The following is a 72,089-nucleotide window of genomic DNA, read 5'->3' as shown; positions in this document are numbered from 1 at the left end:
GTCCCAAACAATATATACACCAATGGGCCCATACCAAGACATGTCAAAGGTTAAAGACAAAGAGAGAATCTTGAAAGCAGCAAGAGAAAAACAGTTACTTACAAGGGAGCTCCCATAAAATTGTCAGCTGATTTCTCAACAAAAACTTTGCAGGCCAAAAGGGATTGGCATGAAATATTCAAAGTGATGAAAAGTGAGTACCTACATCCAAGATTACCCTATGCAGCAAAGCTATCGTTTAGAATCAAAGGAGTAATAAAGTGCTTCCCAGACAAGAAAAAACCAGTGTAGTTCATCACCACAAAACCAGTATTACAAAATATTAAAGAGACTTCTTTATAAAGAAGAATGAAAATAAAAGATCAAAAATATGAAAAATAAAATGGCAATAATTCCATATCTATCAATAATTACTTTAAATGTAAACTGATTAAATGTTCCTATCAAAAGACATAGGATGGCTGAATGAATAAGAAAATAAGACCTTTACATGTGCTGCCTAGAAGAGCTTCACTTCAGATCAAAGCACACACAGAGACTGAAAGTAAAGTGATGAAAAAAGATAGTTCCTTAAAATGGAAATTTTTTAAAAGCTGGGGTAGCAATACTTATGCCAGAAAAAGTAGACTTTAAAAAACTATAACAAGAGACAAAGCAGGATCCAGTAATCCCACTTCTGGGTATTTACCTGAAAAAAACAAAACACTACTTCAAAGGGACATGTGCGTCCATATGTTGATTGCAACATTATTTACAATAGCTAAGATACAAGGCTATCTAAGTGTCCATCAATAGATAAATGGATAAACATATATATTATACAATGGTATATTACTCACCCATAAATATGAATGAAATCTTGCCATCTGCAACAATATGGATAGACCTAGGGGCTATTGTGCTGATGTTTAGACAGAGAAAGACAAATGCCATGTGATCTCACTTATATGTGGAATCTAAAGAACAAAATAAACAAACAAACTAAACAGAAACAAACTCATAGCTACAGAGAACATTTTGATGGTTGCCACATGGGAGGGGGTTGGGGGGATGGGTGAAAAAAGGGGAAGGGGTTAAGAAGTACAAGTTGGTAGTTACAAAATAATCATGGGGATATAAAGTATAGCATAAGAAATATAGTCAATAATATTGTAATAACTATGTATAGTGTCAAATGGGTACTAGGTTTATCAGGGTGATCATTTCACAAGTTATATATATAAATGTCCTATCACTATGTTGTACACCTGAAACTAATATAATATCGTATGTCAACTTTAACTGAAAATCTCTTTTAATTATTAATAAAGGAGTTGACAAATTATCTGTAACATTAGACCATGAAATTTTTTTTAAATTATACATTTGTTGAAAGATTAAAATATGAATAAAATAAACAGTAGGTGAATGAACACCAACTAGGTTTAAAACAGAGACCAATGTACCCATTCATTCATTAATCATAAAGATCAAGCTTGTTTAATAATCACTAAAAAATATACTTGTCAATGGCCATAAATTTACGCTTAGTATCAGAGCTGCAAAATCCATAACATAAACACAAGCATACATACCTAGTACTAGAAAAAAAGTAAGTCCATTATAAAATTTTTCTAGATGTTAAAAGTACAAATACAACTGTTTAATTTGTTGGAAATATTATTGTGTATGAACTAAAATTTGCACTTCCACTTACTCCAGAAAATAAAAAATATATATTGCACCTTTAAATCACCATTCAACTTTGAATATCATGCTGATATTGATAAGTGATTCTGCATATGAGAGTTAATATATTTTTATTATGCCTCCCACCAAAAGAGAATTTGAATCTCCCTAATTAAATCATACATTACTAAAATGTGTAAGGTAGATTCTCTTAGAATATTACAGATTTTTTTTATTTATAAATAATTTTCTCTTGAAAATAAAAGTTCACTCTTAAAATGTAATAGCTTATTTCCAAGTGTGTTTCCACATATTAACTCTGTAGAATGTCATATTTAATGCTGTAAAACTCTAAGACATTTTTTTTCCTTAGGAACCATCAGCTTCATATCAATATGTTGGAGCTACTGTGCAATAAAAGATCAATATCTTTCCCTATTGTCCTGAATTATAATACCAGGTAACATCCATTTCAAATTTTAATACACTTTAAGTTTCTCAAATATATTGATTCTGACTGGCACTGTTCATCACTGTTTGTTCATAAACTCAAAAAAAGGAAAATTTAAATTATTTATTATATTGACTATTAACAATCTGCTATATCTCAAAAAAGCAAGTAGGGATCAGCCATGAGTACAAGGTGGGAAAAGACACTGCAACCCAGCGGTTCTTAACATAGGGGAGATTATGAGAAGGACCTATGAGCCTTTTTTAAACATAAGGACATCTGAGTCAACCCTCTGAAATTCAGATAGTTATTCAGATGTGAACCGACAGTTGAGAATCACTGTTTCATGCAGAGATAATGACAAACGCTAACATAGAGAGATATGGAATAAATAAATGAGTATGAATATGCAAAAGTAATCAGAAAAATCTCTGTATTTTACTTATACAATTCGAACTACGGAGATATCAAGTGATATTCTAATGAATAATTATTTAAATTTTATCTCTTCTGATTTTTAATTTTATACTTATGTTCCTTAATGTTTGTGCAAATCAACTTCATAATTAATTCTTTCACAAATATTTCTTGGCCTCCTACTGCATGCCAAGAGCACATTAGGTGGTGGGGATATAAGGAAAAATAAAACAAGGCTCCTTTTTCAATAGGAGACATGATTTTTCTTAAAAAACGTGAATAACAATCATTTTTATTTTAAACTCCATACTTGCATGATATGTCAGACAGCAATTTGTCCAAAGTCTGTGTAGTTTTAAAATTCTTATTACATTTTCCTTAACAAATATTAGTAGACTTCAGTAATCATCCATTTCAATTGTATCAGCTTCCTAATCTCTACTATTCCTTTCTTGCCTCTCAGCACCACTCAATAGCTAATTCTCCATTCTAGTTTTGTCTTTGATCTTGACATTTCACTCATTATATCTTCTGTTATGGTTGTGGCCATAATGTCCTAGTATTTATTATGTTTCACCTTACATAATACCTCAGCTTGCAAAGAAACTAACCTCCTTCTTGTAGTGATAATGGTGATGGCATCTGTTATTGTTCCTCTATTTATCTTTTTTTATTTAGATTTATTTATTTATTTATTTACTTATTTATTTATTTGGGTATTTTGGTTCTGAGAATTTAACTTGTCAAAGGTCTAAGTGATGGGTCATCAGGAAAACCTGAAAAACTAGACAAACTGAGCTCTTAGGAGATGTTTTTGTTCATTGGCACACAATCTTAGTATTATAAAAACTAAGACCTGGAACAGGACAAAAGTGAGAATCTGATTAAATGAGGTGACAGATGTGACTGCTCCAGCACAGTGCTTATGCAGGCTAATAAATATTTATTAAGGAAGTGTCCAACATTTATTTACAAATGCCTTATTATAAGGAAAGTTCTTAAAATAATACCTGGCACAAAATAAGTGGCCAATAAATGTTAGCTGAAAGGGAAAGAGAGGGAGGAAGGGAAGGAAGAGAGGAAGGAAGGGAGGGAGGGAGGGAGGGAGGGAAGGAGGGAGGGAGGGAGGGAGGGAGGGAGGGAGGGAGGGAGGGAGGGAGGGAGGGAGGAAGGGAGGGTTAAAGAGCATCAGCATTGGGGAAAAGTAGAGAATGATATTCCCTTGGGACAGAGCCTACCTTCTCTTCGATTATGCCCCCAAATTGAACACTTTGAACCCTCCTCACAATCTTCACTCCACAAAACCAAAGCCCTACTACCTTAGAAAACAATTCTGTTCTCAGCTCTTGTTGGGTTTCATACCTCATCCAAGGGTCTTATCAAAGTACTATAGTTCTTTCATCTACATTCAATTTCTTTCTTAGAAATACTGATAAATGCAATTTTCTTCATTTTATTTTATTTCAACTAAGGTTTTAGCACCTCAGCTATGTTTAAAAATCTCTTATGGATTTGAACCTGTGAGCTGTCTTTCTGGGCTGCTCATTAACAATTCTTTCATTTATTCATCCAGCCATTTATTCAGTTACTGAGTCTGGAAACCAAGTCCACAGAGATTAAGTGAGTTTCATGGGTTGCAAAGGTTGTGGTTTGATGGGGACTTAAGCCTAACACTCTGCCATCATTTGAGTACTCTTGCCTTTTTGTTAAAATTTCTTACTTAAAATTCAATTCAGAGAACTTTTTTCAGTTTGTATTTCAAATGTGAAGATTAAAATTGATTAAAATGAATCTTCTAAGCTTGTAAAAACTAACAGAAAATATATAGGCAGCCTTTAAAAATTATTTTCTGATTGGACTGCAATCAGTGTCAGTGGACTATTATAATAAGCAATGTATTGAATTGTGTGAATAGCACACAAATTTAACAGATGTTTATTTGCAATATGGTATAACAGGTGCTGTTGTAAACTCTGTAATTGTGGTGAAGAAGTTTTCCTAACCAGAGACACTATGATGTATAGAGCAGGATTTGATCTGTGTAAAGCCCAAGGGTACGTTAATAATGCATATTATCACAGAGCTATGACATATTTTCAAGGCTTAGACTGGAATTCAACTAAGAATATGCTTCAGATGTTTGCCATCAACTTTTCATGTTCTTCAGATAATATTGTACTTCGTGTTCTTCAGAAAATAAGAAAGTAAATAATGAATGCTTTTGTTCCACTTTCTCTACTCTTGTAAAAACTGGAATTTACCAAAAATCAAAAATTAAAAATTTGGGGGGTTTGTAAAATATGTAAATAATTTTGCATATTTCTAGAAACATAAAATAAGAAATTCACATTGGCCCATACTGGTCCTAAATTGTCTTGTGAAAATAATATTATAATTCACTTAAGCTGTTATTGATTTTTTTTATTCCTAGAAAAGAGGGATTTGTGGATTTCTGGTCAAGAATCTTCTTATACTACCAAATTAAAATAATAACACAGGTTGAGAATTGAGACAGACAGCATTTTTTCAAAAGTGACTATACTGATATGAAGCCCATTCCACGTGCCCTTCTTACAATATGATGTTCATGCTTCTCCATCCAGAGGTGGGGTCTACGTGTCTTCCACTTTACCTGGGAGGACCTTTGTAACAGCCTCCACCAAGAGAGTATGGTAGGAATGATGCTATGTGACTTCCCAAGTCAAACTATAAAAGACAATTCAGCTTCTATTTCTTTCTTGAGAGGCATATATTTGAAATTCTGAACCAGTCTATAAAATTATAGCTATAATGAAGCTTTGATTCAGTGGAGACTACATTAAGAGAGAGACAGAAAAATACCCAAGGAGTCCCAGCTGTTCTAGCCCTCAGCAATTTGAGTCTTCCCTGCCCAGCCTTCAGACACATGAGTCAGAAGTCTTTAGATGGTTTCAGCCCTCAACCACTGGACTGCCTGCTGAGTGGAAAGGAAATGAGTAGTCCTTAGAGAGCCCTGCACAGACTGCTGATTCTTGTATGTAAGCAAAGTAAATGTTGTTGTTTTAAATCACTAAGCTTTGGGTTTGTTACATAGTTATAGTAACGGGAACAGAGATGTCCACTCTGTGTAATTATCCTGAGTGGAACAAATGTGGCAAAGAACAGCTGCATTATTCATTCATTCATTTATACATTTCCATAAATATGTATTGAGTCCCTAACATGTGCCAGTCACTCTGCCAGCCAGTGGCTGTTTCGTGTAAGCAAAACAGGCAGTGTTGGCCCCCATGGGATTTAAGCATTGGAAACGTGCTGACAACAGGCAGGCCTATAAACAATCTGATGTCCTATCACAGTGGGCATTATTAGAAGGATAGAGAAAAAATATCATTGTGATAGAAACGGTGATGGAAATAGTTGACATCTTTCCTTTCTCAGTGGTGACATGTACTCTGCTGCCAAATCTCCCTGTGCACAGGAAAAAACAATGCCAGCCTCAGTCAGAATTACACTAAAGAACAGCAGGGAAGAAGAGCAGGTGAAGGAGATAACTCAGAATCTTGCAATCACATCTAGTGTTTTCTAGATAGCTCTTTCTTTTTATTAAATTCTATATAACAGACACCATAGTGAGACAATAGTAATATAACATTTTCTGGTGTGTTGAAAACTTTGGGTCAGATATGTCAGAAAAGTGTAATTCTAAGGCCTTACTGTTACTTGATTCAGCAAATAAATCATATTCAGAGTCCCACCTCAAATCTATGGTGTAATTTGGATTGTTTTAAACTTGATTCATATGCAATATACTTCTCATGAATAACAAAGCAAGGAAAAAACTAGGGAAGCTTTACACATTCTTATGCAAACTTAAACCAAATAGAAGCTCTAATACTCATCTATACTGATAAGCCTCCAAACAGCTGAGAATTTGTATTGGGAGAATGAATCGTATTATTCCATTTAGATTATTTCCGCATTAAAAGATAGGGCTTATATATGCTGCAGATGATAAAGTGTGGTCAGGTTAATGCTAAACTGACATACACATATGCTATGCCAGATTTGAGAATATGTGGGAAATTTTAATTAAAGGTTTATAAAACTCTAAAAAATCTCCAAAGGGTTTATCCTTATGAATGAACTTAAAACAAATTTAGAGGTAATATATTAGGTAATACGCAGGCAGTGATTAAGGGAAAACATGTGGCCGGTGCATAACTTCTGCAATGGTCTCCTTCTGAGGCTGGCTGTGGAAGCCAACTCCATTTGCCTGCAGTTGTTTTCAGCAAAGACCAATCAAGAGTTTGCTTCACTTTGTCATAGAACATGACACACTCTCAAGCTTTATGCTACTTTTCACAAACTGAGACATTTGACTCTACTTCTACAAACTATTTTTAGATATAGTTATTTATCCTACTGTTAATTTATAATCATTCTTTCCTTACAGATGTGTCAGTGAACTGGACTTACTGGAAGATTACAGGAGAAAAAAAAAAGACTTGTTCAAGGAAAAAGAGGGAAATGGGGAGAACAGACATGTTGATTGTTAATGGTTGTCATGCAGGGTGTCATGCGGGGTCTCAGCTCCCGCTTCCCGCATAAGAACACAGGATATGGTGAGGCCAAAAAGGAACACCCCTGGAGCCATAGATAGTGGAGTCATACCACTATATTTTCGTTGGCAGCTGGGTTGGAGACACAGGAAGCAGGAGCCACACTATCCGCTACCTGCCGTCCACTTCTCTCTGCCAACCAACCTCACTTGCTAACTGCAATCCACTCTTGCTAGCTCAGCCACCATCTTTTTGCTAGCCCCCATTTTTCTGCTAGCATAGCCACGGTAGTTATATTAGTGGCCAATGGCTCACTGGTTACAGCTGATGGCCAGCTAGCCACAGCTGATGGCCATCCAATCACAGTTGATGGCCATTTACTACCTGGGCCAGCACCTTTCCACGTGAGGGCGAGAGCCTGGAAACTGTCCCCTGGCTCTGTCCCCACAATGGTGCATACCTGAGTGATCTTTCTTCCCTTGAACAGCATCTTACAAGTTGCTCTAACGTGCAAAACCACTATTACCATGGAGTAACACCCCCACTATAAAGGGGTTCTAATAGATGCCTTAAAATATTTTTAAAATATGCTCTAAAAGAAAGATAAATCCAATGCAATTCATATAAAACCTAATGCATTATGTACACTCTGTGCTTAATAAATGCCTTACTCATAAAATATACATTCATACATCCTCTCTTCTTATCTGTAAAGCAATCAAGATGAGCATAAGATTATACAGAAATTCTACTCCTTCCTATACAAAATATAATCACATTGTCCCTTTTTAAATCATACTCAGATGAGAAGAAACAAGAAATGGCTACCTTTAATATTTCATTGTGTAAAATATTTCATATTTACCTACTAAAACTACTGCATGCATTTTTTGTCTTTCATGTTCCAAAGCATAGAAGAAAAAGAAAAAAAAAATGCAGCTTTTTACTCCTAACCCAAGAACTAATCTTAAAGTATAATGTGTATCAGTAACTGAGACTGATTAGAGTTATCCTAAAGCATTCAGGGACTTTCTGTGTTACAGAGACTATATATTGATTATCAGTAAACGGACATAAGGCTAGTTCCTGATCTCTAAGGAAATTTGACTCTGTCTTTGTTTCTTCTAATAGTCTCCATTTGTCAGATTGAACAACTCATATCCACTGTTTGCAATGTTAGGCATCCAAATCACATTTCTCCGACAGAATTTGCCCAAAGCATTTCTTAAGCTAAGACCAAGACTCTGTCTTCAGAATGAGAATTAAATTGGGTGCTGGCAATGGGATCCCTTCTGATTTACTATTTTTCATCTGGACAAATGATCCCATAATTGCTGTGTGTCCTCATGCCCCTGTATTTTTAAAGTCCTATTCTATTGATAAACAATTAAATATCAGGTTAAGTTGGCTGTGGTTCATTCTAGTATATAGTTTGGCAGAGTCTATAAACTGCCTGTTAGTAGCATTCTTGCAGTCAAAATTATGGTTGATTATAATGGAAATACAGGAGTCTTTAGAAAGCCAAAACAATGCACAACAGCTTTTAATTCCTCCTATGCCCACTTTACCCCACCCCAAGTTCAGATTTTTTTATGATTACTTGCTTCACACCAACCGACCTTGGAGCTCTCTCCAGATACTAAGGCATGTTTGTATATTTTACTAGCAAACATGCCATTTGGAAAGGCAACTATCAATTTATATGAGGCAGGACTTTGTATATCTTTCACACTCCTTTTTCCCTCTGACAAGCAAGAAATCGTAGGTCTTATTTTCCAAACCTTATTAAAAAATGTAATCCTTGTTGTTTGGAAGGCTCATTAGAGCCACTGCTCTATGCTGAACAGCACATCTTTATAAGAAAGACAGATTGCATGGATGCATCAGTACACCGGCAATAATGAAACCCAAGCGCATCCCCAACAAGCCTCAGAATTTAGACCTTCATTTGCTTTTTTGAAAAATGAGAGCCAAGACCATGGGCATTCGAAAACACAGCTAGATTCTGGTCTTTTCAGTAATAGGAGCACCCCACTATTGCATAGATGACATTCAGGGAAAGGAAAAGAAGCAGTTAGCCATGTAATAGTTTGCAACTAGAGTGCTGAAAGCAGACCAGAAGCAAGCTCAGCAGAGTGGCCTTAGCGGTGGATTGAGAATGTACATAGGAGTAAATTCGGAGACTTGCCATCTCATCAGTGGTGAAGCACTGGTCTCTTGGGTGATAGATTGAAGGCATTTAACTTTCTCTAGTCTTCGACTTCCCCTTCCAAAAAAAGATTAGTCATGTGGTGTCTTTATCTAGGTAATAAACTGCCAAAAGTAAAGTTAAATGCAAGATTATTTTTTCAAAACAAAGTAAATCATGGAAATAGTATTATCTAAAATAAAACAATTATAATAGTTCTGCTCTTGGGGGAAATAAAGCAAAATGGTGTTACAGAGTGAGTAATTCAGAGCTCGTTTTGATTTTTTAAATAAATGTGCTTCTCCATCTCTAACAAGCTGTGTGTTTGTGTGTGTGTGTGTGTGTGTGTGTGTGTGTGTGTGTGTGCGCGCGCGCGTATTTTCCATTCCTAGAGTATTTCACAGAGGAGAACTTTAGCGGGTGGAAAGCACACTGGTCTTACAGTTTTAAAACATTGTACCTCAGAGTCTGCCACCTACTCACTTGATGAATCATTTAACCCCACTGGGCCACATGTCTTACCTGTCTCATGGAGCTGCTATTAAAAAATAATAATAATATATATAACATAGGTAAGTGATCTGGAATTAATTGGACTTTCTAAACCATCTAAATCAGTCTCTTTATTTTTAATGTGACAAATATAAGCAAAAAAATAATAATAACTTTACCAAAGTCACCCAGTATTTAAGTATCAAAAATTAACTTAATGTCAAATTATGATCTAAGATAATTTGTATATTATTGTTATTATTCATGTGGTTATATAAATAAAAAACTAAGAGTAGCATTTATCCCAATTAAACTAAAGTGCAAACACATAAATGACTGCACATAATAAATAGCAGTTATAATGTATATCATGTTTTTGTTGAAAGCGACCTTAAAATATCCTGACTGAATAAACAATTGTATTTTCTTGGCTTACACTAGATTTTCTCCCGCATTTTAGAAATTTAAAAGGGGGTTGGGACATTATACCTCATAGAATACGGTTATATTAATGGGATTTAAGAATCAAAACTTTCTAATTTCTTGTCACTTCATTGCCTAATTTACCAAAACCTCGTGTTATAAACAAATTGATAGAGTTTAGTTTATTCTTTCTGAAGATTTGTATTTTATGAAGTTATTTTTTTCTTTTAAAGATAGAAATAACTAAACACAATGTGTTATCTTGCCTTGGATCCTATAATAGAAAAATGACACTTAGGGAAAAACTAGTGGAATCTAAATAGAGTTTTTAGTTTAGGCAATAGTAATATACCACTGTTAATTTCTTGGTTTTGACAAATAAGCCATGATTAGATAAGATGTTAATTTTAGGAGAAACTGGGTAAGGGGTATCTGGGAAATTATTTTTATTATCTTTAAAATTTGTCTGTACACCTGAAATTATTCCAAAACAAAAATGTTATTCTTAAAATATAGAAATAAAATTGAGAAATACCAGGGGCATACTGATCTAATTTAAAAAATCTTATTTGATCAGAAAAATGATGGGAGATGATAATTTCAATTTCAAAGGAAGGAAGGAAGGAAAGAAGGAAGGAAGGAAGGAAGGAAGGAAGGAAGGAAGGAAGGAAGGAAGGAAGGAAGGAAGGAAGGAAGGAAAGGAGAAAGGAAGGAAGGAAGTTTCACCTCCTTATAACCACAACAATGGTGGCGATGTTTTCCCCAAACCCACATATGGTTCTGTTCCTGTATTTACTCACTTAATCCTAACAAAACTATGAAATAATTGTTCTTACTGTCCCCATTATAGAGATGAATAAATTGAGCCAGAGAAAGTTTAATTATTTACCTATGGTCACATGGCTTAATACATTGTGGGGACAGGATTTGAACTAGGCTATTAAACACCGGTTGGCAGCAAGAGAATGACTTGCTTTCCCTTTTCTGAAACTCTTGATGAGTTTGTGTCCTAATGATTTACAGTGTTATGTGAAATTTTTCTGTCTGTTTTTCCTTGTAGCCTTTTTAGTCTCTATACTTATTATGCAGGAGGCTGAGCCCAGGATGGATTTCCAGGAAAATGATTAAGTAAAAGCTTAGTAGTTTACTCACAATTAGGACTTTTACGTGTTGGCGAAGATAAAGTTAGGTTGCTACAGGCAGAATGCTCTCTCCATTCTGAATATTTTACCACCTGGGATCCAAGGCAAAGTCTCATGAAGTTCCTCCTGAGAAAAGCTATTTCAGTTTTTTCATTGTGCTCTCTTTCTCTAAGGCTCAGAACAGGTCAAAGGGGCAGAGTCAGGTAAGAGATGCACAACTTTGTTATTAATCCTTTTCCTCTTACTGCTTCATCCTATTCCATTTTTCTGTCTCTGCTACTTCTATCTCTGGGTTTTATGAAATTTCTTTCTCAGAACTGCCTGCTCTACCCCATACAGACTCATGCAAAACAGAACTAAGGAGGTGTGGGCCAACGTGTCCACTGACCAGTAACTTCACATCTAAGTTTAGGCTCAGCTGGGACACCCCACTTTATAAACTAGTGTTGTGGGCAAGAATGAAGTAGAGAAGACAGGATGGTATTCTTGTGAACTTAAATAGCTGTTCCTTTTATGTTGAATCCTTGACGTTTTCCGAGAGGCTAAATATCTATGAATGGACGCGTCTGTCTGTATGTCTGGGAAAGCTTCAATAAATAAGCCACTGCTATATATGAACCTTGACAATTAAGTTCACGCACTAATCCTAGAAAAAGTGCTACATACCTCATTGCTGACTATCACTACAGTCACCTTTGAAGTACTCCCCTTGGGAAGCTATGCACTGACAGCAGCACCTAGTCCATCCTTCAAAGCTATTTGGGAACTCTTTTTCTGGAATGGTCATCAGGCATCATTACAGAGCTCCAGCATGCCCCAACAAGATGCTGAGAACTGCCAAAAATGTTTATTTGCTTTTCATTCCTCCTGTATGGCATGAGTTTCTGTAAATGAGTGGCATCAATCTAAGGATCCTCAGGGTTGATCTGAGAGAAACTGGCTATGGATCAATATTACGTGCTTGAGTCTCAGACTCAAGGGTCATAAAGAGATGACACCATCTGAAGGTTGTCTGAACACCTCAGTGGATGCCAGCACAGGATAGGCTCCTCTTCCCACTGACACCACAGCAGTGGGTCATTGTGCCAGGGCTGAGAATTATAATCAAAGAGAAGAAAGAGGAGGGGGCAAATTTTGATTTCCTTTTAGTTTAAACTTGAAATGACCCTCATTTTCCACACCCCCAAAAAATCCCTGAAATTGACAGAATTTACCTGAAAGTGAAAGGGGGAAAAATAAACACCTCTCCTGCCTTCAGATGGGAATGTTGGCTTGAAATAGAAATTAAGATTAGTTATAGGAAAAGGAAGTTATATTTTCCCAAGTGATTATATATTCTGTGAAAATTAATATCTACTATGCTGCTATATTTCTGGTAAGACAACATTACATAAAATGAGTTAGCAATGTTTCACTTAGAGATTCTACTCCAAACTTCCTGCATGCATTCATCTTCTCCGGACCCCAAATCACTGCTTCTAATGTTTTACCTAGTCCATAAATATTATCAAATCAATTGGTGAAATTTAAAATAAAGAAAAACAATAATAAAATCAATGTAGGGAAGTTTTCCGTGGTGTTTATTTAATTAATACTTTGAAAGCTTTGTTTTTCATTTATCCCCAGTGCTCTGTCTCCACAATCTTAACCACCTCCCCCAACATATATTTTATCGAAGAACTCCTTTCTGGAGGTACCAACATATAAAATGGAAACAAATATCTAGAAAAAAATTAATTCTGCTTTCAATCTTATTGTTCACAATACAGAGGGTGCCAAAAACATGTATACACATTTTAAGAAAGGAAAAAATTGTATTAAAATTGTAATACTCAACATATACCGATAACAAAAGATGAATATAAGTCACATTTAATTTCTGCAATTGCAAGAGGTGCTCAAAGTGGTTACCATCAGCATAATTTTAATACAGTTTTTTCCTTTCTCAAAATGTGTATGCACAATTTTTTTGGCACCCTCTGTAGTTACTCTTCTTCCCTGCCCTGCCTTGATGGATGAAATATACTTCCCTACTACACCATGACTTCAGGATAAGTCACATACTTGCTTTGACCAACAGGATGCTAGCAGATGTCACACAAAATGAGTCTTGGCAGGTGCTTGGGAAGCTGATTTTACTCTCTTGTGCCATGATAATCACCACAAAAAGAGCTTCTGCAGATTACCTACAGGCCCCTCAGCCTAGAGCCAAAATAAACACACGTAGAGCAGATCTGACCTGAATTCAGCTCTTAAAGAGGAGCCAATTCCATCTGAATGCACCCCTTGAAACAGAGCCTCCTAGTGGCACTCACTCCAGATCTGTTTACCCCCAGGCCACCAATGGGCATGGGGACAGGAACACCTTATTATCTGGCACCTAAATGTTGTATTGGTTTGTTAAGCAGTAATAACTGATGATACAGGACCTAGTGTCACTTGATGCTTAACTCTCAGCTTGTAATAGTAACTTTACCCATAGTGCTTGGGTAACTTGTCCACGTTTACCTGGAGAGAGTGGCAGAGCTGAACTGCCGATGCACACAGAGATTTATGCATGCTGCTGAAATCACATTTACCTTGGACTGCTTGTGCATGCTTTGCTTTAGAGAATCATAAGCGAAAGAGAACCATGTTTCACTTCCCCCCCCCATTCCTAAAGGTGAGCCACAGCTAACCATAATCCCCAATGCTCAGTAAGTGCTGTGGATGGAGTGTTCCCTCCCACAATAAAGATTATTCATGCCTTTGCTTTAATTAACAAGACGGCAATGTCTCATCCTCTCAATAGTAAGCATCAATTCCTTAGCAGGGGAAAGAGAGAGAAAGGATGGGAGGGAGGAGAAGGAGGAGGAGGAGGGGGAAGAAAGGGGAAAGAGGAGGGGCAGGAAAACAAGGAATACTGGCAAGAGATATAATAAGATGCCATTCTCCACTCTACTGCTTTGATGGCAAGTAAAGTAGACCAAAAGCATGATGGTCATTATGATATTTTTGGCTCCATGCTTGCCTGACAATCACTGTGGTTGTACCCATGAAATAGAAGGCATCTAGGTGTAAGGATCTATATTTATAAAGGGAGCAAGAAAGTGGAGCGTATAGAAGGATGTGTGGCTGCAATCGTGAGTAGATAGCCGGGAGGAAAATGGAACTTGCCTCCTTTCTAGCATGTCTCATATCCCATGTGAACGTATCGCAGACAGTTCACAGATTTCAGACATTATCAACACACACACGCACACACACACGCACACACACACACAAAACAACAAAATGGGGCAAGTGGGGTATGAAATGTGGGAAAAGGAATTCTGTAGATTCCATTAAGATTGTTCTCTCAAACTTAAATCTATTTTCAAACAGACTCAATCTGTGTTACAGTTCTCTTGGGAATATGATTCTATACCAACTTTTTCCATAAATAATAAACATTCTAATCATAATTGTAGTAACTTTATGTGTACTTTTAACAGAAAATAAAATACAAAGAATAGAATGAATATTTGTATAATACAGTGCACAATCATCCTGTAAAGAATAACAGTTTTAGAAACATTCCAGGAACTATCAAAGGCCATATATTCCTTATGAAACATAAAGAATTCCCATTGAAGTCAATGGGATTTTTACATAAAAATCAATGGCAAATTATGGTCCTTAATGAAGAGGAAATTATAATTATAGTGCGTCTGGTAGCATCACTATGAAGGCTGAGCAGTCTTTTCCATTATCACTTATCAAGATTTAATATCTCAGCTCTTTTGAGTCCTACTTGGCTGAAATGTAACATACAACTCATCAGACTGGATGTAATTAGTTATTAATATTGTTATTCCATAAACAAATATTTTAATCAGTAAAGCATTTTTTAATTATGAAGCTTAAAGAGACTATTTTTTCCTAGTGACGGGCGCAGAGGTGGGAAAGGAGAGAGAAATAAGGAGACATGCTTAAAAGAAAGGAAATTTAATGTGGCAGCTCTCTTTACTAGAATAATTCCCTATCCTTTGACTGTGGGCACCAGCATGCTGGCTATGACACAGAATCTCCTGGGGGAAACAACACTGTAAAAGATGCAGGGAAGGCCATTCATGGGCTTCTTGAAACCCATTTTTCTGTTATGGGGGTGAGTTCATGTGCAGAGCAATGAAATAGGAACACACTACAGGGCTTCTAGGCTGCAAGCATGGTCAGGCTCTGGTGAGAGCTCTCTTCTTCACTTGCAGACGGCTGCCTTCCTGCTGTATCCTCACATGGTGGAGAGAGCTCTGCTGCCTCTTCCTCTTCTTATAAGGGCACCAGTTCTACAGAATCAGGGCACCACCCTTATAATGGCATTTAACTTTAATCACCTCTTGAAATGCCCTATTTCCAATACAGTCATGTGGAGAGCTAGGGCTTCAACATGAATTTTGAAGAGGCATATGTCAGTCCGTAGCAGCCTGTGTAGAAAAAGTTCACCATTCCTGGTCTATACCAAAGAATATGGTGTTTCTACTCCACCTTGTTGCCTATCTATCTGGCACAGATATTTCATTGGTGTTTAATGTTCATTTTCCATAAAAATTATTATATATGTGGAGAGCCGTCAGATTAGAAATAGCCGTGACTTTGGTTATAAAACACCAACCAGTTATTTTAATTTTATAATGTTTGCATCTTTTCTCTCTCTTCAAAACACATTGTTAGAATGGAGAAAAAAAAATCTAACAGTACAATGAACATAAATATTTTCTTGATTTTTATACTAATACATGGTAAAATGTAAAGATTAGTAACACTGAGAATCAGAAATCCCTTCTAGAAGCCTTAAAGGAACAAAGCAGCTCTGTAATGGAGGACTAAGCATGCTTTTCCCAACACATATACCTGTTTTCTCAGACTTAGTCAATGTTTATTACATGTTATAAGCGATTTTACAAAATGTGTTTTTTTCTAAAGTCTGACCACGCCCTAAGAAAAGGAAAGAAAAATGTAGATGATTATCCCCAAATAAATGAGGCCTAGTTTTGTTCATCACTAAAGGAATAGCGAATTAAAATGTAGTATGTGTATACTGTGGACTAATAATAGCAGTTAGAATAACAGTAACTTGAATATTTCTCATAAAACTAGTGTTGAGTAAAAAAGAAAACAAAATATCCACACTATAACACTATTTATGCAGATTGAAAATATGTACATGCACAAAACACTGCATATTTTACAAATGTACAGTGTCAAGATTAAATATCAAATACATGTTCATGAGGGCCTATGGGCAAGATTGATTTGTAAGTCCAGGAAAAGAGGGAAAAAAAATAAAAAAGACAGAGGTTTGCAACTAATGATGATCATGAACAGACTATAAGTGGCTCAGATAGTTGTACCTGAGATACAGAGGGAGGGAGGGAAGGAGAGAAGGAGGGAAATGAGCATGGGGACGGAAGTAGGAAATAATAATGGTAAATACAACTCTCTTCTGATATCATTTCATTGAGTTTTTGGTCCTAAGTCCCTCAGGATGTGCGCATAGGACCTTTCTTGAGTGCAGACTAAAGTTGCATTAGTAGCTCAGAGTTATAGGATCAGAGAGACAAATAGTATAAGCTTAGACAGAAGGGTTAGACATAAAAGTAAGGAGCTGCCACATTGCCCTTTTTTCTTTCTTTGAACCTCTGAGTCTATCCTGACTTATTTATGCCATCTACTGGTCCTTTCAATTAACCGCCTTTCCAAAACTCACTTAATTCTTGATTTGGACACTTTCAGTATTTGGGAGCAAGTAATGAGAGTCTTTTTACTCAAATACTCATTTCTTTCTAAAGAAAACGTCTGTGAAGCAACCTCTTGCTCCCATACTGATATGTTCCATCTTAAGCTTTTCCTTTGTTGCAAAACTCTGTGGAATTAATTCTTTTGTTTAGAAGCACTCTTTCAAGGAAAAACTGGACGCAGTTTCTAACATAAGCAAGAAAACCATTTCCCAAATTTGCTATAAATTCTTCTTTTCCAAAGCTGGAAATTGCATTGGAATGGGGTGTCGTTACATCACCTAAAATGCATTTGTAATCTTTCCCATTTGAATTTACAAAATTTGCCTAAACTGATTATAATCTTGGGGATAGATTTCTAGAGGTTTTTTTTTCTTCAATGTAAATTTCTGAACTCTAACAATCTTACTCACAGTTGGATGTGTATTATCACATGCCTTTATTATCTTACTGCTATTTCCTCTCTTTCTTTTTTAATTTCCTCATTTAGCAGATTATTCTCTGGCTCGACTCATCAAGAGAGGATAAATGTCAGTATTTTTAATGCTGTTTCAGCCAGACAGCCAGTCCCTTCCTTCATTACTGAGAATTCCCCTGGACCTGTGCAGGAATCTGGTCAAGTCTTATTTACACCTGTTCATAAATACAAGTCATTCATTAACAAATGTAAGGTTTCAACAACAACAACAAAACCCTGTCTCATTCCACATTCTCGTCTTGACAGAACAGTGTGTCTTATTGAATCATTTCTTATTCATGTTTAGTATCTGCTACTCTGAAGGAGAAAAATCAAGCAAGTTATTTCTGGAGCAAACACCGAGAATAACCACGAACCTGACAAGCCATCTTTTCTTCCTTGATGATGTGACTATTAAGCAGCTGAAGCTGATTCCAGGAACAGACTGTCCTCAGAATATTTCCCCAAATCCCAGATGACCATAATGCTATTGTTACAGGGAAAGGGAATTGAATCTCCTGAGGATCCTGAATATCAGGGAGGCTTAAAATCCTACAACAGGGGTCAGAGAACTACAGCCATGGGACAAATCCACCCACCACCTGGTTTTGTACAGTCTGTAAGCAAAGAATGTTTGTGTGTTTTTTTCACATTTTAAATAATGGGCAAAAAAATTAAAAGAATAATAATATTTTATAAGGCATGAAAATCATAGGAAATTTAAATTTCAGTATCCTTAAATAAAATTATGTTGAAACACAGCTATTCCCATTGATTTACTTCTTGTCCCTGACTGCTTTCATACTACAGCAGCAGAGTTGAGTAGTCACAATAGAGACAACATGGTCCAAAAAGTTGAAAATATTTACTAACTGGCCTCTAGTTTGTTGAGTCCTACCCTAAGATGAAAGAGAGGTGAGGTGCTATGAAGTCACTGATAGATTCTACAGCCCAAGACATCAGTGAATGGGTTTCCAGAGAGAACATGAGAACCAATGCAGGCAGCCCCTCTCCTCTCAAAATCCATTGCTCTTTCTTCTTCATACATCTGATCTTTCCATCATCAGATGCTGGATCAAGAATCTTAAGTTTCCCTTATTCCCTTAAAAGCAAAAATTAACAAATGGGACTACATCAAATGAAAAAGTGTCTGCACAGCCAAGGAAATCATCAACAAAATGAAAGACTACCTACTGAATGGGAGAAAATACACACAAACCATATATCTGATAAGGGGTTAAAATACAAAATATATAAAGAACTCATACAACTCAATAACAAAAAAAGAACAAATTATCTAATTTTAAAAATGGGCAGATGACATGAATAACATTTCTTTCAAAGAAGACATACAGATGGCCAACAAGTACATGAAAAGATGCCGTACATCACTAATCATCAGGCAAATGAAAATCAGAGCCACAATGAGATATCACCTCACACCTGTTAGAATGGATATTATCAAAAGATTAGAAATAACAAGTGTTGGCAAGGATGCAGAGAAAAGGGAGCACTTGTGCACTGTTGGTGTGAATGTAGAGTGGTGCAACCACTAGGGAAATAGTATGGAGGCTCCTCAAAAATTAAAAATAGAACTACACGCATACCTGTACTTTATAGAATTTTTTTACGAATTGAAGGTTTGTGGCAACCCTGCATCAAGCAAGTTTATTGGGGCCATTTTCCCAACACGTTAGCCTTTTTTTTTTTTTAGCAATGACGTGCTTTTAATTATGTACTTTTTTTAGAGATAATGCTATTGCACACTCAATAGACTAAATAGACTATAGTAGAGTACAAGCATAACTTTTATATGTACCAGGAAAACAAAAATTTGTGTGTGACTTGCTATTGCAATATTTGTTTTATTGTGGGGGTCTGGAATTGAACCAGCAATATCTCCAAGGTATGCCTATACCGTATGATCCAGCAATTTGACTTACGGATATTTATCTGAAGAAAACAAAAACACCAATTCAAAAGTTATATGCACCCCCATGTTCACTGCAGCATTATTTAAAATACCCAAGACATGGAAACAACCTAAGTGTCCACTGATAATGTTCAACCATAAAAGAGAATGAAACCTTGCCATTTGCAACAATACGAATGGACCTTGAGGGCATTATGCTGAGTGAAGCAAGTCAGACAGAAAAACAAATACCACATGATCTCATTTATATGTGGAATCTTTGAGTACAAGTTATTTATGTGCTCTAAATAGGTCTTTGTTTATTTTATCGGGTATCAGCTTTTTGTTGATATAGGTGTTTCAAAAAGAAAATATTTTTTTTTATTTTTATCTAGTCCACTTTTCAATTTTTTTAAATTTTATGTGGTTTCCGTGTCCTGTTTAAGAAATCTTTGTCTAATCCAACATCATACAAGATTTTATCTTAAGCTTTCTTCTAGATACTTAATAATTTTAGCTCTTACATTTAACTTTATGATCCTTTTCGGGTTAATTTTTGTATATGGGGTGAGGTAAGGGTTGGAGTTTCATTTATCCCTGTATTGATTAACTTGTTTCAGCACTGGTTTTTAAAAGGCTGCAATTTCCTGTTGAATGTCTTTGGAACTTTGATCAGAAATCCATTGAACATTTAAGTGCCCTTCCTGATGCAGTTTTACAGCTCCAGTTAGGAAGTACCACATTAGAACAGTGAGTCACTACAGCTAGGGTTTTAGGAAGGTCTCTCAGAGATGGAGACAGTTTTCCCTGGTGACTTATACAGCCAATATTATACCTAATTTTCCACCTGTTTGAATATCCAGGTACTTTTTGACAGGCACCTGGGATGAAGTAAACAATGTGTTTATTTATTTGTTTTTGTTTGTTTGTTTGTTTATTAGATATTTTAAACTTAGTTTTACTGTGCCTTGATAGCTTTCCTTATCTCTGATTTTGGTGAGGGGATTTGATTACCCAGATGTGTCGTATAAATTCATAAATGATGATTTAAAAGTGAGTGGGTTACAATTAGCCCTTGTGAGTCATTGTCTTATAATCCTGTATATTATTCTAAATTTCTGCAATGTATTTATAATAATTGGCATTAAGGGAAAACAGCAATAATAAATGTGGTGCAGGGAAAATAACATAATTAATGTATTGTAGTTTTATGGTTTATACTGGCTTTTAATGCAACCGATTCATTTTGTGACTAATAGCAAAAAAGAGAAAACATAAAATTAGCAGCTGCACAGAGCCCCCTAGCTTTCTTCTTGATCAGCTATCACCATTGAAGCTCCTAAGGTCCGTATTAAGATGGTTCCTTCTCAGTGCAATCGTATTCCCAGCCTATCCAGTCCTCTCCCCTTGTGCTCTTCCTTTTTGTTACTATCTGCTTGGTCTGTCATTCTCCTGCCTCTGCCCAGGTCATTGCCAGTTATGATCTTGTCTCTTCTTTGTCATACAAACTCAACCTGGTTGAAGTAAAGAAATGATATGCTTGCTTTTTTGGACATACAGTCCCAAAAATGACAGACTGGGAGCAATTTCAGATACATCATTTGGTAATTTTAAATGATGTATGAAAACAAAATAAACATTAAACACAGATTGATTTTTATATCCCACTTTGATTCTACTTGACTGCAAACTGTGACAAAACTTGTTGTGACTAGAAAAACTAGGAAAAGGTGAGATAAGTCACAGAAAGATAGCTTGTAACTGACAGGTGCCAATGTATTTATTTAAGTACTTCTTCCACCCCTTGCTCATCAAAGATACTTTCAAAGTCAAATTATATCACTTAGAACCTCATGTATTAGAGGTATATATTTCCATAAAATTTAACTTGCTGTCCCATATATGCAAATATTTACGTCAGGATTTTTATAGTTATAATATCATAGAATTTTAGACCCGGAAAGGAGTTTCAAATTAATCTTGTGAAGTCCAAGCTCCTAATTTTACTAATAAAAGATCTAAATCTTACAGAAGTAAAGAAATTAACCTCAAATCACAAAGCTGCTTAACAATCACACAAAATGTTGAATCTATGCTTCCAGGATCCCATTTTCACACTACCCCGTCAGTCTCTAGAATCTGGCACAATACCCTGCACAGTGGAGATTCTCATGAATAATAATCATGAAGGATGGAGGGAATTGATTTTCTTGAATACAAGTAGGAGTCCATTCTTGTAACTTAAAATTCACATGCTTTTCAGGATAAACATATTTTCCATGCATGTTGAATGCATAGAAAATATAGCTCAGATGAATGCTAAATGTTTTAAAAATAAAACATGCCTGGAAAAGGAGCAAAATTAGAGCAGTAAAAGAAAAAATCTCAAAAACCCATGGTGTGAGACTTGAAGAATTTTTCAACTTTGTGGAGATTACATAATAATTGCAAGTTTCTAACTATTGAGACCTTGGAATGACTGAGGCCTGTATGTTGAAATGCATGTCCTTGGCATTGCTATGATGTGGTTAGATTGTGTCATTTTAATCTAAGGTAGGCCCTCAATAACCTTAATCCACATCCCTAAAAGGAACTGCTTCACCATCTCAGTGATCTCTGTGATGAAACTTCATGCAGAACTGACTTTCCTAAGACACTTGCACACTTCACAGCACAGGGATGCTCAATAAAAAATGTCGTTGAACAGGTGAATAATCTTTTCCTAGAATACTGGCAAATTTGTAGTTTGATACACTGGGAATACGTAGGTTGAAACTATAGATATTGCACATACTGACCAACCCTAATATTTGTGTTAATAAAGCAGCCTCCGTATCACCTGTGAAGGAAAAGCATACCGGCTATAACTTTCTCACCCTCTGTAGCCTTGTCTTAAAAAAGGGATAGAAACCTTCTCTGGAAGAGATCAAAGACAGCGGAGTAGATAAATGCTGTGCTTGCCTTGTCCCATGAACATATCAAAATTACAACTAAATTATAGAAAAATCAAACCGGAGAACCATATGAAGCCTAGTTGAACAGAAGTTTTACAACTAAAGATATAAAGAAGCCATGTTGAGACTGATAGGAGTGGCGGAGATGCAAAATGGGCTGGTCCCATACCTATGTGTGGCGGTTGAAAATCAAGAGAGATATCTATACCACAAAAATCCCCATGAAGGAGCAAGGGACCCCAGCCCAGAGTACTAGTGTCAGGAAAAGGAGCCCCCACAACTTCTGGCTGTGAAAAAATAGTGGGGATTCTGACTTTCCTACAGGTAGGGAAGGCTGTAGGAAACCCAGACGTCCTCTTAAAGGGGCCGCGCAGACACTCACCCAGGGCTCCAGTGGAGGGATGGTGGCTCTGGGTGCATCAGAGACATGGGGGGAGACACTGAGTTGTGTAACTTTGGGTTGAAGACTGGACGGACAGTCTCCATTTTCCCTACGTGAGGCCATCCTACTGTGCAGCTGGCAAGCAGGTGCCATTTTTCTTGTGTTGAGCCCGCCCCCACAGGCCAAATCTGAATCTGATTGGGCTGGGGAGCTCTGCTGCTCCACCCTACCAACTCACTTAGACGTGGCCTCACCCAACTTGCTCACTCCCTGAGGATTCATCAATGGCTAAAACTTACAGGAGCCAGCAGGTGGCAGCAGACCTCAGAGTGCCCTGAGGCATTTTGTGGAACTACTCCAGACCCAGAACTGGTAACAGCCATCCTCGGTTCGCAGCATGGCCTCACCCACCTGCCTGTAGGTTTAGTATAGGCAGTGAACAACTGTGAATTGCTTTGTAGCTCCTTCTAGGTAGTCCCCAGCCAGTCACAGGAAATGGGTGACCTGGGCCTGCACCGGAGCCCCTCCCAAGAGGTCCCAGAACTGACATACTTGAAGGTTGGCTTCAGAAAATAGCAGAGCATTGCTCAATTAGGCCCACAAGTAGCACACCCAAAGGGCAGTCTCAATAGGCACCAGAGCCCGCTGGGGCAAATCCCACTTAGTGGGGTAAGCCCCCCTCACAGCAGCCCATAAGCTGCAGACGTGGCCAAATCCCACATCCAATTAGCCTGAGGGTCAGTACCACCCACTGAAATGCCTTGACATGCAATGAAGGCTCAACTATAACAGGAGGGACACACAACCCACACAAGGGACACTTCCTGGGGCACCTGGAACAGATGACCAGGGACGCTGTGCCACTGGGCCCCACAGGACCCCTACTACATCAGGCCACCCGGTAAAACTGGGAGACCATAGCAGCCCTACCTAATACATAGAGACAAACACAGAGAGGCAGTTAAAATGAGGAAACAAAGAAATACATCCCAAATGAAAGAACGGGAGAAAACTCCAGAAAAAGAACCAAACAAAATGGAGGGAATGAACCCACCAGAGACAGAGTTCAAAACAATGGTTATAATGATGCTCAAGGAACTTAGTGAGAACTTCAACAAAGAGATAACAAGCATTAAAACAAATAAGTCATGGGGATGTAATATATAGCATAGGAAATCTAGTCAACAATATTGTGATAGTGTGGTATGATGTCAGGTGGTTGCTGTATTTATCATGGTGATCACTTCTTTAACATAGAGAACATAATCAATAATACGGTATTAACTATGCATACTGCCAGGTAGGTACTGTTGAATAACTGATGTACACCTGAAACTAACATAATATTGTATGTTAGGTATATTTTAATAAAAATCTTTTTTAAAAAAATTTGATCCAAAATACACCTCTTTGACATAAAAATTATTTTGAGCTAACGGCAATTAAGAAACGGGAAAAGCTCTCTCTATTCTCCCTTTTTCTGCCTAAAGGCAGGATATAAATTCTCCCCTTACTGGAGACAGACTCTTATCAGCCCAGATAGAGCATTCTGTAAACAAACTTTGCTCCATTAGTTCCTTCTCATATATTTACCTTCCCACAATCTGCCATCCTTGGAAGCCTAAAACTTCTTTCCTTTATCCTAACATTTCTCTGTAAATTTATTGTTGTTTGTTGAAAATGCTATATAAGTTGGAGTTCTAAACCAGGGCTTTCAGTTATTTTTCACTGAGGTTTTTCCCACATGATGTGCACTATACATGTTAATAAACGATTTTTTTTCTCTTTGTTAATCTGCCTTTTTGTTAAGGAGCCCCAGCTGAAAACTTAGGATGGGTAGAGATAGATTTGCCACCCCACATGGCTAACAGATGGCTTGATTCTCTATCCTTCATTTGACTTCTCAGTTTTCCTATCACTTGTGTAGCCAAATTTCTACATTAAATTACTTTGCTTAAAAGACCTGGAGTTGTTTTTATTTTCTGCTGGGGTTCTGATGAATGCAGGTAGCCATTAAAACTGATTAATAAAAGGAGTAATGGCTTCAACTCCATCTTTCTTTGCCTTTTCTTACCTTAGTCCTCTACATTTAAAAATAGTCAGTTTTGTTGTTTTTCTCAATTGGTTTTTAATGAATCAGGTTCACATCCTATCAGCCTTCATATGTATTCTAATCACTTCATTTAATCTTCCAAAACATTATTGAACATCTATTATGTGCAGAATCTGTACTAATTGAACTCCTGCCCACAAAAAGCAATGTGCCATGTACACAGCCATATAGCTAAATAATTAACATATAGTGTGATATTGCTTGAATGCTATCTACAAAGAGTCAGCAGAATGCAAATGACAGAGAAAGCAATTCTTGATTGTCGGGTGGCAGAGGTGGGTAGAGGGAGAAATATTATAAAAGGAAGGTTGGGGAAAGATGAATAATGAAAATAGGCATTTATTTAGTGCTTTCAGTGTTTACACTTTTCAAAAAGTACTTTACATATACTCTCTCATTTAATCCTTAAAACAACTCCCTTAGGTAGGTATTATAATTATTCCCATTTACCAGAGAAGAAAACAAGACAAATAGAAATTAAGTAACTGCCCCAAAATATGAACAAAGGCATGAAGAGAGAAGAATGCATAAAGACATTCAGGAAGAGGAAGCCACTCAGTGAGGTTCTTGTTTGATTATTTCAGATCAAATACATCCAGATTAGGAAAACTGTCTTAATACGATGGACTTAATGCTTTGGATTTAATACTATGTAGCTGAAAGGAATCCATTTCAAATCTCTGTGAAGGAAACTGGCAAGGACGCATAGCATATTGTCATGTTTTTGTACCAATTTACTATAGTAACTAATTTGCAAACTCTTGGTTCATAGAGAATAATCCTAAAACAAATATAAACTAAAATTGAGGAAATGAGGCACTAGAAGCAAAATGTTTCTCCTGTTCTACAGGAGTGTAACTTGCCTGTACAAATTAACTTATGTATAAGTAGGTTCAAAACTTCATTATTCAAAAGTAATGTAATTGGGGATCATATTTATGAAAAGCAAAAGGCTAAAGTACCCATTTTATGTGTTCATTTATTGCCATAAGCCTTGAGTATAATTCATTCAAATTCTGAATGTCGATATACATGCTAAAATAGGATACATTCATGTTAGTTTGAATGAAAGTATGCCTGAATAATAAGTCTCATACAATGCCAGAAACTTAAAAAAAAAAAAAAAAAAAAAAGTAACACAGAACACAGCATTTCCAAATACTATCACATACTCAACACCAGGAGCAAATTATTTCCCATTTAATTACTACATACATTTTACAAAATTAGGTGTTTTTAAAGTCTTCTGTTGTGATAGCTTTTTTAAGAAGTAAAAGAAGCCTAAACCGTTTTTACTCAAGCTTCTGAATTTTAACCTTCAGCATCATCTCCATTTACTAGAGCCTTGGCCACTAGGGGGCAGACGCGACCAAGCCATTTAATGTGTTTGTATTTGCTGTTTTGAATTTGAGGTAAAGTATACTCTTGAAGCCAAAGATGTATTTTTTATAAAAGTGAATATCAAACAAGCAAAAAAACAAAAACTTTCATAATTCAACTTTGAGCCTCTTTCGTTTTCTTACAAGCTGCTAAGTCCAAGTCTTTGTTTTCAACCACAGTAAAATTAAATTGACAATAGTTACAGTCAGTTTTTAGTTGGTTGCTATATAGAATTAGCAATGTCCATCAGCACCCGAGTTTATGTTTCTAAGTGTCTATACTGATAATCTAGTTATGTATATTATCTAATTTAATTCTTACAATATATCATGAATAAAGTGTTATCATCCTCATCCATAAAATGAGGAAATATTAGAGATTTCAAAAGATCACTATTATGAGGAAGACTAGGGATTTGGACCCAGTGTTGTCTAATTCTAAAGTGTGTGTATGATATGACTTTTCATTTTTTCTGTTTTAATTATGAAGTGCAAATATGTATATACAAGAGCCCATAAAATACAAATGTACAATTTAAAAATAATTGCATAACAAATAGCAAATATCCATTTCACCATCACCCTATTCCTGCATAAGCATCTAATGAGCTGCTCACTCTTCCTAATCTCTTCCCCTTGAAAGGTAATCATCATCGTCACTTTTATAGTCATTTGCTTTCTTTTATTTAGAACTTTTGTGAGCTTCGTATGAATCTATTCATAACATATAGATTCATTCATATCTTTCTCCTTTTGGTCAATATTATATTTGTAATGTTTATCTTTAATGTATGTAGTTACAGTTCTTTAATTCTCATTGCTATATGAAATGAAATGCTCTATGTAATCAGCCACAATTTATTATCTGTTTTACTATTTATGGGCATATGGATTGTTCCCAGTTTTGGACTATGAACAATACTACTACAAAAATTTTTACACACATATTTTGATGCACATATAAAAGTGTCCTTAAGATATGTAACTGAGAGCCAAATTGCTAGCTTATGGAGTCTGTCTATATATCTTCAACTTTATTGGAAACAATCCAGAACTCTGTTGACAGGTGAATGGATTAAAAAATGTGGTATATCCACACAATGGAAAACTACTAAGCAATAAAAAGAACCAACTATCGATACATGCAACAATCTGGATGAATCTCAAAATCTTTATGTTGAATAAAAGAAGCCCAACATAAAAGAGTATATTCTATATGATTCCATTTATATAAATGCTAAAAGTGCAAACTAATTCATAGTGACACAATGCAAACCAATGTTTGTCTGAGGACCAGGGCAGGAGGTGAAATAAAGATAATGGCTTATAAGAGCACTATGAAATTTAGAGGTGTGATGAAAATGTTTGTTAACTTGATTGTCAAAATGATTTTACAGATGTATTCATATGTTGAAACTCATCTAATTTTATACCTTAAATATGTGTAGTTTATGGTATGTCAATTAAATCTCAATAAAGATGTAAAATGATCAAGCAAATGTAAAATATTATGTTAATATGGATATTTTCATTACTAATGATATAGAACATCTTTCCTCTGTTACTGGAGTTTGATTTGACACTGTTATTTCAATTTCCTTTTTCTATAGAGTGCCTTCTTAAGTCTTTCATCCATTTTCCTTTATAATTTATTTTTCTTCTATACCTGTAGGTAATGGGACCACTCTACTTCTCACCAACAGGACAGCACTTACAGTCAGTCCCAGTTGAGACACATGAGGTGAGTCACTATCAAATCCATGGTGTTCCTATGTAAGGCAAATTCAGAGGGATTGAAATCTTTTCCTAAGTACCAATGCCTCCCTCTGCTGGGGTATAATATTGTAGTACTGAATCTGGCAAGATAAAAGAATCTGGCAAGATAAAAGAATACAACTGAATCTGGCAAGATAAAAGAAAATGTCTGCTGGAGTTGTGTGATTGCATCGTAACTTTTCTCTTTATCCTCACGACCATATACCAAGAACCTCCCCAGTGGGGTTCCTACTTTATATTTACCCAATCAAGCCAGTCAGTGCTAAATGTTCTTATCATCACCCTTTTATCAACAGATATTTTAATTGCTCATTCCAGTTCTTAATCAAACTGCTACTATATGAATAATATAGAATTTGGTAGGTTCATATGATGTTATGTGTCTTAGCTCATTTTTGTACATAGGCAACAGTGAAATGTATACTTTGATTTGATGAAATACAACCTAGGAGACTGAGTTTATTCTCATTGTGTGGTTCCAAGTCTCTAATAGTGTCCTCAGCCATCGCTATGCACAAAAGATAAGCAAAGTCAAGGTCTAATATGTGTTTATTCTAGTTAAGACCCAGTTGAAGCCACCTGGGACTCATTGTATACCTGCCATTCCTTGCCTTCAAGGAATCTTGCCCAAAGTCATCTTTTGAAAAATATTTTTCCATTAGCGTTCAGCAGACTGTATTGCCACATTAATAATTTCCATAAAGGAGTATTTCATGTTTCCACCCAATATTTATAGCTTAACACTATCCCTGTTTACTCATGTACCCAAGTACATATATCCAGGGAATGGACCATTGTTATCAGCCTTTTGCATTTTAACCCCTATGAGCCAGCACCCAGGTTTTACCTAGCGGTCATTATCATATCCCATTTTAATTCTTTGTGAGGGCAGAGCCCCAGAAAGAAGTTTCCAGGCTCTCGGCCTCACATAGACAGGTGCTGGCTCAGGTAGTAAATGGCCATCAATGTGATTGGATGGCCATCAGCTGTGGCTAGTTGGTCGTCAGCTGTAACCAGTGAGGCATTGGCCACTAATATAACTGCTGTGGCTACGCTAGCAGAGAAGAGAGAAAGAATGGGGGCTAGCAAGAAGATGGCGGCTGGGCTGGCAAGTGTGGATGGCGGTTTGCGGACAGTGTGGATCCAGCCTCCAGTGAGAGTATAGTGCCGCCAGAGAGAATATAGTGGTACGACTCCCCCACCTATGGCTCCGTGGGTGTTCCTTTTTGGCCTCACCATATCCTGCGTTCTTGTATGGGGAGCGGGAGCAGAGACCCCGCAGGCCGCCCTGCATGACACATTGGCGCAGCGAGCAGGGTCTCCCGCATGACATTCTTCCACAGAATTTTCACATATTTCCATAATTTAATTCTCCTCACAGTAGTATTCTTAATTGTAGATACCAATGAACATATGATTATAAATCCCTCTGACACTGGGAGAACTTGCCAATTCCATCACCAAGGCAATAGCGGCCTGAAGAATCACTTGATTCTTTAACCAAAGTAGTTTTAGACAATAAATTGCTCTTGATTATTTACTGAGGAGGCATATGTGTATTAGCAAACACTACCTATTACACTTGGATAAATTCCTCTGGGGAAGTAGAAACTCAACTACATAAAATTAGAGAACAAGCCCATTGATTACAACAAACTTCACCTGATGCCCCTGGTCTTTCAATCTATTTAGCTCATTACCTTTGTTTTGGCTCCAGGTTTAGGACCATTTTACCAAGTGTATTTATTATTGTGGGGACAGAGCCCCAGAGAGCAGTTTCCAGGCTCTCGGCCTCACGTGGAAAGATGCTGGCTCGGGTAGTAGATGGCCATCAGCTGTGGCTGGTTGGCCGTCAGCTGTAACCCTTGAGCCATTGGCCGCTGATACAACTGCCATGGCTGCGCTGGGGAGTGGAGTCAAGGAGAGAGTCGGTCAGTTGGCAGAAAAGCGGACAGCAGGTCACACATCATGTGAATCCAGCCTCCAGTGAGACTATAGTGGTATGACTCCACTACTTATGGTTCCGTGGGTGTTCCTTTTTGGCCTCACCACATCCTGTGTTCTTGTGTGGGGTGCGGGAGCTGAGACCCCGCATGACACCCTGCGTGACAATTATTCTGCCTCTTTTTTTTTTTTTTTGTATAATCATTTTTAGACACTGTACCAGTTGCCTATCAAATCTCTATAGAAACGATGCATCAAATAGGATAATGTTGGCTCAACATTTTGAGATGATCTCTGATACTTACAAGATATAAAGTTTGAGTGGAAAATGCTTGTGTGGGGACAGAACCCCAAAAAGCAGTTTCCAGGCTCTCGGCCTCACATAGACAGGTGCTAGCTCAGGTAGTAAATGGCCATCAACTGTGATTGGATGGCCATCAGCTGTGGCTAGTTGGCCGTCAGCTGTAACCAGTGAGCCATTGGCCACTAATATAACTGCTGTGGCTACGCTAGCAGAAAGAGAAGAGAGAGAATGGGGGCTAGCAAGAAGATGGTGGCTGAGCCTGCAAGCAGAGCAATGAGGGTTGACAATTATGTGGCTCCTGTTTCCTGTATCTCCAACCCAGTCGCCAGCGAGAATATAGTGGTATGACTCCCCTACCTATGGCTCCGTGGGTGTTCCTTTTTGGCCTCACCATATCCTGAGTTCTTGTGTGGGGAGCGGGAGCAGAGACCCCACAGGCCTCCCCGCATGACAAATGGTGCAGCGAGCAGGGTCTCCTGCACGACAGCTTGAGAGTCCCCTTTTCTAACTTCCTTGTCACTCGAATGTGACCTTAAATGATTTCTAATCACTATGCACTTTTCCTTTGCCATGGGGTATGACAACCAGTACAGAAAACCTGACTCTTGATCAGCAATGCTGTGGGGACAGGGCCAGGAGTCCAGTTTCCAGGCTCTCGGCCTCACGTGGAAAGGTGCTGGCTCAGGTAGTAAATGGCCGTCAACTGTGATTGCATGGCCATCAGCTGTGGCTAGCTAGCCATCAGCTGTAACCAGTGAGCCATTGACCACTAATATAATTGCCATGGCTACGCTACCAGCAAATGGGGACTAGCAAGAGGATGGTGGCTGGCAAGTGCGGATTGCAGTTAGCAAGTGAGGTTGCTTGGCAGAGACAAGTGGATGGCAGGTTGCGGATCGTGTGGCTTCTGCTTCCTGTGTCTGCAATCCAGGCACCAGTGAAACTATAGTGGTTTGACTCCCCTATCTGTGGCTCCATTGGTGTTCCTTTTTGGCCTCATGTCACGCGGGGGACCCTGCTCGCTGCGCCATTTGTTGTGCAGGGGCAGGGCGGCCTGCGGGGTCTCTGCTCCCGCTCCCCATACAAGAACGCAGGATATGGTGAGGCCAAAAAGGAACACCCACAGAGCCATAGATGGGGGAGTCATACTAGTATATTCTCGCTGGTGGCACTATACTCTCGCTGGAGGCTGGATCCACACTGTCCGCAACCAGCCATCCTAACTGCAATCCGCGTTTGCCAGCCCAGCCACCATCTTCTTGCTAGCCCCCATTCTTTCTCTCTTCTTTGCTAGCATAGCCACAGCAGTTATATTAGTGGCCAATGCCTCACTGGTTACAGCTGACGACCAACTAGCCACAGCTGATGGCCATACAATCACAGTTGATGGCCATGTACTACCTGAGCCAGCACCTGTCTATGTGAGGCCGAGAGCCTAGAAACTACTTTCTGAGGCTCTGCCCCCACACCTCACCATATCCTGCGTTCTTATGTGGGGAGCAGGACCAGAGACCCCACATGCCACCCTGCATGACACATGCTTTCAAAGAAAGATCTTGATTAAAAGGGGAAAATGTGAAAATAAATAAAAGAAACCTTATTCAAAATGGATTATGGAAGCCACGGAGGAAGAGTTCTTATGTACTTACCTATGTACTCTCGTCAATTTGCATAAACAGCACCTTCAGCTTTTACAAGCAACAGGAAGAAAGCTCCCCTCCCTTTTTGCCTCCATAATGACCAGCTGCCCATCCTCTTCCCCCAGTAATAGCTATCAGCCCACTACCACCTAGCAATGAGAAATCACCAAACCTCTCCCAATTTCCTCCTAAAATTCAGTAAAAACTGACCTCTTTTGTCTCCTCAGACTTGCCTATGGTTTGTCATAGTTTGCATATCCTCTCTATTCCAAATGAATTTAACTGCTGCTTGAATAATTTTGAAAGAGAAAAATAGCTTGTGAATCCCTAGATTCAACCAGCTCTGAGGCCAGTTCAATTCAATCCCAGCCTTTTCCATGGTTTAATTACTTGATCCACTACGATAGTCCTCTTTTTTTATTCATGTAATTTTAAGGTTTAGTGTTGTTTCTTATAATTGAAATAGGTGTAATTGATAGAGTAATCAAACTATTGTCCCTTTCAGTTTTAGTCTTATGGAACTCATTAATCACTACATCCTGAAAGAGGGGTTTAGATACTAAACAATGGCTTTAGATTAAAGGAAGAATACAACATTGATTGGGGGACCCAAAGAGAACAAAATCAGGTATTTTAGTAAAATAAGATAACAAGGCAAAATTCGGATGACATGGGCGAAAATCGAAAGATGCTGACAAGTCATATTAAAATAATTTTTTTCCCAAATCACTCACACACACACACACACACACACACGTTAGAGTCAGGTTTTATAAGAAGAAACTTTAATTTTTCACAGATACAGAACATAAATCAAAAAAATTATGATTTTTTAATAATCTTTAAATCCCTTTATTCCTAATCATTTATAGATATTATAATGTTTTGTGAATCTTCATCCCTGCCATAAGTAAAATACACCCTTCATTTCCAGCTACTTCTCTTTATCCTGTGTTTCCTCATTTTTTAATTTTTGCTCTTCTATGATGTGACAAAAATTATTAATGTGTGAAGGGTTCACATAGTCATTTTCTTCTCTTGCACACCTGGTAAGTTACTTGCTTCTGATATCTGAGAAATGAGAAACAAAATATTCTTAATGGATTATTTAAGGGACAGTAACCAGAAGGAAGGGAAACACTGGGCTACTGGAGGTCTAAGCTAATCTTGATTTTAAGTGCATGCACCATGAGGAGAGAAGAAATGGAGAAACCAAGATGGCACAGTCAGGACAGCAAAGTTAGTAGTATGAGAGTATCCCAGTAGTTTGAGTGAGAGAACTAGTGAGGATATGATATTCTAACTTGATTTTCCACAAACAAAAATAAGATTTGAGTATAAATTGAAACTTCTGTCCGATCTTTGATTGGAACTGTGCAACACATATTGCGCACAGTTTGATAACAGAGAATATACATAATGCTAAAATCTGAGCCCATGAATATAAAAGGCACATACCTCATATCACCGACCACACGCATTAAGAGGTACTCAGAGGTGGGCGATCTGTCAAAACAGTTAAGTGAAAAAAGGCAAAAGTATAAGGTCCCAAGGAAGGAGCAAATAAACAAAGATCACATCTGATCAGAAATAATGCTAATCCAATCCAGTTCTAATTACAAAGCAAAGAAGGACATATTGTTAGAAGAGGGCAAGGATACAGCCAGGGATATTCAAACAGTGGGAATGACAGAAGTGCATCATTCTAAAAATCTCATCTTCAGACGAGAGGGAAGAAATGTAGTGCAAATCCTCTAGGTTGTACCCTGGGTGGGGGTGGAGGTATCAGGAAACGTGAAGGGAAAAAAAATGCATCCAGCCAATGGTCTAAATGGCAGGATTATTCATAGGGCAGCAACCCACAGAGACATAGCAAATTGCCATGTACCCAATAGATCCAAACAGGAAGTAGCCACAAAACTGACACCTTCAAGTTTCTACACCACCAAATTCATCTACCTGTTTCCTCAGGAGGCAAATCCTCTAAGAAATCATCTGCAGCCCACAGCATCTGTCTCAGTGCAGAGAGGATCAGAACGTCCATTACAGGGTCCAGATCCCACTCCGAGGTGTAATTACTGACCACCAAGATGTCAGAAAGAGCAAATCCAAGTTTTTCGTGGACTGCCTCTAGCTGTAATGCAGAAATTAAAACCCAGAAATCATAAAACAGTGAAAAATACTATTTTATGTCAATATAAATTATGATAGCAATAAGAAAAGGTAGGAGCTTGGCAGTATTTTTCCTGTTGGGGAAAATGGAGATTGAGATCTGGCCCCATAAAGGGCTTTTTAAAATGCACTTCACAAGTCAAGTTCTAATGTCACTACTAATTTTCATTTAGAATACACATAGTAGATTCAATATCAATTAGAAATGAAGGTAACTAATAGTTCTATAGAAACTAGTTTGAAATGGAAGCATTTTTAATACCCTTATACTAAGTCTACAATTTATCTTAGTTTCCTTTTAAAAATCATTCTTAGTATAAGTCGATTTTACCAGAGTCATTTAATGCTCACGTTTAATTCTTGCTTAGATTAGTTTATGTGTGGAACCAGACTGCCTGGGTTCAATATGGGGCTCTGTGACTTCTTAGCCTTGTCAATAAACATTGGCAAATGCTTTCCTTTGTGTGCTTTTGTTTTTTTCATCTATAAAATATGGCAATGACAGTGCCCGATTTATAAGGTTGTTATAAGTATTAAATAAGAAAATCTATCACATATTTAGTATTCAACAAATATTAGCTATCATTCATTCTCCCAACTGGTGTTCCCACCTCCAGGTTCCCTTTGACTCTAATCTATTCTGCTCATAGGTGACAGATTAATTTTCGTGAAGCTTAATTTGGTAATATCACTATTTTAAAAATTTGCTATGATTCTCCATCATGCACCTAATTAAGTAAAATCACCTCATGTGATAGTTACTTTCTTACTTTATCTTCCCCTACAAGGATACAGCACTCCACTAAACTGAACAGCCCCAAGTTTCCCGGACATGCTTCCTTTTCCTGCATGGATGTATATGTATGCTGTCCCCATGACCTGAATTCTTTCCCCTTGTGTCTTTTCACTTCCTGAAATACCCCTCCTCCTTGAAAGCCATTCCCAGTGACACTCCAGTCATGAAATCTTCCCCCACCGTCTTTAACACAATATTTTCCCCCTCTAAACTTTCAAACCATTTTATTTTTAGTTATTTCATGATATTTATCATACTCAATCATATCATGTTCTTTTGTCAACTTTTTCTCATCCTATTCCTCTATCCCCTCACTTCTACCTATAAATTTGTAAGCTTTTTAGTGCAGGAGAATTGTTTTAACTATCTGTATATCTGATTAGAGATTATCACCCTGGCCCAATCATTAAAGGTAATCAACAAATATTTGTTGGATTGAACTTAACTAAGTTGTGATAAATGGAATTATTTGTGTCAATGTAAAGATAAATAAATAATTTGTTTTTAAAACTTGGGAAGTGAGTCTGGATTATCCAAACAATTGTTTCAATTCTTCTTAAACTCCATTGGTTTCTATTTTTATTTTTATACATAGTAATAGCATGTGATTATAGTGACATATTCCATAAAATGTGTTTACAAAAGGACATCATTCATTACCTTGAGCTTCACAGGCATACATCTGTATATGTCTATAAGGTCTCCTTTCCTAATCAGAGTCATGCTATCCACATTAGTCAGCAAAACCACATGTGCCATACCTATGCCAAACAGATAATATATTGATTTTAATCATTATAGGCAGCATCAATATTTTTCAGTTAATTAGCTATCAATTGCACAATAGGCTACTTATGGAACAATTTCAGAGATCTGGGAGGGTCCCCATACCCCACAAAAAGTTACCCTGAACGATTCATTAGTACTTGGAATTTTTCTGACATAGGAAGTCCCTTGCATTTTCTTCTATGGTATGAAATCAGGCTTCATATGAAGCCACATCTCGGAAGAGATAACTAAAATGTGTTACAATATTGCTGATTGATTTCATATCCTGTCCTACAGCTGTGTTTTTATGCAGACTAGAGAAAAGGCCGAAGGGCTCTATAAAAAGATGGGGAAGAAGTGGCCTCAAGAAGACATAGAATATGTCAAAATATCAAAACTAAACTGCTCTTATGTCACAATGTTAGCAGGCACCTCCCTGCATACCACCCTTGCAAGGTTTTAATTTTCAGTAAGCAAGTAAGTCAATCACTCCCTGCTTCTAACTTAATCCAAGTTGTGATAAACTGGCTCTTTCCCGAACAGAATGGCTAATAAGGCCAAGAAAAGCCAGTGTGGGGCATCTTAAGTCCCTTATCCTTTTTACCTTCTCCAAAGCCTTTGTGCTACCTCTCGTTAACAAACAGTTTACTTCCCTGCCTCTTTTTCTTACCAAAATGTTCTTTTCCACTTTCTAATCCTTTAAGGTTCAGGAGTAAGTCTAAGGCTCTTGGAAAATAAATGCTTGCTAGGATGCATCGGTAGCCCATAATGAGGGCTGTGCTAAATTCTTCATGTACTTTAATTTGTTTAATCCTTGCAATAATTCTCTTTTAGGTAGGTGCTATTATTATACTAATTTTATAGATTAGGAAACTGAGGCATAGAGCACTGAAGTCACTTGTGAAAAGTCCTACAGCTCATCAGTGAATGAACCATGCTGATGGGCCAGGGAAGATTTAAATATGAAATTTCTTAAGTTCTTCATCCTGTTCAAAAATCATTCTACAATATAATCAATAACCCTTATAAGTAAAGTGGAATGAGACTCACCACACTTTATCATCTCTCTTCGAATTCTTTTGATCTTTGCCACCATCTCACTAGATAGATCTTCAACAGAGTTGGCGTCCAATACTATTGCCACACAATGGATTCTGTCCTGCAGCAATGGGAAGTCATTCCAGTTACCATGACCTGGTGTGATTGGTTTCATGAAATTAAACTGTAAGGTAAAAATAAATGGATGTTTTAATTCAATGAATATTTATGAGCATATACTATATACTTAGTACTTTGCATGTGAATAAAACAGTGAATAAAACAAAAAATCTCTAATAATAGGAGGCTAACAATCTAGTAGTGAAAACAGTCATTATGCAAGTAGCTAGAAGTCCTTTTGTATAGTCAGGAAAAGCTCCTGTGTGGAAGGGATATGTAATATGAAGCTAAAAGAAATAGAGGTGTTAATCTAAATAAGAAATAAGAATATGGCAGAAAGTGTTCTAGATAGAAGAAGCAATGTGGGCAAAAGTGGACGTGAGAGCATTTAGAAAGAAATCTGGTATCATCAGGCAGAATCCTAAGCAGGGAAGTGGTTGAAAATGAGATGCATTTACTCTTAAACTACCAATCCCCCTGCTGGGCATCTGTCACAGATATACTGGCAAACATGCAAAATGATGTATGTATAGGCTATTAATTTCAGGACTATTTGTAGCAGCAAAATTCTGATACATCAATAACATATAGTATTCTATTACATCTCTAAAAAAGAGGGAACCACAAATCTATAAGTATTTTCTTATATATTTAAAAGGGAAGTAAATCATAAATTTTTAAAATGGTTACTTATAGAGAGGGGAGAAATGTATTTAAAGGGGCAGAGAAAGAAGATGGATTCTTTGGATATACCTTATTTTATAGATTTGATTTAAAACTGTATAAATTATAAACAAATATAAAACAAAATTAAGTTTAAAAAGCAATCCCTAAATTGAACTAAACAAGTGAATTTTTGTATCCAATTGGGGTCATAACTACACAGAGAGAAACTATTTCTGATTGACTTTAAAACACAGTAATTTGTATACTCCTACTACATGATACATCCTAAAAACAATATAAAAATTCAGCTAAAATTTTAAAATTGTTTCTAATTTTGATTGCGATTATGTTCTATTGACATTAAATGTAATTATGATTAGGTTTTTCATAGTAGTGTTAGAGATTTTATTCTGAGACTATAGTGAATATTATGTGAGATAAAGCAAATGAGTTGTGCCATGATATTCTATCATCTCTGGTGTCCTTGAGACTAGAGATTTTCTGTTTGCGTAAAGCAGAGACAGAGGCAAGAAAGAAGAGATTAAGTAAAAACGGTTTAGTCCTGAACTTGAATGACGAGTTTCTATATTAATTTTAATGTATTTTATCATAAAATATATATATTTCTTAGCTCTGTTCATTAAAAAAAGCAAGCACCAGTGATCAACCAAGTAGCAATGAACAATTCTAATGACCCAGACTAAGGCTTCTTAAAGATATAACTGATTCAAAGTCTGGGCTGTAAATATACAAGATGTGATTTGGATATGTAGTTACATAAGAAATCAGGAATATAGCAGAGTTTTAGGTGCATTGTCAAAAGGACTCAGGATCAAAATTTCAGAGCCTCCCGCTGGTCAAAGATACTACACTTAACATCAGTATAGAGAAAAACTACAGTGCACTGAAACACATCTAATATGTTCAACTCATGAGTTCCTAACAATAATAAATTAATCACTGGTCAATATTGGCAGATGCAAAGAAACCAACTTATTATTTCAAATGCTTGTAAAAATAAATCAAGGAGATACCCTGCCTCTTCTATATTAACTATACCACTAATAATCAAATGGTAGATGAGGGGAAGTTTCTCTTTCACACAACAAATGAAGAAGAAATGACAGAGGCAGAATATCATTATTTCCACACCCTAATAAATAAAGGGATCTAAGCATTGAATGTTAATGAATACCAATATTAGAAAAGTGAGGAAACTCAAAATTGTGAAAACACACTACACTGTCTATGAAGTAGACTTGAATCTTAATGTGTCTCTACATTCATCTGTCAGTTTTCAGGATGCATAGGAAACTATGGAAAACTACATCAAAGGGTGGAAACAGCAAAGTTCAAACTATGAGGAATTGTACAGAACAACCAAACAGATTTCTTAAAAGATAAATTGCAAGTAAAAATAACAAAAGAGATGGAGGTTAAAAGAGGCTGAATAAATTTTTTAAATCATTTTTCAAAAAAACTGCTTTAAAAGGTGCATGACACTTACAAGAAAATTAGAAATTTGGACATTGGGTAATATTTGATAAATTAAGGAACAATTAAGGAATAATTTCAATGTGATAGAGTACTATGGTTATGTTAAATAAAAGATACACAAGTCCATATATATATATATATATATATATATATATATATATATATATATGCTTAATAAAATATATACAAGTCCATATCTTTTATATCTTGATGATTCTCAAGATATATATTCATTTATGGGTGAAATATTATGATTTCTCAAATTTGTTTCCAAATAATATAGGAGAAGAGAAAGTGGGTAGACATGAAGGAAACAAAAATGGCTATGAGTCAGAAATTCTTGAAGCTGAGCAAATGGAAATTCATTGAATTGTTTTGTCTACTTTTGCTTAAGTTTAAAATTTGCTATAATAAAGTTTTTTGTGGAAAAACAGAATATTTAAAAATAAACTTAACTACTCCTACAAGATAGCTCTATGCTAAAGAATAAAAGAAACTTGCATGAATATAAAAATAAAATATCCTGTGCTTCTGGATAGGAACACTGGATAGGTGAAGATATAAATCAACTTTCAATATAAAATTTTCATGTAATTTCAATCAAAACACTAACAAATAGAATACAAACAATCATATAAAACACAGGCAACTCACTTGGGAAAATATACGTATGAAAATGGTCAAGAAAAACAAATGTAAGAAATGAATACTGACAATTACTTGTTCAGTGAGTTATCAAGACATAATTGATTGTTATTGTAATTAAAACAATTAAACAGTATGGTAATGAATGAACAATATGGTAATGAAAATCATTAAGAAATTGATAAATATATCAATAGAACAAACTAGAGAATACAGAAACTAATCTCTATATTTGGTAGGGTAAAGATGCAAAAGGCATTCAATGAAAGATGTTGCATAACTGACTATTCATTTGGAACAAGGTAAATTAATGAAAAATTAAAGATCTAAATATTTACGAAAAGCATTCAAAAGTTAAAAAAAAACAAAAAACAGACAGACTAAAATGGCTATTCTCTTTAATCTCCCATTTCCTCTTGCCTAGAACATAAACAGTGCTCAGTGTGAACATCTTGAGAGCATGAGTTTGAAAGCCACATGTCCCAGTCAGCTTGGGCTGCTGCTATAACAAATTATGATATTGGGTGGCTTAAACAACAGACATTTGTTTCTCATAGTTCTGGATGTTAGGAAGTCCAAGATCAAGGTGCTGGCAGATTAGGTGTCTGGTAAGAGCCCTCTTCCTAGTGTTTAGACAGCTACCTTCTTACTGTGTGTTATGGCTGAGAGAAAGATCATCTTTCTTGTGCATTTTCTTATAAGGACACTAATCCCATTTATGAGGACTCCACCCTCATGACCTAATCACCTCCCAAAAGCCCCACCTCCAAATATCTTCACATTGTGAATTAGGGCTTCACATATGAATTTTTAAAGGATGCAAACACTGAATCCATAGCCCCTCATGCTGAGGATCTCAGAACAGAAAGTCAGAAGGACCCTTAAAATTAATAACCTCAGAGAGTTGCCACATTAGCCCAAATCTGCCTACCTCCAGACTTCCTGTTACATAAGAAAAATTACTTATGTAAATACATTTATGTAGTTGGAGTTCTGTTTCACATAGCCAAAAGCAATTTAATGTGTAACAACATGCAGAATTGTTATGTCAGCTATGACAGAAGAGACTTTAGATGTTTTAATAATTTGTAAAATAAATATCAAGAAGGAACAAAAGCTCTAGAACAAGTATAGTTTAAGAAAATCAATGTTGATTCACTGTACTAGAGTCCGCTGTCATAAAGGGCAAAAATTAACATTTAAAATATCAATTATAATTTCTGAATAATTAGCCAAATCACACCTGGTATCTGTCAGAAATGTGGCCTTTTAAGATGTGGAGTATGTCACCCATGCACATTCCTTCTTCCTCATCCAGCCCCATTGAGTCACACAAAATAAATGGAAGGGACTTGCCATCCTTCCCATCCTTAATGGAATATGTCCTGTACTGCAGAGGTGAAAAAAAAAAAAGCAACTTTAAGAGTTAATTTTGAAAAAACACCTATACATTGAGATGAAGGCTACATAATGAAGTTGATCAGAAAAAAACTTTTAAAATCTAATGAACTTGAACAAAGAAGCTAAGTCTGAGTGACCTAGAATGAACTCACCTTCTCAGTTATGCCCTTTGTATCAGAGCCCACCAAAGCCTGGTGGGTTACATGGCCTCGGAAAACAGACTTGACTGAGTTGAAAAAGCTAGACTTCCCAGCTCCAATTGGACCCAGGAGCAGAATTCGTGTTTGGTGAACTAGTTCTCTATATGGTTTGTAAGTTCTTAAGGCAGACAATAAGCTCTCCCGGAGCCTGTTTAGACAAGACAATTTTAACAGTTGACTAAGGTTAGACCACAAGATCTTACCATGATTTTTTCTTGAATTCATTTTTTCTGATATATTATTATTTATTTTTGATTAGCAACTTGCCTTCTTATATAAAAAGACATAAAAGTATCTTACCTCAAATCCTATTATAAAAGAAGGAAAAGCAAAAATTATACTTTTTAGCTAGGGTTTCCAGGCGGGAATTCCCACCCGTTCTCAGGAATTTTTTCTCTTTCCCGTTCCCGAATCCCAAGATATAAACTGTTTTCTGTTCTCCACAATGAATCATTTCCACAAAGTGATGACCGATACTACCAACCACCTGGGTTCAAGGAGCCGATTTTCCTGATTTCCCAACCAACTTTTCTTGGGATTCAGGAATGGGAAAGCGAAAAAAATTCACGAGAATGGGCAGAAATTCCCACCCGGGAACCCTATTTTTAGCTAAAGCCATAAAAAGATCTTTCAGATTTGAACAACCAGACCATAAAAACCTAGAAATAAATATCAACTTTGTTAAACATGAAGATAAATTATCAATAATAAACTTCAAAAACTCACAACGTAATATGTGACTTTTGAAGTTTAAGGAAGGAGACCATTTCTAATATGTTCTGGAAGATCATGGCAGGTTTTCCCACCTCCCAACCACCCCTGCCCTACAAGTGGATGAAATGTAACTGCAAGAATTCTAAGCAAAAATATAGGCATACAAATAGTTATTTTCCTGCAAGTATATAAAAACATTAGAAATGTCTTCCCTCTAGTCAGTGTTCTTTTTGTTTGAACATTACTATTACCAAATAGTTTTATGTTTATAGAAATATAGCTTGTCCTTGATGATCCACAAGTTACCTGTCATAATTTGTGCTACCAGTTTTATTGACAGAACCTGCAATAGAATAAATCTAAATTATGAACAGAATAATAGAACATTAAAAACATTGACTTACTCAGTGACCCCTTGTAGCTTCCTTGTGTCCAATAGATCTAGGGAAAAATCAAAGAATAATGAAGATTATAAGTTGTTGAATGATTGGCTGACTGAATGAATGTCAGTGACTGAATTCACTAGGAAAAGACACTAAAAGAGCCTTTCTATGAAAACAGTGCGGTGTGGTGAAAAGCACGTGGAGAAAATTATGACAAATATCCTAGCCATCACCTCATTTGAAGAGGTTACAGCTAGAGGCATGGTGAACACTGCAAAACTATGATGTTAGCAGATCTTTTCTCACCCAATTACTCAGCAGTAGTGTGTGGCTCATTCCTACATGGGAGATGAGGGCTGAGGTCCTTTCTGATTCAGAGAAGCAAGACCTAGAGGTATGGGCAGGCAAGGAAAGACTGGAAATTCTCTGAGATATTTTCTCCTCCATGGTCCAAAAGGTCTGAAAAGGGGTCATGTGCACAGACACAAATGAGAAACCCACAGACATCAGATTTTCTCCAAAATCTACTATCAACAATTGGGGCTCCTAGAACTTATAGTCCAACTGACTTTATTCCTAACTCCACAAGAGTATGTAGGACCTGTGCCTACCCAATCAGAGCACAGTGAGTGATTCAGGGGTGAGCTGAGTACTTCATTTTGACCAATGAGATTCAGGCCCAGAATTCTTTTGTTGCTTGGGAAAGGAGACTCTTTCCACTCATTGTGGATTTAAAATTGAAAGAATTAGGTGTAGTAATGCTGGCAATTCTCTAAAAAAGAAGAATATTGTGTGGAACATTTATAATTATGGCTACGTGTATAGTTAAAATGGAAACCTCTTTAAATTACCAAAAGTAGAAGTAATGAAGATTGTATTCAATGACTACAATATAATAAACCTAGAAAACAACAAGTGTAATCAGACAAAAAAGCAAACTCTTGGAATTTTCAAAAGCATTTTCTTAACTTTAACATCCAAGAGGAAACAACAACAGAAATACACAATTGCAATAATATATAGAAAATAATGTAAGCAATTTTTATATCAACTTTGTGATAAAAGTACATTTCAATAACCACAAAAAAGAAGTAAAGTTTTGAATACAGAAAATAGAAACAGAAAATTAAGGGTATAAATCTTACAAATATATAAAAAAGGAATTAACGAAAAAACAAAGATAAATTTTATAAATAAAAACAGAAAATTTAATATAGTAATTAGCTTAAATATAAATTAATAAAAAGCTAACTAGTCTAATCAAAGATAGACAAATTCACAAAATGTCATACCAGTCACATATCAGATTGGCTACCAATTATAAAACAAATAATACACAGTGTTGGAGAAGATTTAAAGTCCCAGAAACTCACAGTGCTTGTGGTGGTGGGCATTGGTACGACTATACTGGAAACTTTGTCAGTATCTACTGAAGCTGAACATACACATACCCTATAACCCAGCAATTTCATGCTTATATTCTTTGAAAACATGTAAATATGTAAAGCAAAGGACATGTACAAGAACACTTATAGCAGTATTATTTGTGATCTCCCCAAACTGGAAAACCCAAATATCTACCAAACGTGATTTGATTAAAAAAAAAAAAAAAAAGAAAAAAGAAAAAGTGTGATAGAATCATTACAATGGAATACTATATGAAAATGAAAATGAACAAATTACTGCTACAGATAATAATCTGGATGAATCATTAGGGAGGTAGGAGCTAACCTGTGCTACATTCATTCACTGTACCAAGTAACATTCTCAGGGAAAAAAACACTAATGACTTAGTCCAATTTGCTTAAAAATATGTTAATAAATTTATCTCCTGGTAAATAGATCAATGATATTTGCTACAAGGAAAGTATTTATCACTTCAAATCCTTAACAGGATATACTTGGCTAAGAATTACTTGCAGTTAAGTAAATCCAGGTAAAACAGCTTTATGAGTCATGTCTACCTGGACAATGTCATGTGAACTGAATGTCTTAAGTTTGCTCAGGCTGCCATATAAATACCAAGGACTGAATGGCTGAAGTAATAAATGTATTTCTTGTAGTTCTGGAGGCTGAAAAGCCCAAGATCAAGATACTGACAAGGTACTGTATTTTGCCATGTATATTATACACTTTTTTTGCCCAAATTTGTGAGGGAAAAATAAGGATGTGCATTATACATGGGTAGTAGTAATTCTGTATCTATATAAATGTTTTTAATTCATTGATTTATGCTTCTGAGTTAGAAGTGTAACTCTAGAAATAAATAATGATATCCACATGAAAAATAACACCCTGGAATATGATAATCAGTTTTGTTGAACTTACGAGTTCTTGGCCTTCTATAATGCATAAGTATCGTAAATTTGTTACCGATACATAAAATTTCTTGTACTTTGTATCTGTTCTTGTGTTTTGTAATTATTTGTTACATAAAATTTCTTGTACCATAATATGTCAGAAAATAAATGCTAAAATTCCTTTATAATACAAAAAATAAGTACTAAATATAAACAAATAAAAATTTGAATTAAAAAATTAAAAGATTTTTTTTTCCTCTGAAAGTTTGGGTCAAAAATGTAGGTTTGCATTATACACAGCAAAATAAGGTAGATTTCCTTGTAAGTTCTCTTCCTTGGCTTTTGGATGACTGCCATTTATTGACCTCTTTTTGTGTGTGCGTCGGGTGAGAGAAAGAGCTCTCTTGTGTCCCTTCCTATATGGATACTGATTCTATCAAATGAAGGCCCCACTCTCATGACCATATTTAATCTCAGTTACTTCTTCTGAGACCCTCATCTCCAAGTATAGTCACATTGGGGATTAAGGCATCAATATATGGATTTTGGGAGAATGCAGTTCAGTCCATAGCATTGGCATGTAAATGTTTGATAACCTAAGTACCATCTAATATGTAAGGTGGCCCATGAACTTCAGTTAAAAACTCAGCCTGTTGTTCTTAGCCAGAAAGCATATGTCTAATATGGGAAGGAAGGATCTGGGAGCCACACAGAATATCTTGGTATTCTTTGTCTTCTCTGAGTATTGTTATTGCCTTTATCCCTGAAATTATTAGTAAAACTTGATACTGGTAAGATATCTGATTTTTAGGGGTCTGATTTTATAATCCAATCCCTTGTAACAGCTCAATCTCTCAAACACAATATTGAATGAAATAGGATAGACACAAAACAGCACATACTGTGTTATGATTTATATGAAATTCAAAAATAAGAAGTATGTATTAATGTTGGTATGAGACAGAATATAGTAACCTTTGGTTGGTAATAACTGAGAAGAGTCATAAAGGAGTCTTCTGAAATGATGGTGATAATCTAGTCCTTTATTCAAGTAGTGATTACATGAATGTGTCCAATTTGTAAAAGTTTGTCAATTGGTACACTTATCAGTTGTGCATTTCTCTGTTTATATGTTACACTTCAATAGAAAGTTTACTTAAGTGACACAGGATAGTCAGCATCATAACATGTCCAAGTAAATTTACCAGACTTCAACAAAAGTTTTTTTTAAATTATTTGGGCAGCCAGGAAGAAAGATCAAATCACTCAAAGGGAAACAAACAAACAAACAAAAATAAATAAATAAATAAATAAATAAATAAATAAATAAATAAATAAATAGTTGAGATCCAAGTTGGCAATGTAAATAAACTCTATGCCTGCTTCCTTCTGTGAACACATTAAAATTATGACTAAATTATAAAACAATCAACTGGGAGAATCATTCAAAGTCTAGCTGAACAGAAGTTTTAAAACTAAGGATATAGAGAAAAAAACACATCCAGACTGGTAGGAGGGGCGGAGAAGTAAAACAGGCCCCCAAACTCTGTGTGGCAGCTAAGGATCAGGAGGAATATCTCGGCCACGGAGATTCTCCCTGGAAGAGTGAGAAACCCCAGCCCCACAACCGGCTCCCCTGTCTCAAGTACTTGTGCTGGGAAGAGGAGCCCCCATAATATCTGGCTGTGGAAAACAGTGGGGTTCTGTCCCCTGGGTAAGATGGAAGGCTGCGGGAAACACCAGTGTCCTCTTAAAGAGCCCACACACAGACTCACTCACTTGCAGGTACTCACCCTAGGCACTGGTGAAGGGACAGTGACTCAGGGAACAACAGTGTCATACAAGGGGCAGACTGAGATGTGTGGCTTCTCAGTCACATGGCTGGAGGACTGTCGCCATTTTCCCTGTCTCCTGTGCAGCCTGCAGGCAGATGCCATCTTTCCTGTGTTGAATTTTCCCCCACAGGGCTAAAGCTATATCTGATTGGTCTGGTGAGCTCCACTTACTCCACTCTGCTGACTCACTAAGGCCCTGTCCCTCCCAACTCCCATAACACCTAAGGCACTGTTGAGAAGCCAGTACTACCCATGTTTCACTCTTCCTTTGAAAACTATCGGAGTCCCTGGGCCCCAAATGGGCAGTGACTAGCCTCAGTGTGCTCAGAGACTTTTGCTAAGTAGCTCCAGTCTCAGGACTGGCACCAAACCAAAATCTACATTAACCTGGTGATCACAACTCTTCCTGCTCTGGTGACTCCCTGAGATCCTGCCTCACCCAACTTGTATAACACATGAGACTTTATTAGTGGTTGAGCTTTAAGGGGGTCAGGAGGTGGCAGCAGACCTCAATGTGTCCTGACTTCTTGCAGAGCTACCCAGGCCCGCTACTGTTGGCAGATGTCCTCAGTTCACAGTGTGGCCTCTCCCACATGCTTCCAGGGTTAGCACAGGCAGCAAACAACAACAGATCACTTTGTACCTCCTACCAGGTAATCCCCAGCCAGTCAAATGCACTGTGATTGCAACGGAGCCCTTTGCAAGAGGTCCCAGAACCAACATACTTGAAATCTGGCTTCAGACCACAGCTAAGCATTACCCAATTAGCCCCACAAGTGGCACATACAAAGGATAGTCCCAACAGGCACCAGGGCCCACTGGGGTAAATCCCACTCAGTGGGGTAAGCCCCCCCTCCACAGCAGCCCATAAACTGTGGACATGGCCAAACCCCACAGCCAACCAACCTGAGGGTCAATCCCACTGATGTACCAATAGCAATCAGGCTCAACTATAACAGGAGGGCACACACAACAAACAGTCCTGGAGCAGGTGACCAGAGAGACTGTGCCAGGGCTCCATGGGGTACCTACTACATAAGGCCACCTGGCCAAGACTCAGAGAAATAGCAGATCTAGAGACAGCCAAAATGAGGAAACAAAGAAATATACCCCAAAAGAAAGAACAGAAGAAAACTCCAGAGAAAAAAAAAAAAAACTAAACAAAATGGAGGCAACCAACCTACCAGATACAGAGTTCAAAACAATGGTTATAATGATGCTCAAGGAACTTAGTGAGAACTTCAACAGAGAGATAGCAAGCATAAAAAGGACATAGAAACCATAAAAAAAAAGAACCATTCAGAAGTGAAGAATACAATAACTGAAATGAAGAATTCAAGAGAAGGAATCACCAAGACACTAGATGAAGCAGATGATCAAATCAGCAATTTGAAGATAAGACAGCAGAAAACATCCAATCAGAAAAAAAAAAAAAAAAAAAAAAAAAAAAAATTTAAAAATGAGGATAGTTTAAAAGACCTCTAGGACAACATCAAATGTAACAACATTCACATAGTAGGAGTACCAGAAGGAGAAGAGAGAATGCAAGGAATTGAGAACGTACTTGAGGAAATAATGACTGAAAACTTTCCTAACCTGGTAAAGGAAATAGACACACAAGACCAGGAATCACAGAGAGTCTAAAACAAGATGAACCCATACAGGCCCACACCAAGATACATTATAATTAAAATGGCAAATGTAAAGACAAAGAGAATCCTAAAGGCAGCAAGAGAAAGGCAACTAGTAATTTATAAGGGAATTCCCATAAGATTTCCCACTGATTTCTCAACAGAAACTTTACAGGCCAGAAGAGATTGGCATGAAGTATTCAATGTACTGTGTTTCCCCAAAAATAAGACCTAGTGGGACAATCAGCTCTAATGTATCTTTTAGGAGCAAAAATTAATATAAGACCTGGTCTTATTTTACTATAATATAAAACTGGGTCTTTAATATAATATAACGTAATACAATACAATATAATATAATAATAATATATTATAATGCCTGGTCTTATATTAATTTTTGCTCCAAAAGATACATTAGAGCTGATTGTCTGGCTAGGTCTTATTTTCGGGAAACAGGGTAATAAAAAGCAAGGACCTACAACCAAGGGTACTCTACCCAGCAAGGCCATCATTTAAAATCGAAGGACAGATGAAGAGCTTCCCAGACAAGAAAAAGCTAAAGGAGTTCATCACCATCACCACCAAGTCAGCATTACAAGTAATGTTAGAGGGACTTCTTTAAGACAGGGAAAAAAAAAAAAATCAAATCAAATCAAAATTATAAATAATACAATGGCAATAGCTACATATCTATCAATGATTACTTTCAATGTAAATGGATTAAAAGCTCCAACCAAAAATAAATAAATAAATAAGGGGGCTGAATGGACAAGAAAACAAAACCCGTATATATGCTGCCTACAAGAGACTCACTTCAGATTAAAAGACACACATAGATGGAAAGTAAAAGATATTTCATGAAACTGGAAACAAACAAAAAAACTTTGGTAGCAATACTTAAACCAGACAAAACAGAATTTAAAACAAAGGCTGTAACAAGAGACGAAGAAGAAGGACCCAGTAATCCCACATCTAGGTATTTATACAAAGAAACCTAAAACTCTATTTGAGGGGAACTCTGCATCCATATGTTCACTGCAACGTTGTTTACAATGGCCAAGATTTGGAGGCAGCCTGGGTGTCTGTTGATGGAAGAATGGATAAAGAGGAGGTAGTACATGTATACAATGGAATATTACTCAGCCATGAAAGGGAACGGGTTTTGGCCATCTGTAGCACTGTGGATGGACCTGGAAGTACTGTGCTAAGTGGAGTGTCAGACAGAGAAAGACAGATGCAATGTGATTTTACTTATATATGGAATCTAAAGAACAACAACAATAGCAAAAAAAAAAAAAAAAAAAGACCCCATGGATACAGAAAACATTTTTATGGCTGTCAGATTTTATGGGGATTGGAGATGTGGGTGAAAAAAAGCAAAAGGATTAAGAAGAAAAATTGGTTGTTAAAAAGTAATTATGGGGATATATAGTATAGCATAAGGAATATAGTCAATAATATTGTAATAACTATGTATGGTGTCAGATGGGTACTAGATTTCTTGGGGTGATAGATGGGAGAGTATTGGGGAGCAGGGTGAAAAAGGTGAAGGGATTAAGAAGTACAAATCGGTAGTTACAAACTAGTCATGGGGATGTAAAACATAGGAAGTATAATCAATAATATGATAATATGGGTACTAGACTAGTCAGGGGATCAACTCTTAAATTATACAAATGTCTAACCCCTCTGCTGTATGCCTGAAATTAATCTAAAATAATTGAATGTCAACTGTAATTTAAAAAATTTAAGAAGTGGAGGGGAAGGTGAAGGGGAATAAGAGGTCCAAATTTCCAGGTATAAAACAATTAGGTCATGGGAATGTAATATACAGCATAGGGAATATAGTCAATAATATTGCGATAGCATAGTACAGTCAGATGGTTGCTGGACTTATAATAATGATCACTTCTTTAAGTATGTAAATGTTGAGTAACTATGGTTACTCCTGAAATTAATATAATATTGTATGTTAGTTATATTTTTAATAAAAATCTTTTAAAATAAATCTGGCCTTAGATTTTCCACGGCTGTGGAAACTTATCCCTGAAACATCAATGCTGTGGAAACTTATCCCTGAAACAAAAGGTGATCCAACAATGATGTACTCTGATAGCAATTCAAGTATAAAGACTCTAGATATTAATAGTTAGTTTGGAACATGCAAATCTTCAAGGAATATTATTCCCTGGAGCCCCTCTTTTAAATGAATAAATATTTCACAGAAGAAATGTGAATGGCCAATATACATAGACTTGTTAGTTATCAGGGATAAGCAAAAAAGAGAGAATGAGAGAGAGAGAGAATCTTTTGACCATGAATTGGCAAATATTCTAAAGTTTGATAACATCAAAGATTGGCAAGGACATGGGGAAATGGGCATTCTACAACACTTTTGGGGATAGTATAGACACCTGAAGCTTTTGAAAGATGTCTATAGAAATGCAAATGTACATAACCATTAAACAGCAATTCCACTTCCAGGAAGTTTCCCTAAAAGAGTATTTTTGTGCACAGTTACATGCATAAAGATATGACAGGGACATTGTTTATAACAGCAAATGTTGGAAACAATTTAAATGTTCGTTAGTGAAAAACAACTGAATGAGTTTTGGTCTTTTGAGGTCTGACAATGAAGTTCGTGAACTTATTGCAACGATGTTGCTAACCTTTTTTGCTATCTGAGGGATTATTCATTATGAATTTGTACCAACTGGACAAACACTTAGCCAAGTTTACTACTTGGAAGTGCTGAAAACGGTGCATGAAAAAGTTAGATGACCTAAAGTTTCTGCCAACAATTCATGGTTCTTGCATCACGACAATGCACCAGCTCACACGGCACTGTCTGTGAGGGAGTTTTTAGCCAGTAAACAAATAACTGTATTGGAACATCTTCCCTCCTCACCTGATCTGGACCCAATGACTTCTTTCTTTACCCGAAAATAAAGGAAATAGTGAAAGGAAGACATTTTGATGACATTCAGGACATCAGGGGTAATATGCGACAACAGCTCTGATGGCCATTCCAGAACAAGTTCCAAAATTGCTTTGAAGGGCAGACTAGGCACTGTCATCAGTGCATAGCTTCCCAAGGAGAGAACTTCGAAGGTGACCTTAGTGATATTCAGCAATGAGGTATGTAGCACTTTTCCTAGAATGAGTTTGTGAACTTAATTGTCAGAACTCATATAGTGAAATAGAATCAGAAAGGATCCAGTACCAATCAGGAGTTCAAGTTCTGATTTTTTTTTTTCAAGAGAGTCACGCAATCTTTATGTTCCCACCCCCGTCTCTCTCTGTCTCTCTCTGTTTCTCTCTCTGTCTCTCCTCCTTCCACATTGCCTCCTCCTCCCCAACCCTTTCCCACACACAAACACACTCCAAGAAACTCTATATGTGCTACTTTTGACCATGGGTGTATTATACCAAACAATTTGTGGCCAGGTTTCAGTCTGAGTCACCCGGAGATAAGAACAAGTAGAAAGGCCCTTTTTCCTTAAAGAGATGGGCCAGCTTACACTCTCCAAATATGCAGGAGAAAACTTTATATAAAGTTATCTGGTTAAACTTACCTTCACATCGAAAAACTTCACATTCTTGGAAGGAAATATTCTGGCATTCAGGTAGGTTTAATTTTTTAATTATTTTTAAGTCCATAGTCACCTTTTGTGTCCATAGATTTATGTAGAATTCCAAATCCTTAGGCTTACACACAGTTTTACCAAATAATTTAACTAGTTTATATGGTCCTATGTTACATGATGAAATTTTAGTCTCTTGAAAGGCAAACAGCAGGATGGAAACTGGTGTTTCTCTCTGGTAATTCTCCGACACATATGCCCCAATAACATGATCACCATAAATCAGTATTAGAATAGGTCCTTGATTACAGAATATCTCAAACAAACTGCTAAGAGAGATTTCATGGACACTAGCCTTAGAGAGAAGGCTAAACTTCTTTCCTCCCAAACCAATCTGCAGTTTCTTTTCTTGCATCCATGTCAAAGAAGTTGTCATTGCCATATTTCTCAACCTAGTGAAAATCAAATATATTTTCCATAAATATTGAAAAACAGGTATATACTGTCACAATACTTGCATTTATGTCTCTTATTTACAGAAGTGAGTAAACAAAGGGTAAATAGCAAGAAAAATTATTAACCAATTGTTCATTCTAAATAATAATTTTTAAAGATTGAAAAATAAAACACACACGCACACACACACCATTGTTTGTAAGTGGCTAGGAAAAGTGGAAAGCAGAAAGTCATTTACCTGTTTGTAGAATCTGTGCGAGGCCTGAAGCTGAGGGTAGCTGCTCTATCTGGACAGCTAGGCAGGCATAAAATGATAGCAGAAAATTCTTTAGCAACCTCGAGTCTTCAGACTCAGGAAAGGAAACTGAAACTCAGCGTGACCCAGCCCAGTTGACAGTGTGCCAACTTCCCTCTATGAGGCAACATAAACGGATCAAGTTCATTTTAGATAATAAAGTCATATAAAAACAATATTGGGAGAATTATAGTCAGATGGGGAAAAAAACCTAAAAGGTCATTATATTTTAAGTAATTTTTAAAGTTTTTTTATAAAGAAAATTAAATCAATTCCTGTATGTGAATGTACAAAAAAGTGATGTCTATTCTAACTCCAGAACATGTCTCAGACTCATCCACTTCCCTTGATTTCTTCTATCAATTTATTCTAAACCAACATACATCCTCATGTAAATTGTGATAAGTCTCCTAATTGGTTCCTTTGCTTTTCTGCTTCCCCCCAATCCATTTTCCTTAACACAGCCAGAATCAACTTTGTTTGTAAAATGTATACTAAATCATGTCAATCTCTCACTAAAAACCCTTCTCTAACTTCACATTGTTGGGTGTCACAAACTTGTGTCCTACAGGCTGAATACCGCATGCAGATCTGTTTTGCAGAGCCAACACAATTCCTTTTCTTTTATGCGTTTAATTTTAAATTTGAATGCTTTAGCATCGTTGAGTATCCATGCTCCAGTTCCTCATTGTCTTCACAAATCCCCTATTCCTGGTTCTGGATAAATTTAAATTACCTGCCTGGCCCAGAAAGGAATTTAAGTTTTCAGTCTATTAAAAACCAACAGCAACAGCAAATTAAAATGTTTTAAGCAGCTTTTGGGTATTATTTACTCATCTAAAAAAATACCAGAAGTTATTATATGTTTATTATTTTCCAGGCACTTTAAATATATTTCATTTATTCATTTCAATAAACTTAGAGAAAGATATTAATATTAGCTCTAGTTTTCAGATAAATAAACAGAATTTTGCAGTTAAATAACTTGTCAAAAGTCATTCTGCTATTGAATGGCAGAGCCAATACTTGAACTATAATGCAAATAAGATGGATGATGGTTTCTCAGGTACACACATTTGTTAAACCTCATCAAATTATACACTTTCAGCATGTGCAATTTACTATCTCAATTATACCTTATTATAGTTGTTAAAAAAAAAAAAAGTTTTCCAAAGAATATATTGTTACCAAACTCAGGTTCAGCACCGCTTGCCGAAGAGTCCAAAATACGAAAGGAAGAAGGGTTGGTGAGGAGAAAAAGTGTCCTTTATTCTAGCTGCTGGCAGCTAGGGAAGATGGCAGACTCATGTCTAAAAAAACCACCTTCCAACATTATTGATTACAGTCCCCAAAATGACTTTTGTATCCCCATGGCAATCTTGTGGTTATCAACTGTGCTTTCTAATCCCCTCACTTTCCCCTGAGGGGGGTTGTCAAAAGACGGATGATATAAAAGACAGATGATGGTTTCTCAGGTACATACATTTGTTAAAACTGATCTAATTATACACTTTCAACATGTGCAAGGGGGGTTGTGTGAGGGATATAAATGATAAATGTCTAACTATTACACTGTTTTGTGCACCTGAAACTAATTTTAAAAATGTTAAAAAACAAACAAACAAGCAAACAAACAAACGAAAAAAAACCTTCCCTGAGTCAAAATGATTAAGAGGTTTTATAGGCAGGTAAATGGGAAAGAACAAAGGAAAGCAGGGCCTCAAGTTTGGTAGTTGGGAAGTCGCTCTTGGCATCTTCTGAGGCCTCAAGTCTGTCTCAATGTTATGTTAAATCTTACCATCTACAGCCAGAAAGTTATCAGGGAGAACTGCTAGGGAGTTGAGATCATAAGTCCCGAAACCTGGGCACCTGAAGATTAAAGAAGCTACTTTTTTTTTCAGGTTAGGATGTTAACTGTAAGTGGAAAAGGCCTGTGTAAATGAAGAAAAGGTGTAGTGGAGAGATAAGACAGAGAGAGAGAGGAGAAAGCCAGAGTAGCGCGGCTTTTCCCATGGGGGGGGGGGCAAAGCCCCTTCCCAGATCTTTCTAAGGCAGCTCTTTTTAGGGGTCCCCGCTCGGTTCCACCTGGCTTGAGTTGTTTCCCACGTGGAAATCTTATTCGTCGTTGGCTGCAAACCATCTTTTGGGGACCAGACAGAGAGACATGAGGTGTAAAACATTGAGATAAGCAAAGTCCCAAAGAGGCACAGTCTCACAGACTTTTCTCTCCTCAAGGAAAGTCATGGCGGGGTGCGGGCAATCAGCTAGGCTGTTGTGTGACAACAGTTAATTAGTAAGGTATGGGTAGCCTTGAGAAAGGGAACAAACGGAGTTAATTACTGAGGGGAGAGAGAAAGATAAAACAGCTGAATATCAGGATAAATCAAACTGTAAACTGGCTAAGTTTAACTACATTGATCTACCAAGTTTCACCTTTACAATATTACCCTGCTTTTCCCTGTATTGTAAGGAAGTTTGTCATGCCATTAAACTGCCAGGCCACAGTTTAAGGTCAATGACATACATAAACATATTTAAATAATGTGTTTCATGAATATGAAAATAAAAGAAAATAACATTTACAAGATCATTGACCTTCTGCTTGAATAGAAGCTCCTTCCCAAAAGTTATTAATTATCTGTTAACTCCAGTGCCTCTAGCAATGCAAGTTAAGCATCCTGTTTGTGTTGTGAACAATGATTCTTCCATTCATTCTTCTTTGCAGTAAATATTGAATACCTACTATGTGCTTTCACTATTCTGGAGGCTAGCCACATAGCAATAAACAAGATAGATGAAGTTACTGCCCTCGTGAACCCATATTTCTCTCTGGAAGGCAGGCAATTTACATAAACATCATCATCATGCAGGGACTCTGGTCCTGCTCCCTGCACAATAACGCAGAATATGGTCAGGCCGAAAAGGAACACCAACGGAGCCATAGACAGGGTAGTCATACCACTATAGTCTCGCTGGCGGCTGAGTTGGAGATATAGGAAGCAGGCTCCACACGATGTGCAATCCGCGGTCTGCTTCGCTGCCACACAACCAAGCCCCTAGCATAGCCACGGAAGTTATATTAGTGGCTAATGGCTAACTGATTACAGCTAATGGCCAACTAACAGCTGAAGGCCATCTACTACCTGAGCCAGCACCTTTCCACGGGAGATTGTGAGCCTGGAAACTGCTCTCCTGGCTCTGTCCCCATAGTCATCTAGAGAAAAGTGCTATGAGGAAAATAAATGAGAATAAGAGGGAAAGGAGTGATAAGGGAAGGTTTCTGCCACTTTCGATTACACAACCAGGGAAGGTCTGTCTAATGAAATGACATTGGAAAAGAGACCTGAATGGAGTGAAGGAGAAGTCCATAGAAATACCTAGGGGAAGATCATTGTAGGCAGAGAGAAGGGCACGTACAAATAACCTTGGATGGCAGTTTGTTGCAGTAAGGATGTAAATATGGCCGGAGTAGAATAGGTTTGGAGGAGAGTGAGATCAGTGATTACTTTGGTAAGGGAAAGAGTATAGGACAGCTAGAAGGCTATTGCAAATCAGGTGAAAGATGAAAGTCAGATAGAATAAAGTGATATGGTGGAAGCAGTGAAAAGTGCTCAGATTCAGGATGTCTTTAAGGATAAAAGAAAATCAAGAGAACTTATTGCTGGACTAGATATGGAGGTTGGAGAGTCAGGGATAAAGGAAAACAATTTCGTATGACCCCAACAATTTGGACTTGAGCACTGGGTAAATGGTGGAGCAATTTATTGAGATAAGTATACTGGGAGAAGATTTCTACTGGAATCTATAAGGGAATGCGCAATATAAGTAGTTGGATATGTGAGTTCAGAAACCAGGGAAAGGGTCAGGGTTGGAGATTAAATTTGAGAGTCATCAAATATAAATGTATTTAAAGCTAAGAGTGAATTTCAGCTGATGAAAGCAGTCCTATGGACCAAGCCCTGGCCTTCCCCCCAACATTTAGAGATCATAATTATTAAATGGTCTATCTGAGAAGACTAAGAAAGTGTGACCAGAAAAGTAGAGAAAAGCCGGAAGAGTAAGACACCCCAGGAGCCAAGTGACAAAAGAGGAAATGATCAGCTGCATCAAACGATGAAGCTCTTTCCTTTAAAGCCTCCACCACTTATGTACTACAAAGACTGTCTTTCTAAGGAGCTGAGAAGTTGAAGAATGGTCTTATCTCACTATGGGGAGAGGGCATTTCAGTAGGGTAAATTGTCTCCCTGTAAATTGTTTCCCTGGAAATGCTGGGAAGTGCTAGATGTGAGACTATAACTCTGTTGGGGAAAAAAAAGAAAAAAGGAATACTGCTGAGACTGTCTCCACAAAGCTGAGTTACACGCTGTGGTCTGTTGCTAGCAAGCAATCTGAGGGTCACATCCTGCACTGGCCACAATGCATCTTCAAGGGTGAACAGTTCCATTTCCCTATTTGCATGCTCAGTGGAGAGGGTCTGTTGCCAAATGCCCTTTTGTTTTCTCATCAGGGCCCACTGCTTTATAGGTTGCTGTCAGTAAGAAAGACCTTAAAGATGAATCCAGCAGAAAAATCACCGAAGAGCTGTAATAGAGGAAGAGGAGTCTCAGAGAACGTTGGTAAAACATAATGCTTTCAGAGATCAGCAAGTGTCAAGCACAGGCTCACCACAGTCTGAATCTCTTCTAAGGTCAGGTCCTACTGCTTTCTGACAGGCTCAGAAGTGCAGGAGATCCTCTCTTTCTGACGGACTGCCTCAAGAACTTAGACTAGAGCAGAAGGGTCTAACATGGCCTGGCAAACAGCTGTCAGTTCAATAAGAAGGCTGGGAATCTTGGGGTAATTAATAGTTGATAACTTTCCTGTATCATTAATTGAACCAAAATAAACAAGGTTTAGCTCCTTAATAATAAAGAAACAAGACATGGAGCTGGGAGGAGAGATCATTTAGTAGTCTTTGTTTACCTCATATTTCCTTCAAGAGATATTGTAGAGTAGGCATTTATTGAGACACAGTTTCAAACTTGCCCCACTGCCCCCCGACACACATAATAATCCAATAATTTAGGTAGCCCATACTTCTACTGGTCCTTTCAGTATCAAGGACCCATTCTATATGTTGGGAGTAGTCCGAGTATCTCAGGTCTGTATAAAGATGTTATGCTCCAACTCTTGAGACAGACTGAGCTAAAATCAGAAGACAGGTGAAGTCTTCTGTTGGATAATCTGTAGATGACAGTCAGTTCATTAGTAATGAAAGGCCCACAGGCCACATTGATAACACTGACAGATAGCATTTCTTCTCTACCACATGAGGTGTTGGGCTTCCTCAAATGGGAATGAAGAATTTGGACACGTTGCTTGACTTCCAGACAGTGTCCTAGCTCTGACCCCTTACATTATATTCAGAATATCCCCTATGCTGACCACCCTTTCTCATGGTCCTCCCAGCTCTGTTCATCTCTCATAATTCTCTCATAATTGGACCAGTTATGTCCAATTACTCTTCCCTCTTCTTTGCCAGGATAGGTGACTGTCTTGTAGTTTCTATAGAAATAAGAATGGTAGACAGCTTTTCTTCTATTAGCTTTTTGATCCATAGTAATTCCATAAATTCTATGTTCAGATTCTTTCATGGACTGGACTCCCAATGATCTACTATGAAAGTTAAAACATCTGAGCATTATTACAGTATTATTTTTTCATTCTCTAGTTTAAACAATCTTAATTCTCAGGAAGACAATGTGAGTGACTCTGGAAAATGGGGAAAGAACTTTAAACAAAGAAGTACAGAAAAAAATATAAAACTTGCTATTTTAAGAAATTATCTAGCTACACTCAGTGTCCATTTAAAATATATGAAGTCATACCATGCAGACGAATTACTTTTTTTTTTCTCTGAATTCCTCAGTCACTAAGATTTGACAATCTCCTGTCTATATCAAAAACTGAGAACAGAACTACTGATGATCTATCTACCAGGCAGGACAGGGTCGCATACTCTCAGAATAGCCTATATGCGTGTATATTGGTATGCTTATTTAAATTGTAGTAACTCATTCACATTTGAATGACTAGCAAAACACAACACCAAATGAAAGACAAATGGGTTCAAAGGCATAAATATATGTTAGATATTTCCATGCATCTTTTATTAATGTCAGATAGGCATTATCATTAAATGTGCAAAAGAAATTTAAATATAAAAAACCAAAAAGTATAATTATTTACACACCTTTGCTTAGCATAGCTTGTTAGCCTTCTTCCCCACCACCACCCCCATTCCTACAATCTCTGCTTGAATTTTTGCTTACACTGTTTCTCCTGTCCTGGAGACTGGGACATCCTGAATCTATTTGTGAGAGCTGTGTTGGGGCATTTTAATCAGCTTTGCTGTCAAGTGGCTACTTTAGCATCAGATTGAGTTTTGCCCCTACAAGATGATTATTCATCAGCTGGCCTCTAAAGCATCTGGGACTTACTTGAATATCTCAATCAATTCTGTCATATTAGTTATGGACCTGTCTTTTTATAAAGAAGCATCATGATAAATTTTAATTCGGTTTTTAAAGAAGACACTGGCTTACACATCACCCATCATAACTATCCATCTTGGTATTTCATTAAGATGGATGCTGAGAGAACTTGTATAATGCTACATACAAACTTGTCACTTTTGTTTTGTACTTTCTTTTCCTGCTTTATTAAGACATAATTGATATATAACATTAGGTAGTTTAAAATGTTCAATGTGATTTGATACACATATATATATGAAATGATTATCATGAAAAGGTAACACATCCATCACCTCAAATTAATTACCTTTTTTATATATATGGTGAGAACATTTAAGATACACTTTCCTAGCAATTTTCAAGTATATAATACAGTATTGTTAACTATACTTACCATGTTGTCCATTAGATCCCAGAACTTATTCACCTTATAACTGGGATATGCTTTGCCCATTTCCCTCACCCCTCAGCTGCCAGAAACCACCATTCTACTCTCTGGTTCTATGAGTTTGGCTTTTTAAAATTACTTATATATTTTTTAGTTAGTGTTTTACTTCAAAGAAATACCCAAAAATGAAACTGTTGGATCATATGGTAGCTCTATTTTTTAATTTATCGAGGAATCTCCATATTGTTTTCCATAGTGGCTGCATTGATTTACATTCCCACCAAAAATGGAAAGGGTTCCTTCCTTTTCTCCACATCCTTGCCAACACTTCTTATTTTTTTGTCTCTTTGATAATAGCCATTCTGACAAGTGTGAGGCGATAGTTCATTGTGGTTTTGATTTGCATTTCTCTAGTGATTAATGATGTAAAGCATCTTTTCATAAATCTGTTGGCTATCTGTATGTCTTCTTTAGAAAAAAATGTCTGTTCAGATCTCCTACTCCTTTTTAATCAATGTTTTGTTTTTTGGCTATTGAGTTGTATGAGTTCTTTATGTATTTTGTATTTTATCCCCTTATCAGATACATGATTTGTCAGTACTTTCTCCCATTCAGCAAGTTGCGTTTTCATTTTGTTGGTTTCCTTTGTTGTGAAGTTTTTAGTATGATATAGTACCACTTGTTTATTTTCTCCCTTTCTGAGACCCCCTTCCTCAATCTTTTCTAACCTAAATTCAAAATATACATTTAACTCCGTGAGATGTTGAAGTGTTCTCAATGTAGTACAGAGCCAGAGGATTAGAAATTGTGATATCATATGTAACACTGTCCTTTTTAGTACAAAAAGGGAAACTTTTGGTAGCCTCAATATTTATGCTCTCAAACAATGTTGGTTCACCTGTACAGTCCCTCATTTTTTCTCTCTTGATCTCTCCATAACGTTTCTTTCTTTCAGGGTCTCTATCTACTTCATACAGGTACTCCATGCTACCTCTTCAAACAGAGTAAAGTTCCACCTTGAATCAGATTTTCTACCTAGCAAAATCTTCATCTGCCCAGATTTTTGGTGACTCCACCCTGGAGTTGTGGCCCCGTACCCGGTGTGAACAATGAGTTATGGGCCCGTACCTGGTGTAGACAACGGTGGGTCTTCAATCACCTTCAGTCTCTCTCAAACAACGATGATCATGGCTTGTTTTTCCCTGAATTACATGGAGACGAACACATCTTTCTTTTTGGATTTATTTGTATCACTCCCTACATCCATACCATAATCATACTGGCTGATTTTGTTCCCAGTGTCTACTTCTGGCTCTACTCCTCACTATGACAATTCTATTCCTAGATCTTCTTAAAAGATCCTGTCTATCTCTTCCATTGAACCGTGGCTCCTGAACATTCAGTTGAGCACAGCCTCACCTATAGCTGTGCTTTAGAAAATATTCCTTTTTCCATAACTCTAAGGAATTCTTTCCCTTGTAATACCTAGGATTTCTCAAAGAAGACAATAATTCTGATTAAACATAAATTAGATTGCTTTAATATAGATAACTATTGAACCAAAGTATATTCATTTGAAAAAAGTCTAAGAAATTTGGGTAAGAGAGTTAAGAAGGTTTTGGGGGGAAAATCTGAAACCTATCTTCTGGAATTCCTTTTTTCTATAGTAAGAGTCCTTACTTCTGCAGCTGTCCAGAAAATGTTGGAATCATTTGGGAGCATTTGTATAAGACAGACTTCATATTGACTTGTACTAGTAATTTGATTTGATCACTCTGCTTTGGAGATCTGGCTAGGATGGTTTGGAATTCAATTAATGAAAATCAGGCATGAGTTTATTAGAGGAATAAAATTTATTTTTTTTACAGAAATAAGATCTAAGTCCTTAAGAAATATTTGCTCTTTTTAATTAACTTAAATTCATACTTTTATGCAGAGATAAGTGAAACATTCTCCCCCCTTTATTTCCATTTCTTCTCTCCAGCATTCCATTCTTTTCCAGTCTTCCCTTTTATAAGGATAAAATTTTTAAGTACATATTATTCCTCTGGGGAGGTTGGGAGGAATGCCGAATGTCAGGTATGCTTGCTCCCTGCCAGACACTGTTAAGTTCTGTGAATACAAAGGTAAGTAAAATCCAAACCTGACTTCTTGAAGAATTCAGGCTATATAGGGAAGCAGATATTTATGTAATCATTTTATAATTTTTATTCAATATGATTTCTACTCATATTAGAGTTTTAAATAAAATGCTATAGATTACTGGATAAGAAAATAGTTAATTTTGCTGGGGAGGTTTAGGAAGGTGCCACAGAAATTAAATTGTAAATTGTGCAGAAATATGAAGGGTGGTTTGCGGTAGGGCACATCTTAGCCCACCACTGCTCAGGATTGGCCTTGGGCTGGAGGTATGACTGATCCTAGAATTAACCGTCAGTTAGATGCTCTCAGGGACTGAAAGTAAAACGTGAATGAAAGCATAGTCTCAAGGAGGTTGTCAGCAGAGATTGGCTCTAATTGAGGCATGCTGTTTCAGGTTTGGGCCAACTGGCAGAATCGCAACTGATCTCACATGCAGAGCTTGGATCATCCCAAAATTTCACCTGGAAACAAAACAAAAAACAGTAGAAACAAAATACATATCCTAACATGGCTGTTAGCACTAGAGCAGGCAGATGGGCATTAGCTATCCAACTGAGGTACAGCTTAGGGTTTTTCAAAAAGCACCAGTGCTTAATGAGAGGAGCAGAAAGAGGCTAGATTACCTGTTTCCTCAAGAGGCAAGTCCTCTAAAGAATTATCTGCAGCTCGTAACATCTGCCTCAGCACAGAGAGGATCAGAATGTCTTTTACAGGGTCCGGCTCCCACACTGAAACATAATTTTCAACCATCAAGATATTAGAAATGGGAATGCTTAGCATTTTGTGGACATTGATTACCTGTGGAAAAATTAATTTAATAAATATGTTTTATATCTGAAATTTGACTGAATTTAAGTACAATTCAAGAAAGAAACCAAAAAAAACAATGGCTTGATAAATTATCTTCAGAATATAATTATAATTCAGATAATTAGTTTTAAAATAGGGTATAAACTTGAGTTAACCAGGCAATTGATCCATTTTTTATTTACCTATGAATATGTAGTGTGAGTGTCGCGCACGCACACACACAAACACACACACACACACAATATAGCACTATTTCAATAATAACTGGTTTACAAACAGTATTCTTTACCTGGCTTTGAGAAGTCATAGATTTTTTCATGTTTAAAAAGTTGTCTTGAAGAACATCATGGTAATTTTTCACTTTAGTAAGCAAGACTACTTGTGCTATACCTGTATCAAGTAGATAAATCAGTTATTTTATATCGCAATCAGCATTGTGTCAACAAGGTAAATAAATATGTACAAAAGCAGTACTTTGTAGGATGGTTTTAAGATTTGGAGAATGAAATATCCCCAATACATCTCAATATGGTACATGAAGTCCTTCTCTCCGGAAAAATTATCTTTTTCTTCCAACATGAGCGATCATTTCTAAATGCAACTAAATGCACACTAAGTTGTAATCATCTACTATTCCCTTCAAATAGCATATTTTAAAGTGGCCAGGTGGGGAAAAGGTGGTTGCTGGATCTTATGAATGAAAAAGAGCCCGAAGAAAGAAAGTGAACGTTGTGTGTGAGCATTTATAAAAGCAAAGTGCACTGTTTTCACACTTCTAAGGACCTCTTGGCTTCTCCCTCAAACCACAGAGATGAAATGAGTAAATCACACTGGGCTTCTAACCTAATCAAAGTTCTGCTTTACCAACAACTGCTTCCCTAGGAAAAAAAATATTATAAAATTGAGATGTCCAAGATGCCCCTGAAACTCCTATACCAGAGTTTTTAGAATTTCCTCCTTACTTAAGTCTTGTGTTTGTGATTTCTATTACTCAATGATTGCCTTTACTGTCTTCTCTCTATTCAAGTCCCAGATGAGTAACTAGCAAAGCTGGCCAATTATTAATACAACCTGGCCTCCTCCTGTAGAGGGCAGGACTCAATTGACACATATAATTTTTTTCCCAACTTCTGTTACAATGCAATTCTTCTCTTTCCAAATTAAGGCAGTATTTTCTTAGAAGTGCTAAAATCAACACAATTAGATGTTTTAAGCATTGTCACCTAGCATGGTATGCAGTTGTATGTCCTTAAAAAACTCATTTCAAATCTGAGTACTTCTGAAACCCAGTCTTAGCCCAAATTCACCATAATTTTAGAGCTGTTAAATGCTTATATTTGTTTATGTTCTTACATTGAGCATATATAATGTTTATTACCATCTTTAGATAAAGAATTTATTGTGCCCATTTTATAGAAGAGGAGACTAAAATTCAGTGCACTTAAGTTAACTTTTTGAACATCAAAAGTTATGACTATTAAAAAATCCAGGTTTACTTAGCCACTAAGACTATGCTCTATACTTTAAAATATACATGCTGTTTTTCAGAACTTTAATATAAGTGATTGTTCTATTGATATACTAAACAATGAGGCTCTAGAGTATAAATGCCCAAAGATGTCTTTATACTAAAACTTTTTGGAAGCTTAGTAGGAGAACTTCCATCCAGTTCAGGACCAAATAGAGGAGATATACTATTCTTCCTGCTAAGTACAGCTAAAAAACACTGGACATTATATATAAATCAAATGTAAAAACTGAAAGGTAAGGAAAAGAAGGCAGTCTTGCTAGGGACCTTAGAACCCAAGGAACAATGTGGTGGTAAGTTCTCTAAGTTTTCCTTCTATTTCATATATCCCATATTAGCTGCTGGAGAAGCCTACAACTAGTAAATGATAGTTGAAGTTGCAAAGAAAAGAAAAGTAGGGAAAGGAAAAGAAGGGACGGGAAGGGAAGGAAAGGCAAGGGAAGGGAAGAGAAAGGAAATCTGTTCTCTCTAGGCAAAGCACGAGGAAAGGCACAGCCTCGCAAGACAGAAAACTTTCGGACAATAGCTATACTATCTCAGTCAAACACCACAGAAATAACCTCAGTCCCACCCACAGGACGCATTTCTTCCCTTTTCCAAGTACTATCCCCTACCAGGGTAGTATCATAGAGGAAGAGCAAGGAGGGAGCAATGGCTTTTATACTTGCGGTGTGCTAGGTCCCCCTTTATGGTGTTAGTGGAGGATACTTAGGAATCCCAGACTTCTACCCAAATGCAATAATAAGGTGGACCTCTCCCTCTCTACAAGTGACAGAGGGGGCCAAGTGAGAAACTGAAATTATAACCATCATCCACCAAGCCTAAGGAGACTCCTAGCCCCCTCAATAACAAAGTGCTCTCCCCTGCCCCGCAAAAGGTATCAAACAAAGCCTAGTGGGGAACCTGTACTTACACTCCTGTCAGCACCGTGTCAGAAGAGCTGTGCTAAAACACAACATTTAAATAAGATCCAGAGTTACATACTATAATACCCAAAATATCCAAGATATAATCAGGAATAACTTGTCATACCATAAACCAAGAAAAATCTAATCTAATTGACATTTGCAGAACATTCCCCCAAATATCAGCAGCACACACATTATTTTCAAGCACACATGTAACATTTATCAAGATATATTATATCTTGAACCATAAATCAAACTTCAAACAATTTTAAAGAATTTAAACCAGACAGAGTATGTCTTTTGACCACAGTGGAACCAATCTAGGAGTCAGTAACAGGATGGTAACAGGAGAAACTCCAAAAATTTGAAAGCTAAACAATGTACTTTAAATAATTCATAAGTCAAGAGGAAGTCTCAAGAAAAATAAAAATATATATTAAATTGGATGATAATGAAAATATATCAACATTTGTGGGACATAACTAAAGCAGTGCTGACAAGGAAATATGTAGCACTCAATATTTATAACTGAAAAGAGGAAAAGGCCAAAGTCAATCATCTAAGTTCCTACTTCAAGAAACTAGAAAAAAAGAAGAGCAAATTATACCCAAATCAAGAGGATGAAAGAAATCACAAAGAGCAGAAATCAATAAATAAATTGAAAACAAACAAACCAAAATTAAAATATCAATGAAACAAAAACATGGTTCCTTGAAAAGATCAATAAAATTGACAAACCTCTTTCTGGAGGTTGACAAAAAAAACTAAAATTAAAAGAGAAGACACAAATCACCATAACCAGGAAGGACAAGGATATACCTACAGACCCCACAGACGTACAAAGAATAATGCTATGAACAATTCTACACACATAAATTTGACAACTTATATAAAATAGATTAAAACTACAAACTACCACAACTCACCTAATGTGAAATAGATCATTTTATTATAATAGATTTACAACTATTTTAAAATTGAATTCCTTGTTTTAAAATTTCCTGAAAAAGAAATCTCCAGGCCCAGATGGTTTCATTAGAGAATGCTACCAAACATTTAAAGAGAAATTAACACCAATCCAACACAATTTCTTCCAGAAAATAGAAGGACACTTCCCAACTCATTTTATGAGGTATTACCCTGATACCAAAACCTGACAAAGAATTAAAACTACAGACCAATATCTCTCATTAATATAGATGCAAAAATTATTAATAAATTATCGAATAAGATTCATCAATATATAAAATAATTGTACACTATGAATACATGGTTTTTCTTCTAAGGAGACAAGGTTGACTCAAGATTCAAAATCAGTCAATGTAATCCACTATATTAACAGGCTAGATGGGGGGTGAATCCCATTATTATATCAATCTATGGAAAAAACTATTTAACAAAATTTAGCACCTATTCATGATAAAAAAAAAAGAAATAAAGAACTCACAGAGAACTAAAAATAAAGAACTTCCCCAATTTGATAAATAATACATTTTATATGTATATAAAATGTATACATATTATATATATATATAAAATGTGTGTGTGTATATATATATATAATATTTATATATATACATACATATTATATATATATATTTTATATATATATATATATAAACATAGCTGACATCACAATGGTGAAACATTGAATACTTTCCAACTAAGATCAGAAATAAGACAAGGGTGTCTGCTCTCATCACTATTTTTCAACACAGTATTAGAAGTCCTAACCAGGGCAATAAGACAAGAAAAGAAAATAAAGGTCATATGCATTAGAAAAAAATAAATAAAATTGTGCCTATTTGAGATGGCATGAAAATCCCAAGGAATCAACAAAAAAAATTTTCTAGAACTAATAAGAATCCAGCAAGGTCACAGGAAACAAGATCTATATACAAAATTCTATCGCATGTGAAAACCAAAATTACAAATAATGCCATAAATGCATTCAAAAAAATTAAATAGTTAGATGTTGATCTAATTAAAAAACATAGAGGATTTGGATGTTGAAAACCTCAGAGCACTGATGAAAGAAATCAAAGATCTAAATAAATAGAGACAGACTATGCGCATGGATTGGAAGTTTCAACAGAAAAATGTCAATTCTCCCAAAATTGATATACAGGTTTAATGTAATTGTTATCAATATTCCATCGAGATTTTTTATAGAAATAAACAAAGTAATTCTAAAATTCCCATGGAAATGCAAAGGAACTTAAACAATTTTGACAAATAAGAATGAAGTATGAGGAATCACTTTTATCCAATTTATGGCCTACTATATTATTATATAGTTACAATAACAGACTGTGTAGTGTTGGTGAAAGAATAAACACATAGATCAATGAAACAGAATAGCGAACCCAGAAACAGATGCACACAAATAAGGACAACTGATATTCGACAATGGACTAAAAGCAATTCAATGGAGAAATGATAGTCTTTTCAACAAATGGTTCTGGAGCAATTGGATGTCCATAAACAAAAATAGTATAATAAAATAAACCTCACATCTTATATAAAAGTTAATTAAAAATGGGTAATAATCCAAATGTAAAGCATAAGACTATAAAACTTTTAAAAGAAAACAGAAAAATTTGGGGGAATCTAAAGATCGTTGAAGAGTTTTTAGGCACAAAATGAAAAGCATGATCCTTAAAAGAAAAAAATGGTAAACTGGAGTTTGCCAAAATTTTAAAATTTTTGTTTTGTGAAAACCTCAGTTAAAACAATGAAAAGACAACTATGCACTGGAAGAAACCATTGGCAAGTAATGTATCAGACAACTGACTCAAATCCAGAATTTTTATATCTCTTCAAACTCAACAGGAAAAAAAAACCAAAAAACAGCCTAATCAGAAAACAGACCAAATATGTGGACTGTTTCACTGAAGAAGATATACAGAAGCAAATAAGCACATGAAAAGATGTTCAATGTAATTAGACATTAGGGCAATGTAAATTAAGACCACGATGAGCAATCTCTACAAACCTATTAAAAGAGTTAAAATGTTTATATATAGCACCAATGCCAAATACTACCAAGAATGCAGAGAAACTGAATCTCTCATATAATGCTTATAGGAATATAAAATATCCAGTTGTTCTAAAGAGTAGTTCAGTGATTTCTTAAAAATAATTACACATATACTTACCGTAAGACCCAGCAATCACACTGCTGAGGAATTATCCCAGATGAATGAAAACTAATGTCTACACAAAAACCTGTACACACTAATGTTCATAGGAGCTTTATTTTCAATGGCCAGAAACAAAAAGCAATCAAAATGTCCTTTGATAGAGAATGGTTAAACAAACTGTAGTATATCTATACCAAGCAATATTACTAAACAATAAAAAGGAATGAACAATAGGTACAACTTCAATAGACCTCACAAAATATGAGTCTTAGTGAAAAAACCCATTGTCAAAAGGTGACATACTATGTGATTCCATTTATATAACATCCTTAAAATGACAAAATTACAGAGATAGAGAAGAGATTAGCAGTTGCCAAGAATTAGGGTTGGTGGGAAATTAGAGGTACCATAGGGAGATTTTTGTGGTGATGGAATAGTTCTGTATCTTGATTATAGTGATGGTTACATGAATCTACACATGTGATAAAATGACAAAGCCATACACACAAATTATAACAGTGTCAATTTCCTGGTTTTGATTTTCCTGGTCTAGTCACATAATGTGGGGCGGTGACTCCCCTATCAAGCCATAGAAAAATTATACATGACAAAAAATTATGGCCATTCTAGTCTTGAAGGACTGAAAACTAGGATGTAGGGCTTTTCATTCAGTCAGCCTATGCTCTCTGCCTGCTGTTTCCACCAACCAACCCAGGGCTTAGGAAATTGGATGAAGGGTATATTGGGACCTTTCAGTACTCTTTGCGACTTCCTATGAAGCTCTAATTATTTCAAGATAAAAAAAATTAGATGAGTGAGACTCACCACAGTTTAATACTTCTTTCTTAACTTGTTTGAAATTTGCCACCATTTTAGAGGACAGATCATTGATAGAGTTGATATCTAAGACATAAGCCACACAGTGAATCCTGTCCTTCAGTGATGGAGAGATGATGAAGTCAGGATGTCTGGGTGTAATTGGTTGTTTGGGATTAAACTGTCATAGAAACATAAGGTAACATTTAGACAATCTCTGCTCAATTCTTTGAGACACAATTCATGCTTCAAACACTAGCACCACTAACGTCCAACCCGAAATTTTCCCTCCTCCCAGCTACTCCTTCCTCAGATTAATCAGTGGTATCCCTCCTATACTTTCTCTCCACTTTGAACATAGCACCGTCATGTTGGTGTTGTTTTGTTTTGTTTTGTTTTAGATAAAAACCACTTCATTGCTTTGGTAAAAATTATAATTATCCATAATTTACATTATCCATAATGGTAATATTTTAGGAAAATACAGCCTTTTTTTTGAAGTTAACTTAAAATCCCAGTCTCCAGAAAAAGCTGCCATTACCATTGTTACACATCATTTAAGACTCCTCTCTAAGCATTTTGCATACATAGATGAACAAATGGATAGAGAGAAAAGGAGAGAGAAAAATATATTGAAAATGTCATTTAAACTAGAATACTATAATTTCTTTTAATTTTACAAAAGAAAAAGAAACTAAAGTAAAACAGAAGAAATACCAAATTTCAAGTTAATATTGTCTTGCTATAAGACAATAATCTTTTTAGGATTAGGAAAATAGATTACAAAACATAGCAAAAGACTGGATTCATTATTTTTTTTAACTATATGTTTCAGTGTTGGGCTGAATTGATTGACTCTCTGCTGTGAAAAATGAAGATATTAGTATGCCCATGATTTCTCCCATCTTTCTGCTTTGTTCCTCCTCCCTGTATCTTCATGTCTTTTTAAATTGTCAGCTCTGTGAGAATAAGAATTATGTTCTTGTTCAACTGTGTGTTTCTAGTAACTAGCGTACTGTCTGACACAAATTATGTTTTTAATAAATGATCTTTAAATAAATTAGTACATAGTTAAGGTTTCCAATCAAGGACAATTGAGAGGCAAAGAAAGTTACTGTTTAGAAATTGAAGTTGACTATATTTCACTCAGTATCTAAAAGAAAGGTGATAATAATGGTTAACTTTTTGAGAATTTAGAATACATCACCTCATTTAATCTTCTCAGCAACCCTGTGAGATATGACTTTCCTATGAATACGAGTACACATCTAATTAGTGGGAGAGCCAACCCTTGGATCTAGGTATGTAAATAGTATTTAAGTAATGAAGCCTAAGTATTTATAGTATAACATCACACTTCAACAAAAAATGTTCCAATGTTTTGTCTAAGTGATCAAAAAAGTGTAAGAGATTGAATTACTACTTCTCTATTATTTTACATCATAGTAAAGAGTGATATAAACACAACCTCCTCCCGACCTTTTCCTGGAAACTGTATGAGTAGAATCCTGCTTTTTGGCTGTATTAATGCTATAGAGGAGAAGAGCTGTTACTACTCTACTATACTTACAAGAGTACTTAACTCATTTAAAGCACAGTAGTGTTGCTTGATGTTGAAACCACAGTATGATAGTTGAACCTACTTTATGGAGTAAAAATTCAACAAAAAGCATAATACAAGTTATTTGAAATGTTTTGGAGATTAAAGAGTTCTTACCTGATATCTGTCTGGCATGCAGCCTTTTAAGATATGGGGTATGTCACCCATACACAATCCTACTCCGTCTTTCTCATCTAGCCCCATGGAATCACATAGCATAAATGGCAGAGATTTGCCCTCTTTTCCATCTTTAATAGAATATATTCTGTACTGTAAAAAATATATATATGTCAAGTGTAAACTTGCATTCTTCAACTAGCATTCAAGACATGACAATAGGAAGACCGGAGATCAATATTTTGACACTGTTGTCCTCAAACATTTTGGTCTTAGTATCACCTTAGACTCTTAAAAATTATTGATGATCCCAGAGATATGGGTTATCTCTATTGATATTTAACATACTGGAAATTAAAACTGAAATAATTTTAAATGTTTGTCATTTTAAAATGCAATTATGAATCTATTACATGTTAAGCTAAATAAGATTTCCATGAAAAAAACAAAATTACTTTCCAAAAACATTATAGAAAAAGGGGGATTGATTTACTTTTGCCATTCTCTTTAATGCCTGGATTAATAGAAGATAGCTGGATTCTCAAATCTGCCACTGCATTCAATCTGTTATGATATATCCTTTTAGTCAAAGTATACTCACATAAAGCAAATCTGGCTTCACACACATAAATGTAGTAGGAAACGGAGAAAGTATTTAACAGCTTTCAGAGAATTGTAGATATTCCTCATTAATAATACATCAAAGCTCAACAGTGATAATTTCCAAAAGGCTGGCTGCAACGTGGAATCTATGACATTTTCATACTGTTACATTAAATTCATTGTATATCTTATACTTTGAATATATCTTTTATCCACACATGATTTTGTAACCTGATGCATTGCCTATTTGAAAATATTGGTTCACTGGCTTATCTAATCTTCTAAATAGTGGCACATTTTATTGTATCATATTAAACCATAATATTTGTTAATACTACCATTAATCTCATCAGATAAGTATTGGAAAGCTATCAAGCTCAGAGTGGTACATACAAGTTTCTTAAAGTTATTATATTTTCTTAACAGCTCAAATGTTAATATTATCATTAGCAACGTGCAATGCTGGTTGTTTTTGTTGGGGTGATCGGTTTACTTTGTACATTTCCAAAAAAAAATGTCTACCAAATATCCAAGTTTGAATAAGCAAGTCTGTCAGTTGTATTTTCATTTAAAATTATGTTACTTGAGAAAAGTCCAGCTCACAATGCAATCACATCAGTGCCTTTGCTCAACAACCACCATGCTTTGATCTGCATTAGAAGCACTTTATATACACTTACCATTTCATCACATGAAATATGGCGATGATGTGTACTTAAAAGTTAAGTTTAAATAAAATCAGTAATTGTTACTGATTCAATTAGGAAAATTTTATTCTTATGTGAAACTGGCATTTTGTTTGTGTTTACTGCAAGCTCAGTGGTAGGGAAGAATATAGTGACCACTAGTAGTGTTTTGTGCAATTGCTTGATTAGTACTAAGGTGTCGATAGACAAAACTAAATTTGTATGATCAGGTCAAATGTCAGTCCACTAGAAAAGGCAAAAAGCATCTTAGTTTTATTATAAAAAGAGCTTTGAACTCACAGATCCCCTAAAAGGGTCTCAGAGATCCCCAGGGTTCCACAAACCTCATTTGGAGACGCGCTACCTTAAGAAACCAGAGGACACTTTAATCAATTTTCC

At 36.3% G+C, this 72,089-nt stretch overlaps 2 protein-coding genes across 3 annotated transcripts in view; both read right to left on the bottom strand.

Annotated features, from left to right (window-relative positions):
- Nucleotides 1–32,696: 32,696 nt before the first annotated feature.
- IFI44 (interferon induced protein 44) lies at nucleotides 32,697–52,517 on the bottom strand. The gene is made up of 10 exons (XM_019743320.3): nucleotides 52,378–52,517; nucleotides 51,675–52,135; nucleotides 42,355–42,391; nucleotides 41,189–41,384; nucleotides 40,879–41,025; nucleotides 36,720–36,891; nucleotides 35,562–35,662; nucleotides 33,893–34,067; nucleotides 33,392–33,439; nucleotides 32,697–33,004 (listed from the first exon to the last, which is right to left on the bottom strand). Exons 2-9 carry the CDS (start codon nucleotides 52,123–52,125, stop codon nucleotides 33,414–33,416), a joined length of 1,305 nt encoding a protein of 434 aa, XP_019598879.3. The 5' UTR covers nucleotides 52,126–52,135; nucleotides 52,378–52,517; the 3' UTR covers nucleotides 32,697–33,004; nucleotides 33,392–33,413.
- Nucleotides 52,518–61,171: 8,654 nt separating this feature from the next.
- IFI44L (interferon induced protein 44 like) overlaps nucleotides 61,172–72,089 on the bottom strand; it is a 16,704-nt gene continuing 5,786 nt past the window's right edge. Inside the window, exons 5-9 of one of the 2 annotated variants that reach the window (XM_019743357.3) lie at nucleotides 70,402–70,554; nucleotides 68,694–68,865; nucleotides 62,579–62,679; nucleotides 62,103–62,277; nucleotides 61,172–61,940 (exon numbers count right to left, since the gene is read on the bottom strand). In XM_019743357.3, coding sequence (XP_019598916.3) covers nucleotides 61,924–61,940; nucleotides 62,103–62,277; nucleotides 62,579–62,679; nucleotides 68,694–68,865; nucleotides 70,402–70,554 — 618 coding nt within the window. In that variant the 3' untranslated portion in view covers nucleotides 61,172–61,923. The remainder of the gene's footprint in view (nucleotides 61,941–62,102; nucleotides 62,278–62,578; nucleotides 62,680–68,693; nucleotides 68,866–70,401; nucleotides 70,555–72,089) is intronic. The other variant, XR_012497291.2, reaches the window with a different exon arrangement.

The sequence above is a fragment of the Rhinolophus sinicus genome, chromosome 14 (genome assembly GCF_057876585.1).
Source record: "Rhinolophus sinicus isolate RSI-liver-muscle chromosome 14, RSI-T2T, whole genome shotgun sequence".
NCBI classification, from domain to species: Eukaryota; Metazoa; Chordata; class Mammalia; order Chiroptera; family Rhinolophidae; genus Rhinolophus; species Rhinolophus sinicus.
The sequence above is the reverse complement of the archived record's forward strand: the minus strand, read 5'-3'. Positions and strand labels throughout refer to the sequence as shown.

Bases quoted from the DNA above. Each gene is read 5' to 3' on its own strand.
- IFI44 (XM_019743320.3), bottom strand. From the start codon at position 52,125: ATGGCAATGACAACTTCTTTGACATGGATGCAAGAAAAGAAACTGCAG. The intron at 42,392-51,674 runs GTAAGTTTAACC...ATTTTTCCCTAG, and splicing joins TGAAGTTTTTCGATGTGAAG to ATCTATTGGACACAAGGAAG. The intron at 36,892-40,878 runs GTGTGATTTGGC...TTTACCTTACAG, and splicing joins ACATTTCTGACAGATACCAG to TTTAATTTCATGAAACCAAT.